This window comes from Nelumbo nucifera, chromosome 7 (genome assembly GCF_055504915.1).
Source record: "Nelumbo nucifera cultivar China Antique chromosome 7, China Antique-T2T, whole genome shotgun sequence".
Classification (NCBI taxonomy): domain Eukaryota; kingdom Viridiplantae; phylum Streptophyta; class Magnoliopsida; order Proteales; family Nelumbonaceae; genus Nelumbo; species Nelumbo nucifera.
Genome location: NC_142655.1, coordinates 53568290 through 53640378, shown reverse-complemented (window position 1 = coordinate 53640378; position 72089 = coordinate 53568290). Strand labels below are relative to the sequence as shown.

Here is a 72089-nt window from a genome sequence, read left to right as displayed (position 1 = left end):
TTAATGGATGAACTCAAAAAATTAATAATGACTAGAAAATTAAAAGTGAATATAAAACACATACATAAGAGAACTAATATTCATGATAAAAGTGAATATAAATCATAGAAAAGTAAAATTCCTACTTTTAATACCAATTAATAACAATTGTAATGGTAATATAAATATTATTAAGACAAATACTTAAAACAATATTGTATGAATTAATATACATGTGAAGTACTAGATAAGGAGAGGAGCATGTGGCATGGTTGGGACCACGAGATAATAGTGTGGCCGATATTTTGGGGTGTGGTGTAGTCCACACCACGAGATAGTGGGTTTTAAACCACACCACACCATAACCGAATGCATTAAAGTGGTGTGGTTTAAGGTTCAAAATATTGTCATGTATTGACCTGTATCAGCCGATACGTATCGTATCAGAGCCTTCCCGATACGTCCCTACAGGGGGTAGATTGGCCCCTTTGAACCAGATTCAAAAAAAAAAAAAAAAAAAAAACAGTACAGATACAGGTTGATATGCCCTATCGGTGTATCGGCCTATATCGATATTTTGAACCTTGGTGTGGTTTGAAACCCACTATCTCATGGGTTCACTACACTTGTGGTGTGGTTGAGAAATTGGGTGGTGTGTTCTCAACACCACATTGTGCCATAGTAGAATAGGTGTTCTATATTGTGGTAAAAATTGGTAGCCTGAACGACACCACCCTACATAGGCATTTTGCACGGTGTTGTGTGGTTCAAGATCACACCTGTATTTTGATTCCGTGTATCATATACACATATCGAGGTGATCTATGTTGTCGATCAAGATTAATATTTTTTTTTGTGTTTTTAAGCAAAATGCAAATCAATAATATGAATTAATTTGACATGGGATAAAAAAATTAATAGTAACATAATTAAAAAATTAAAAACATTAATAATAATAATAATATAATAATTAAAATTGATAATAAAATTAACAAAATAATAATTAAAGAAATTAATAATACTAATAAAAAATAAAAAAAACTAATATTGATAAAAAATTAAAAGTAATATAAAAATATAAAACACATGCATAAGAGAACTAATAGAATAAAATTGATTAACTATGATTTTAAAATATTTAAAACAAGCCTGCGAACCACCGTAACCAACATTGGGGCTATAGTACCCCGTGTCATGGTTGAGACCATGTGATATTTTGGGTGTGGTGAGGAACACACCATGATATGGTGGGGATCGAACCATGCCACACCACAATTGAATTGCTAAATGATGTGTTGTGTGGTTTGGAACCCAATATATCATGGTTTCACCATGCTCTTAAACACCACCTTAGGGGGTGTTCTGTAGTGAGGTCAAGAAATTGGGTGATGTGTTCTGAACCTGAACCACACCACACCTACATAGGCATTTCGCAAGGTGTTGTGTGGTTCAGGCCACACCTTATATTTTGAATCCTTGTCATATACACAATGTGAGGTGATCTATGTCATCAATCAAGATTAATATTTTTAAGAAAAATGCAAATCAATAATATGAATTAATTTAACATGTAATAAAAAGTTAATAGTAATATAATTAAAAAAATAAAAAAATTAATATTGATTAAAAAATATTGAAAACATTAATAATAATAAAATCAATAAAGTAATAATTAAAAATTAATAATACTAATAATAAATTTAAAAAACTAATATTGATAAGAAATTAAAAGTACTATAAAAATATAAAACACATACATAAGATAACTAATAATAAAATAAAATTGATTAACTATGGTTAAAATATTAAAAGCGAGCCTATTAAGCACTATAACCAACATTGGAGCTATAGCACCCCTGTGATGTAGTTGAGACCATGAGAAAAACCTATGACCAATATTTTGGGTGTGGCAAGGAGAACACCATGATATGATGGGTTTCAAACCACGCCACACCACAACTGAATGGCTGAATGAGGTGTGGTGTGGTTTGAAACCCAATATATTGTGGTTTCACCTTAATCAACCTTCCGTTAAGAACCATTTGTATTGTCATTTGTAAATGGTCATATGGTCGCCTAAATAAAGTAGACAATTTTTAAGGGAATAGGCCATGGGCTATCATTGTTTATTTCAAAAATACCCCTAGCACTTCATATCAAGCTTTTTGGAAGAATTCCCTTCCCCACTACAGAACTTATTTGAAAAAGAGTCAAGGTACCCCTAGCACTTCATATCCATGTTTACGGGCTATAGCTACTTGGATCAATTGAAATTGTAACCTTGTGAAAATTCTTCTTCACCATTTTCATGTGGCAAAAGAGTTAGCCTACATTTTACCATAGGCACGAACAATATGTCTATTTTTATTTTTTTATTAAATTTGTTCAAAATGACATTAGGGTTAAAATCATCATTTTTTACTTTGGAAACGTATATCAGTTGCAAATTATAGGGGATGTTTTAGTAAATGGTAAGTTTTGATAAATATGTGAAACTGTAGGAAATGTTTTAATATATGACCCTTCCTTAAAAACCATTGTGAAATTAGAAGGGAGATATAAACATTTTTTTAATATTAAATGAAAAAGAAGCACTAAACAAGGCTGGGGATTGTGCGGCCCTACGAGTCCTCTTTGAAAATCCTATCAAAGAGCAAGAAATATGGTCTTAATAATGGCCATAAAATCTGGGCTCTTTGACTCTAGTAACGGTTATATAGACATAATTATACGAGTCTGGATCTGCTGACCACAACACATTGTTGGCCACGTTCATCCAACTACACATTGAGAATATCGGTGACCACAACACAACCGATGTTCCATATGTGCGGCTGGGTGAATGCAGCCAGATGTGTTGTGGTCATCTGATCCAGAATTTGATTATATGGATTAACATGTGTCATACAGAGAGAGCTTGTGGGCTGCACATGCTGTCAAACATACATAGCCAAAGCTTTGTCCTATCCAATGTTTTATTCCACAGCCTCTGCTGTCCATAGGATTTGTTTTACTTTATAATAGTGTTGAAATCATTATATACATAGAGCGGATACTTGCCTTAGTTTTAGTGTAGGAAATAAAAGTTGCACAACACGTTCGCTTGTAATAAGAAATAACAACTTGTTTTAAACATAGTAGAAACTAATACAATAGTTAGGTTTCAAAGTATCGATACGATGCACTCCATATCCGGCATATATATATATATTGGGGTGGTGATACAAATTTTTAAGAGAAGTTATTAGATTCTAGTTTTTTATATGATTCTAGTGTAAGGGCATTATTCAAGTAAATTGTGAAGATATAAATTGATTCTATATATAATCAAGTTTAACTTTTTATGACTTTACACCAAAATCAAGGTAAGTATCTACTTTATAATAGTACAAAATAGGTCATGCAGGCTGATACAACATGAAAAGCCTGTCTATCCAATCCCATGAATACTTTGGACCATTCTGGACTGGTCCAATTCAATATATGGACCGTCCAGACTGTCCAGATTTATTTTAATTTAGACTGGGTCTAAACCAAACCTGGCCCATTGACACCCACACTCTTATCTTATGTCAATGGGGCGGGCATTGGTCCAATCTGATCCAATCCAATATAAATGCATTATAAATGGACTAGATCCAATACAATCTAATCCAATAAATACTTTTGACGACCATTAAGTTTGGGCTGGTTCAATTTAATATGTTTTATTGGTCTATCTAATATGTTTAAAATGATTTTGATTTGGATGGGGACCAACCCTGATCCATTGACACCCCTAAACTCAACTATTAATGGATTGGCAATCTGCTAAAATTTTAAGATGTATTGGAATCAGTATGTAAACTTAGAATGTTAAATGGTTAAGGATACACTTATTTTTGTGTAAATAATTTCTTGATGGAGCCCATACAAAATTAATTGGAATCAGGACTCTCTAGACATGATCCAGACTCATCACCCATTTAGTGGACCTACAACACCAATCTCACCAAAGAGTCAAGGACATTCTGAGAGGGGCAACATTTTTTGCCCTGTCTAGGGCATTAAAAGAACCACAACTTGCCCATGCCTCACTCCTGAATGTGGTCCCATCAGTTATTGGAAGCATTCTAAAACCGGCTGAGCCGGCCTCGGCAGTAAATGTCAGACTTTGGACCTAACTGGTTGGTCGAACCAACGGTCGTTCACTCGGTGAACATTTTGGATCCCAGTTGTTTGGTGCTCACTCGGGAATTGGGATGGATGAAGCATAGCAGCTTTTGAGCTCTGACTTTCTGAAGTGGGCCCCACATGAACTGACTATAAGCTTAGGCTATGTGTGGTGAAAATTTCAGAGAGCTCAAATCGGCTGTCAGTGACTATTTGAAGTGCTAACTGCTTCAGCCTTTTTGAACAGCTGATATGGAACGCTTCAAAGCAGCTGATCTACCTCTACCTAAATTGTATCTTCATCTATAAAACCATGACTAAATGAACTTTCTATTAATTTTTCATCTGGCTTTTGCTACTGCTTTTTGGGTTTGTCTTCAATTCACTGTGTAATAAGGTTTCTGAACTTTTATCGACCTGGATGGTCGGACCATTTGATTCAATTAAGAATCGTTTAGACAATTGGTTCTGTTTCACCATTAATTCTATTTTTTGCCAAAAATCATTCACTTGGTCAGTAGTTCAATAGCGATCAAACTGCTCATCCATTGGACCCAGACATCAGTTTTGATTGTTTTTTTATTATTATTATTATTTTTAAAATTTTTTAAGTTGGAACGAACTGTTCTTTCAAACTAGATGATTGAACCGCTGACCCAAAAATCGGTGGTCAAAATGGTTCAATTCTCGTTCCGGGTCGGTTTTTAAAACCTTGCTGGGTAATGGCCTAATCTTTTTTGAAATTATTCATTGAACCACTTTTCTAAACAGGTTATAGTGAGTTGAGTTTTCAAGAGTTCCACTTCCAAGTAAACTGGTTTATGGATCGAGATGAAATGGACTAAAAGATCAACTTTGATAGACGATCAGGACCATGTGTTAACCAGATTTTTGAAAGCTACAAGCCTTCCAGCGCTATGAAAGCTAAGTACAGACCCATTAGGATCACTGTATGAACCAGGTTTATTTTGTTGGATTTTGATCAGGTCTCTCTCTCTATCTCTCTCTAGCTCTCTCTTTATATATATTAAGTAAATTTATTTAAAAAAAAAAAACTTTTAATTAAAAAGTTTCAGGGATTTGGATGGCTGACGGGGATGGAAAATGGAAGGCAACTTCTATCCCCGACAGAGATCGGAGTTGAAGATGGGACTTGTTTACATCCTGGTCCCCGCCCTAAAATTGCCCCATTGCCATTCCTAACCGTGGATGATGGTCCTCCACCCAAAGTATTAAACAGATGTTTTCAACTGATTCGAACCATCGAATTGCTTTCTTCCACCTTTTTCCACATTACTTATCTGATGGGGTCATAAGGTTGTCTTTGAATTGACAGAAAATAAGATAAAAATAGACAGTTGAGAGAAAGTTGTCAATAAAATTTGTAAAATATTTTAAAAAATTTGTCTATTTTCTATCGAATCAAATATAGCCTTAATGATTCCATCAAAGCCCCAAGGCATCAATATGACTATCAACTATAACTATAATGGGCAAGCTTGTTTTGCCCTAATTTTGTGGTCAAAATGTCTCGGTTCTTTATAGGGCAAGGATTCAAATTTGGGCAAACTTGCAAGGGAGAGTGCAGCTTCTCTTTTTCTTTTTCTGTTCAGAGTCTTCCGACAATTAATGATATTAACTTAGGCAACACTTGAATATGGCATTACTATTTTGTTCTTACAAATTTAAGGGTCCGTTTGGTTTGCAGGAATAGGGGTCTGGAATCGGAATCAGAATGGGCTATTCCGATTTCAACTGTTTAGTTGGGCGGAATCTGAATCCCATTCCCATTCCTACTGGAATGACATTCTCCCATTCCCTGCCCCTCTCTTGGGAATGAAATCCTATTCATGCTGATTTTAATTTCCATTCCCAGTCCTGTCTGAACCAAACTGACTTTGGGAATGGACCATTCCGATTCCAGAGGATTTCGATTCTGATTTCAATTCCGATTCCAACTACGAACCAAACTGATCCTAAGTGTTCAGTTTAATATATAAATTGGAGTCTTTGTCTTCTCTTTGATGTCTCATTTTTTGGGTTCATAGATCCGGCCTAGTCTGCTGTAAACACAAGCTGATTGTGAGACGATCAGACCAATTTTGAAAACTGAATTGGTCATTGAACCAGATAATTAGGCTACTCTCGGTTCAATCAGATTAGATTAACTTTTACTACTTTTCCTATTACCTACAGGGTGGACCGTTGCACTTGGGGCCTATTCTTTTTTATGGATTTTGAGAGGAGGAAACTTGGTCAATGGGATTTTGGTTCCCGTTGACTAAGGTACCCATGTTCTTTTTTTAGATTTATGTGGGGTTTATGAAAAATTTAATTTCCTTGGGTATCTCCTATGCACCTAGAAAGTTATCAACACTTAGGACAAAATTGTCTCTTCTAATAATGACTTTTTATGGCTAACATGGTCATTTTCTTATTTACCTAGGAAATAAAAGAACACGGGTAAAAGCACTTACCTGAATAAGTATTTCCCATTAAATACTTACTCGTAGGGGTGCAAATGGATTGGATCGAATGTGAGAAGTTCCAATCTGATATATAATATATATATATATATATATATATATATATATATATATATATAAAAAATGCATATATGTTATTTATTTCTTTATAAATATATTTTTATAAATTTATTATATTATTTATTTTTTATAAAAACATGTATATATAAGATGAAAATAATTAAAAATATTTGTATTTTTTTATTTTTGCTTTATTTAAATTAGTATATTTTATTTTTTTAATAATTAATTAAAATTTAAAGAAAACAAGTCATATCGAATCAGATCCGAAGGTCCAACTTACCAATAGGATTCGAATTCAAATCGAATCCTATCGATATGATCGGATTGGATCCAACATAAAAAATATCAGATTAAATTTAAATTACCCTGATTTGAATTCGATTCAATCCATTTGCATTTTTATTTTTACCCAAATAAATGCACCTGGATTGCTTCATTGTGACCTTGATGGTTAGGGTTAAAATGTTGAAAACAGCCTATCTGTAATATGCAACCGGATAAGCTACATGTATTTGACCCTCCCCAAACCCAACGTTGGTGGGACCGTGGGAGCATGTGCACTGGGCTGCCTTTTCTTTTTTTTTTGTCCTATTGGCTGAGGAGGAGTGCAGTTGAACTGAGATCAGTCAACTGGCCCAGTCTGATTCTCAGGACATTGGTTGAGATGACTGGATAAGTTCTCAGTCCCACTTGTATGCTATCTTACGTGGGCGGAAAAACTTTGGCGGGGCCAACAACGGAACAATGGGAGTGCAACGTTATCATGAGTGTGGGTAAATTAGTAATTGTCCTTTATTTTATTAGGGTTCAGATCTGTTTCCAACAAGGGAATGTCTCATAATCACAACGTTTCACAACACATCTCCGCCATATATTAAGAATATCTCCTGATGATAATACCAGAATCAATGATATCATCATCGAGAAATAATTCCAATACACGGTGCTATATGTTGTGGGGCGTCTTCTTGTGGAGCGCAGATCTGAACTCATTTTATTACGCTCTTAACATCCCATATTCTTGGATCCCAACAGTGTCAAAGTTATTCCGTTGTGGGCAGGTCTGTTACGGGTCAACAATTCCTTAATAGTGTTTGGCTTGGTTTGTGGGCCTTGTGGCTGTTGACCCAGCTCAGTCCAATCCAATCCAACATGCTTGATCTATAAGAGAGCATATAGATGAAATTGGATATAGTTATATTCAATTTTGATTCATTTATATTTGATTTAAGTGATTGGAGTCCATTGCAGCAAAACAAAGTGATTTGGGTCCACAGATCCGACCTAATCTGCCCTAAATACAAGCTGACTCTGAAACGATGGGACCAATTTTTGAAAACTCTATTGGCCATTGAACCGGATAACTAGGCTACTCCCCGTTCAGTCAGATTAGATTAATTTTATTGTTTTCTTAGACATTGGCACGATGGTTGGGTTGCTCTATTGTGATTTTGGCGAGGTTTCAAATCTTGGAAACAGTCTCCGTGTATATGTAGCGGTAAGGCCACATATATACGTCCCTCTCCAAATTCTGCATTGGTGGGAACCAAGGTTCAAAATTTCACAATATATCAACTCGTATCATATCTTTAAGGGGTCGGCATCAGAAACGCTACAAAATCATTTGTATTATGTATTTTCATTGTGTCGACCTCGTATCATGGCCATATTGGGGTGCATCGTACCTATATTAGGTTATATCAGGATTGTATCATAGCAGTATTGGGGTGTATTGGCTAATATAGTACAATTTCTTCTAGGCAAAAAGCGAATTAAATTTTTTTTGAGAAAAAAAGGCTTGTAATTCTCTCCAAAAGCTTTCTTTCTCTTTCAAGCTCACCAAATCTTCCCTACACACTCTTAGATTGTAAACTCTTAAAAAACCAAAAGCAACCTTTAAAACTCAAGATTTTTGAGTTTTTCTTTGTTAACTTTTTACAAAATTTTCAAAAATAAGAACTTTTTTTTTCAATTTATTCAATAATATATTATAAAACTGCAAAATTCCTATATTTTATGTGATTTAAATAGATCTATTTAATTTTTTTGAAGAAAATTTAGAAAAAATAAAAATAACAAAAAAATTATATTTTTGGGGTAATCTACCCATGAAGAATAATTATGTCATACATCTATGGGTGATCTACCAAATCCATAGATCTATTGAAATTTCTAAAATATTCATTTTTTTATTTTTGTAATTTTGAATAAAAATATTTATTTTTTCAGTTTTAGTATGAAAAAGTATTTATTTTTTATAAAACTAAAAATATTTATTTCTTAAAATTTTTTTGTAATTTTAAAATAAAATTTTCTAATTTTTAATTCATAGATCTATTGAAATTTATTGTAAAATATTTATTTTTTATTTTTTTGTAATATTTAGTTATTTTTCTAATTTTGGTGTGATCTAACCATAATATTTATCATGTTAGAAATCTATGTATGATTTACCACACCCATAAAATTAATTTTCTGTTACATTTTATTTTTTCATTTTTGTAATAAAAAATAAAATAATTGTTTGAATAAGAAATAAATAATTGTTTAAAAAATTATAGAAAATATTTCGTTGAATAATATTTAAGCTTATATTTTGTAATTATAACCTTATTAAACAATACCCTTTTGTTTCTGAATGTTGATTATGACATTTTCATAAAAATCACTAAAGGATGTGATTTTGTATGTATACATAGCTCATTTAGGCCCTATATTTAATGTTATTGATGTATATTTATAATTTATTGAAATATCTATAATGTTTTCATGCGTATCTAAGATATATCCTGATATGCCTCTTAAATTTGTTTTTCTAATATTTCCATACTTTAAAGCTTGATGAGAACCATGTGTACTGAACTGCCTTCTTTTTGTCCTATTTCCCGTAAAAGAGCCCGATTCCAATTGAATTGAGATCAGCCGGTTGGCCCAGTCCGATTTTCAAGATATTGGTTGGAATGATTGGTTAAGTGAAAAGTTGTTAGTCCCACTTGCATGCTACCCCTGTTATGGGTTGGTCTGTTGCGGCTCAACAATGCCATACTAGTATTTGGCTTGGGTTTTGGCTGTTGATCCGATTCAATCCAATCCAACTTGATAAGTGGGGCTGAAAACAGATTGAATCGGATATAGGTAGATCTAATTTTTATTGATTTATATTTTGATTTGATGTTTTTTAGGCACATAAAAATTGTTTCATTGATCAGTGTATGGGTCATGGTTGAGCTGGCCCTGCGAGATATGTGACTTCTTAGCTATCACCCTATCACGTCATCCTAACTCGGCCACATTGGCATATCTCGACCACGTGAGCTTAGCTCGGCTAAGCTATGCTATTACTGTGGCCCCCATTTTATCTTTCCAGTCACGTCAAATGGATGAGCACAACTACAGATAACGAGGAATTAGGAAAGACGATTCCGTTGGTGAAGGAAACTCTATCCCGAATACCCCAGCGGTTAACCTCATCCTGACAACCCCGGAAGCCCAATCCAACTAGGATATGGATCTTTGGCTATAAAAATGTACTCCATGCTCGAGGTAAGGGATCCAACTTTTGAGACCCGTACTGCTACTTAGCTCGGACTAGCATCCGCATAGCTCGACCCGACCACCCACCACCTCTTACTGACTTGAGCGTCGGAGTACTTACCTGGGGATATTTTCTCGGGCCTCTGACTTCTTTCTTGATCACAGGTCTTGAAGCGCATTCTTGTTCTTGTAACTCGGTCTCACCTTATCAACAATGACTATCTGGTTGTTCTCCTCAATTCGTACACTACCTCGGATTGAACAACATCAATTAGAAAATAATTGTACATGATTATAAGTAATAGAATAATATGCTAAAATGACTTTACCCTTACAAGCAAAGTAAGCAAAAAGAATAAGCGAGAAGGATTGAAAACTAAGCAGCAGCCTCTGAATGTGAGCCCAGTGCATCTATTCTACCCATGAACTTGGTCTAGTGTGAATTGTGAAGAGATTCACAAGTTTTTGACAATCAGAATATATTGTTATATCAACTATATTGGCTGTTGAAGCTGCTTCTAAACCATTGACTAAGCACGAAGCTCCGCATCATAATGAAAGCTTGTCCTGTAGTGCCTGTGTTTGGCTCAAATGAGCCATCTATGTGAAGAGAAGCACAACCCCCTACACCTATCATGTTAATGTGTTGTGCTTGCATACCCCTTGCCAATAGGTTGTTGTCACTAGGAAGGTAGTATTTGGCTTTGTTCATCTGAGCTCCATCAAATATTTTATTCTTGCATTCTTGCCATATTGGGTATACCATCACACAGAATTTTCTTGCTTGGTCATTTGAAGTTGCAAAGACCTAAACTGAAGGGTGGCTTGTCATTTGAATCTTATCCATTAGATATCTATTGATCTAAATCGGGATTGCAGTTGGATTTTAAATAGCATTAATAAATTAATTTTATAAAGTGAAATAGACATACTATTGACATAGTACATCACAAGGACCGGATACGAAATCGTTCTAGCCACTGGTTTTTGGGTGGAATGATCCGATTGTCCGATTCAAACAGATAGCATGTTCTGATTAAAAAATAAATAAAATAAAAAGTAAATAACATAAAAATGATCAAAAACTGTTGTCTAGGTTGACAGATCGACAGTTCGATTGCCTAGGTCAGCGGATCACTGATCAACTCAATGGTTTTGGCTCAAAAGTGGTTTTAGGGTGAAATAGGACTGATTACCTGATCGGTTCTTGGGTCAACTGATCTGACCATTCGACCTGGTTCGATTTTCAAAACCATGGTACATCATGCACAAAATAAGTTGAAAATAACTTGTTTGAAATTTGAATATAGAAGTCTTCATAAAGAACACAACATTCAAAGCAAGTTTACTAATTAATAGAGTATAAATCTTTAGAATCCCATTATGGTATTCAAAAGGTATGGTATCTAAAAAAATAAGGAGGTGTTTGGGATCGATGAAAGATTCCTCAAATCAAATTTCTCATAAATCATTGATTTTTGAAATAACTGATTTCTCATACATCAGAGAAATTGTTTGTTCAGCACTGTCGCTGTTATGTCAGCCGATTTTTCAAAAATTGGTTGAATTTGTTTGGTAGTGCGATTTTACTTTTATGGGAACTATCTCCCTGTCCATGTCAGATGCCACATCATCCAAAAAAAAAAAGCAGAATCGACCTGAAAGAGGAATCATTGAAAATAGTGATTCCTCAATTCAGTCCAATTATAATAATCCATTTCTGACCAATTTGACGTTTCTTCATAAATCCGCCAACCAAACAGCAAAATAATCAGTGACTTTTGACTTGCTGATGTGGTGCCGATTTCTCAAAAATCCGCATCGGTCCCAAACACCACCTAACAAGCTATCAATCGGTATTCACCCACATGGTAACAAATCAACCGGTCTTCATCCCAATTCACATGGGTTTTTGGGCTTCCAATAGGTTGAAATTTAAGATTTCATACACTATTGCACTTTTTATTGAATTACATTAATCAACGAAATTGAAATTGCCTTTAAATATATAGAGGCATATATATAGTTAAATCAAATCAAATTGGATAGAGATGGATCCAAATGGATCCATTTCATTCAATTCATCGATTTCAAATCACTTCTGATCAGATCACATTTGAATTCGAATTCAGTTGAATGGACGCTGCCCTATTGATCTAAACCAACAAGAGACCCAATTTTAAATCTAAACCCCCTCTCCCTCTCACAATCCAAAATTTTAAATCTAAAAATAGAACTTGGACGGCCAGAGAAAAACAAGCTTAGTAATTATAAATAAATTGTTCATTAATCTATATTATTATAAAGCAGATACTTGCCTCAATTTTGATTGATGTAAATCATAAAAAATTAAATTAAATTTTATAATATTTGTTCATCTTTACCTTTTCTTGCATATGTGCATAACAAACATGCTAATAAAAAATCTTATCCTATGAAAATCTAATTCAAAAGACAAAAAAAAAAAAGAATAGAGATTGAAATAGTACTGTCGTTTGATGATCATTGATCTTTATGTATTTTGCTTTAGTTTTCTTTTTTTTATTATTTTATCAATTTTTAACAGCAAATTTCATTAAGAAATGCTTAAAATACATCTCCAAATATTACAATCAATAAGAACAGTCAAAGAAAGTGACAAAGAACAAGCAACAGACCATAATGCTTTAATTTTAGGGCTTGTTTAGATTATTTTTATAATGTTGAAAAGAAGAATAGACAAAGCAACCACGTCCTTGTTTGGGTGGATTTTGTCTTGTCCTTTGGCGTGGGCGGGGCCAACGACGCTTTTTTGTGTTATCCTTTGGTTTTATTCCATTCCTCTAAGTTACCTGACTGATGAGTGATGACCAAAGTCACGAAGGCCCCCCCGGTTTATTCAATAATTTTAAGCGGGGAGGCAATTTCTTGGTCCAACCCTCTAACCCGGTGTAGACTGGCTTAACCTTTTTTGATAATGAGATTGGGTTTATAAAAAATTTTGGTTGAACCCGGTCCAGTTTGTGGCTAGCTGGTCTTAATTTTGGTTGAACTGGACAATGAACCAGTCAGGGGTCCGTTTCCCGGATTGAACAGTCCGACCATTTGAATTAAATGGATGGCCTGTTCTGGCAAAAAATAAAAAACAGCCTAAACCATCCAAAACCATTGGACGGTTCAAACGGTTTGATTGCTTAAATCAGTGACCAAATCAACGGTTTTCGACAAAATAACAGTTCTGGGGTAAAACAGGACCGATTCTTGGTTTTTCCTGTCTGACCATCTGGTCCGATCCGATTTTGAAAACCATGATTAGAGTTTTTCCTTCTTGACTGTCAATAATCAAGAACATGGTCTTTTTTGTTTAATTGCTCGGTAGAATGCACATTGCTATAGTCTTCCCGGATTGGTATGGGCACGCAGCTATTAGTCCAATTTGCACTAATGACTTCGGGTCTGGTCCTGGATCGGGTAGACCCGGTTCCAACCTAATAGGTAAATGTGCAGAGCTAGTTCCAAATCAGACCCTTTAACCTTAATCGACTCATAAGTCATAATAATCCCAACTCAATCCCAACCCAATCATTATTGAGACACATAATGCAAACCTAAACCCTACATAATTGAATAAATTTGGTTCAGGTCTATGGGGTCTGCCTAATCTATTGAAAGACCTACATCGGCTTTCTGCATTATTTGAGACATTAATTCTGTCGATCATGCACTTTCAGTTATGTCTTAGTGGGCTTGTGGAGAAGAAGAAGAAGCTGAAAACCCAATAGAAATTGGAACAAAAAAGAATTAGAAAAAAAAAAAAATCCAGAGAAGGTGAAGTCTGATTGAAAGGGTAGTACTGGTTCAGTCACATGGATGGAAAGCCGATAATGTCCATAAGACACTAAAGCTTCTTTTTGTCTCGTAAAGTGTGAAATATACCCTTCTGCATGCGAGCAAATAATGCTTCACATTTGGTCTCCCAACATGCCTTCTATCTTGTACAACCAAACTGTTGTTCCAGTGAGGCCGCAGAGAAGGATCATGCCAATTATGTATTTCACTATATATATATATATATATACATATAGTGAAATACATGACCAGATAGTTGATTTCAAGCCTCAAGGTCCTCAACCATGAATCATGAATCATGGAGATCGGATTAGCTGAATGCAATAGCTGTATAGTGGGCCATAGAACCAATGATAACCGTCCCACATCACTCATAAAATATATAATGGTCCATGGCCATTTAAGGGTGTTCGACAATATGGTTGGTTTTGTTTTTGAAAACAAAAACAACTGTTATATCAGAAAAACAATATAATTTTGTTCGTGTTGTAATAGTTTTTTGTTTTCAAAAATAAAACCAACCAACAACCATGAATGTTGTTTCGAAATTTTGCCAAATTTGGGCCATCTCGGTTGAACATGTGATAAAATTTGAATGGGCCAGGGCCTAGCCCAATGCTATGTAAATTCTTCAAGTCAGATGCACAACTTGCCTCCCTATGTAAAAGCACCACATTTTCACAAATAATGTTAGCTATTAGAAGATATAGTTTATAGAAGAGTTGCTGCTGAAACCTAGGTAGATTTGAATCAACCATTGAACCCCAAAACTTTGTTTGTGAGAGGCCTGGTTGTTAGGTTAAACATTTGAATAAAAGTTTAAAATTTGAAAAGTCCATGATATCCGAAAAACTTGTGACCAATCAACTGGTATCATAAACATGACAACCAATCAGGTGATATTTATAAAAATTCACGGGTAGGTTTTGAGTGGTTAAAGTTCTTTGGGTACTATGTGTTTCCGGCATCATAGATTTTCCCTAAGGCTATGTTTGGTTTAAAGGAAAAAGTAGAGAAAGGAAGGAAAAGGTAGGGAAACCTATACAAACCTTTCCCTACTTTTTCCTTTAAAACCAAACACAGCCTAAATTATTAAAGGTGATTCTCCCATTCAAACTCTAAAGACACCTCTGAATATTGAAAAAGACCTCTTAAGTTCTCCGATGTGATCTCGCTTCCAAAGGTGAAATATTTGGTTCCTACCCAATCGGAGGACATTTATCTGAGCAAATACTTTTTACATGTTAATTTTATGATTTAGGGTTAACGTTTAGATATGAAAAAATAATATTTTTTATTTGTAAATCGGAGGATAAGTATCTGCGAATTTCAAATAATGTTTTAAATTAATTCTGAAAAATAAATAGTATTTTTTCCAAATGCTTTGCCAAATATCCTTTCTTAGGGTGGCAGAGGACAATAATGCTAGATTTCTTAGTGGGGAATAAGTCCTTCCCACTAAGAAAACATATTTTGGGCCGACTTGGGCCCAATGCAATTAATCACTGAGCGTGGTAGGGTGAAGTCACTTGAGGCAGATTTGGGCCATCCTAAAAGTAGGCCCACTACTTGGGCCGAATTCTCCCTTAAGAAGGGAATGCAATTCGGCAATGTTTGACTAGGAAACTACAAGTGAGAGTTGGACTCGAGACCGGATTGGCTGGAGACAAAATCATGCACACCAGGTTGGGCTATTTAACATCAATGTTCAATACAGATGGAGCCCATGATGAATACTAGTGTGTTCACTCTGTGATAAATACCCCAACCCGGTGTGCATGATTTTGTCTCCAGCTCATCTGGTTCTGCTAGACTCTCTAGAATCTCTAATTTGGTCCAATTTAAACTCCTATGGGTCCAACACCTTACGGACTGGATTGGTTGGAGACAACATTTTACACACTAGGTTGGGAACCATGTTAGATATTAGACGATGAACCTGCAAAAATGAAATATGCCAATCCAAGAAGAATGGACCTTGTCCCTGTTAATAGTATGTATATTAATAAAGTACAACCAGAATTGGGTGATCGTGTACATACATACAGAGACTCCAAAAGCAGCCCTTGGTCTTGAGTTATTATGGGGGCAAATTTGTATTTTGATAAAAGAAATCTTAAATTGAGACAATAAACCAAGTGAACAACATTTATGAATAGAAAATTTAAGACTCCATCTATACTATTATTAAAAGTGTGATTGAGAGTGAATTTTTTTGTTTGACTAAAATATCCTAATTTTTCAATTTGGTCTCTCTCATTGTAAGGACAAAAATGTAAACTGAACAACACATTTTTCCTCATTCAAATCTTTCTCATTAAGTCTTATATTAAAGGTATCAACTTCCATTAACATTCATTGAATCCTATTCTTGGCTAGAATACCCATGTTTATGAATTTGGTCTCTCTAATTGTGAGGGCATATAATGTAATTTGAACTATTATTATGGTACTAATTGACTGTATTAAAAAATAAGCGTGCCAAAGAATAATTGTTTTTATTGATGATAGAAATAAAATATAAATTTAAAATCAACCAAAAACGGAATTGTTTTCCTATTTGGTAGCAACTCAACAATTTAACCCTTTAGGTTAAATGTGTAAACCCTTGATGCCATGATTAAATAATAACAAAAATTAAAAAGAGATGAAAACAAACAAAAGTATAAAATATACAAAAAAAATTATAAAAGACATTTATCATATTAAGCAAAAATAAGTGTGATAAAAAAGAATAAAATTGTAAAAAATTTTGTGAATATATTATTTACTATGACCATCACCATCAAAATTGTCACGTGCAAAGCACATAAAGAAAGCTAACTTGACAAGAACCATCCCATAAAATCCTGTATCTCTACATGTAATTTAATAAATGCAAATCTTGCGAAACAAAAAAGGGAAATTAAGATGTTAATAGGTTAATAAATGCAAATCAACAATATGAACTTATTCAACATTCTTTATTCTTTATTGTTGTTATGAAAAAAGGGGGAAATTAAGATGTTAATAGGTGTTCTAAGAGCCAAAGTTATTGAATTACGCTAAGAATCCTAACAAGGAACTAAGTTCACACTAAGGGACCTTAGTTATTGTGAAATGATGTGCATCTAGGAAAATAATATATATGCTTAACAAAATTGTACTAGAGCTATTGAGTCCTGGGAGAGGCAAAGTTGATATACTAAAACTATTTATGCATATGAGGAAGTAGGAGTAACACAAGTTATTTCTAAACTGAAATAACTTATTTGTCTCATGTGATCTTACAATGGCTGTCGAGAACGGTTGGCCCATTTTGACAAACAAATTTAAAAAATAAAAATATAATTAAAAATAAAAAATGGTTAAAAACCGTTGAACAGATCAACGGTTCGACCGCTCGGGTCAACAGGTTGTTGACTTTTTTAATATGGTTTTTGACTAAAATTGGGTTTAGGGTCAAATGGAACCGATTGCCTAGATGGCTCCCGGGCCGAACAGTCTAACCATTCGGGTCAACGACGGTTCGAAATCCTTGGTCGAAACTATTCTTGAACTTATTCTAGTCTTAGTCTTAAACAAGGGTATCCTAACTCCTAAGGTAATTCCAACTTATTCTTTCTACTTTTTCTTCTTCTTCTCATTTCCATTTGATTTTTTTCCCTTTACTTGATTGTGGAGTTTTTTACTTGTGGAGATTTGTAATTAATCCAGCAAAAAGGGGAGGCTATTCAATGATGTTTCAGTTAAAGGGTTATACTTGGGTCATAGAGAGAACATTTGCTATAGGGTAGTGTTGATGCTCGGATTAGCCGAGGATAACATGGTAATTTCCCTCCCGAGCTCCGCGGTAGTGGACCAAAGGCTTTGAAGGTCCAAAGGGGGGGGGGGGAGCCGAGGCCGAAGGCTATGTCCGAGGCGGTAGGTCTCTTCGGGTACCGTAGAAGCTGAGGGTTGATGCTGAAGTAGATGCCCGAGGGGTTCGAAGGAAGCCTCGATTTGAGTCCAGCGAGGAAGGAAGTGTCAGAGGCCCTGGGTGGGTACCTGAGGCGAAGACTCCGATGATCAAGTTAGTACACAAGTAAAGTAAGCCGAAGGTTTGGAACCGAAGGGTCCATATGAGGTCTTAGGTAGAGCTTAAGTCCTTAGAGAGAATTAATGCTCAGAGATTGCTCCAGTTTCAAATCCTTTACCTCGTAGTAGGTGAGTCGCATTTATAGCCGGAGCTGCCTAGGGGTAGTTGAGTTCGAATGGTCCAGATGCAAGCTGTCCGAGGGCCTGGCGAGATCTTCCACCAGCGCAACATGGCACCCTGTGTATGGGTTCATTCAGTCTACGCCTACCAGCCTGAGTGTCCTCGCAGTACGCTCGGATTGGCGACCTCGTCCACAAAGTGCACTCCATTACAAAGTCAACTAAGGCCTGTTCTTTAATCACGGGCCTTGGCTAGTACCGTATGTCAAACTCAGATAACTCGACTGCCCACTTAAGAAGGCGTCCTGAGGTCTCGGGCTTGGCAAGGACGACCTTAAGGGGTTGGTTTGGTAAAACCAAAGTGGTGTGAGCTTGAAAATACGACCTGAACTTTCTGGTTGAGATGACGAGGGCAAAGGCTAGTTTTTCCACTTCGGGGAACCTGGTCTCAACGTCACAGAGGACCTTACTGACATAGTATATAGGCCTCTGGACTCCGTCATCTTTCACCAGGACTGAGTTGATGGCCTCGTCCCACACTGACAAATACAAGTAAAGGGTTTCCCCTGATGCTGGTCGGACGAGGAGGGGAGGTGAGGCGAGGTATAGATTTAGTTCGTTGAAGGCGTGCTAGCATTCCTCTGTCCACTGAAAATCCTTTAGCTTCTTGACTGCGTGGAAAAAGGGAGGGCAGCGGTCGACTGACTTTGACATGAAACGGTTGAGAGCAGCTATCCTACCTGTGAGCCTCTAAGTCTCCTTCACTGACCGGTGGGGTGCCATGTCTAGTATGGCCTATATCTTGTCTAGGTTGGCTTCAATGCCACTTTGAGTGACGACGAAGCCTAAGAATTTGCCCGAGGTGATGCTGAAGGCACACTTGCTTGGGTTAAGCTTCATGTTGAACTTGCGCAGAGTGTCGAAGGTCTCGGCCAAGTTTGAGGTGTGTGCTTCGGCCTTTAGGCTCTTCACTACCATGTCATCCACATATGCTTCGACATTCCTCCCCATTTGATTCTTGAACACCTTATTGACAAGGTGTTGGTGGGTGGCCCCTGCATTCTTGAGGTCGAACGACATCACCTCGTAGCAGTATGTGTCGTGCTTAGTGATGAACGAGGTATTCTCCTTGTCATCGGGGTGCATTTTGATATGGTTATATTCAGAGAAGGCATCCATAAAGCTGAGTAGCTCATACCCTACAGTGGCGTCGATGAGGTGGTCTATCCTCGGCAAAGGAAATCTATCCTTCGAGCAGGCTCGGTTGAGGTCTATGAAGTCAATACAGATCCGTCATTTCCTGTTAGCTTTCTTTATCAAAACCACATTTGACAACTAGTTAGGGTAGTGTACCTCTCGGATGAAGCCAGTGTCGAGTAGCTTGTTAACTTCCTCTCCTATGGCCTTCCATCGCTCCGGTGCAAAGTTTATCTTCTTTTGTTGGACTGGCCTAGAGCTCAGGTCCACGCTCAGCTTGTGAGTAATGACCGAGGGGTCAATTCTGGGCATGTCAATGGAGGACCAAGCAAAGACATCGCCATTAGTTTTGAGGAAACTTACCAGTTCGGATAGGCGTTCAGGGGGGAGGTTTGACCCGACGCTGACTGTCTTCTCCAGGGCTGACTCGTCCAGGGGAATCGAGACGAGGTCCTCGGCCGGCTGGCCTCGGTTCACTGGCTGCTCCTAGGGGTCGAGGCTCGCTAGTGACTGGGCCTTCTTATTCTTGCCTTTTAGCGCCGCCATGTAGCACTGGCGGGCAATCTGCTGGTTCCCACAACTGACTCCAACATCGTGCTCGGTGGAAAACTTGAGGGCCAGGTGATAGGAGGACATGGCTGACCCCAGTGTGTGAAGGGTTGGCCTCCCCATTATTGCGTTGTAGGGGGAGGTGACCTTCACCACCAGGAACTCATGCATCCAAGTCGCCTGGTGTGCTTCAGTCCCTATTGTGATGGATAGGATGATCTTTCCTTCCGGCTTGATGACATTGCCAGAGAAGCCGACAAGGGGAACATTGACTGGCTGGAGCCGCTCGGGCACGAGCTTCATCCTTTAGTAGGTGTCATAGAAGAAGATGTCAGTTGAGGAGCTGCTATCCACTAGAATTTTCTTCACCATGTAGTTGGAGATGATTGCTGGGACCATGAGGGCATCGTCATAGGGGACTGTGATGCCCTCCAAGTCCTCGTCGATGAAGACGAGGGCTTTGTGACAACTCGGTTTTTGCGGAGCGTCCGGTTATTTCTGCTTCTTTGGGGCTGGCCCCTGGATGTTCAACTGCCTGGCATAGGCGTTACGAGCCGAGGTCGAGGCTCCACCCGAGGCCATGCCCCCGGTGATGACGTCGACGACGCCTGCCACTTGCTGGTGTTGTTGCTGCTATTGCTACTGCTGGGAGGACGAGGCACCAGCCTCTCCCCCTATGAATTGTTTGAAGTGTCCGCGGCAGATGGAGTTGAGTGGTGTATATTCATTGTAAGACAGGGCCGAGGCTGGTGGCTTCTTGGTATCCTTGCCGCCATGGTTGGCGGGATGGTGGTGGCCTTCGCCTTTCCTCTTCTTCTCTAGGGGCCCACCATGGTGCTCAATTGCCCTCTCTTGGTTGTCCCTGGCTGAAGCCTCTTCGGCTGTGATGTACTTTTGAGCCTTCTTGAGGAATTCGAGCTTCGTCTTCGACGGGTCTTGGCAACCAAGAACTTGAGGGTCAAACCAATGAGGCGCCCATTGATGGCGGAGTGCATGGAGACCATAGGGTCGAGGTCTCAGACTTCAAGCTCCTCCTTCTTGAAGCGGTCGATGTAAGAGCACAGACTCTCGCCCGGTTTCTACTTAATCGACATCAAAGAGACTACGCTTTTCTGGCATCGCCTGCTGCTGATGAAGCAGGCAAGGAATAAACTAGTAAATTGCTCCCATGAGCTGATCGACCAAGGTGGGAGGCTGGAGAACCAACGACGACTGCCCCCCTGAAGGTGGCCTAGAAGGTCCGTCATGTCAAGGCGTCGGAATACCCATAGAGTATCATGAGCGCTCTGAAACCTTCTAGGTGGTCATTGGGGTCGGTGCTCCCGTCGTATGTCTCTAGCGTGGGAGCCTTGAAATAATGGGGAATAGGCTCCGAGACGATGTCTGGGGTGAAGGCATCCATCCTCCCCGTCTGACTGCTTTGGTAGGCCGAGGCGTCAGCTTGGTTTTCACAAACTTGTCGAAGCTCATCTTTAATGGATCCGAGCTTGGCTCGCAGCTCCGCGATGTGAGGGTTGGCGGGAGCCTGTGCCCCCCCTGTATTTGTGACTTCGATGGGGGCCGGCTTAGACTCTAGTGTGCTCCCAGGCCAGGCCGCGCGCATCCTTCCTAGCATGGAAGTCGTTCAAGACGTTGTGGAGGTCAAAAAATGGAGGGGGAGAGGTATGACGCCGGCCCTTGGCCCTGGAGTGGGCACTACGACAGCCGAAGCGTCCGCCATCATCCAGGGTGTTGTTCCTTTTGCGACGGTGGTGCTGTTCGGAGGGCTGGTGGCTGTCTTCTAAAGCCGCGGGTTCTTCCTCCCTTCGGCTAGGAGGCCTTTCATTCCTCCAAGGTGGGCTGAGGGGTTGGCTAGTACCCGGCTCAGAAGGCTCGACCTGCCGAATATTGGCTCGGCCGAGGGCCGGTGACTTGGGCTGCTCACGCTGGCCTTGATGTTCAGATACCCCAGTAGGGCGGTCACCTCGGGAGGGACCTCTTGCTTGGGGATACACTTGCTCTACATGTTGCGTCAGATATTCCAGACGATCGAGCATCGCCTGGAATTGTTCATTGGTAACTTGGTTCTGAGGGTTCCTGCTCTTCGCACCATGATGTCTGAAGTTGGAGAGGTTTCTTTTGTTCTTGAAGTTTTAAGGGATCGTCTTAGCAAAGTTTCCCATAGACGACGCCAATTTTTGATACTTGGATTAGCCAAGGATAACAAGGTAATTTCGCTCTCGAGCTCCGAGGTAGTGGGTCGAAGACTTCAAAGGTCCGAAGGGGGGGAGCTGATGCGAAGGGCTATGTTTGAGGCGGTAGGTCTCTTTGGGTACTGAGGATTGATGCTGAAGTAGATGTCCGAGGGGTCTGGAGGAGGCCTCAGTTTGAGTCCTGCAAGGAAGGAAGTGTCAGAGGCCCTGGGTGGGTACTCGAGGCGAAGACTCCGATGATCAAGTTAGTACACAGGTAAAGTAAGCCGAAGGTCTGGAAACGAAGGGTCTAGATGAGGTCTCAGGTATAGCTCAAGTCCTCAAAGAGAGTTAATGCTCAGAGATTGCTCCAGTTTCGGATCCTTTACCTTGTTGTAGGTGAGTCGCATTTACAGCCAAAGTTGCCTGGGGTAGTTGAGTTCGGATGGTCCAGATGCAAGTCGTACGAGGGCCTGGCGAGGTCTTCCACTAGTGGCACGCGGCACCCTGCATATGTCTGTTCAATCTGCACCCGCCACATGCACCTACATTAGGTAGTTTTTTTTTTTTTTTTTTTGCTTTTCATTTATCATAACGGATAGATACATGCTTTTGAGAGGCTAAGTTATATGAGATAGTGAGTTGACATTCACATGCAAAATAAGCAAAAAGATGGGCTAGCTTGTCATATTGTCCATTTACATGTTAAAATAATAACTTCTAAGTAACGGAAGTCGGTTGGAGATGTTTTTCCAATGGAGCTTTTCGATCCATATTGCTTGCTTACTATTAGAAGCAAAAAGTTGAACTAGCCTAGACACTCTAAGTAGATTACTAAAGTAGTAGAGGTGGCAATGAGCCGAGCTATTCGAGCTCAGCTTGGTTTTAATCGAGCTTCAAGTCGAGTTCAAGTCCAATTTACAAGTTCGCTTATTAGTCGAGCTGAGCTTGAGCCTAAGTAAGCTCAGCTCATGAGCCAAGCTCGAATAGCTACATTAATAATAATAATAATAATAATATAAAATTGTAGAAAATAATATATATAATAAAAATATTATATATATAATATTTTTAGTTTTATATATAATAATAACTAATTATTATAATTCTTAATTTTTTAAATATCAAATAAAAAATATTTTTTTATATATAATTTTTTATTTTTATAATACATTTTCTCAAATCGAGCTTGAGCCAAGCCAAACTCAAGCTTATGAGATTTTGACTCGATTCAAGCTCGAGCTCAACGTTCTAACTCGAACCGAGCTCAAACTTGAGCTCAAGCTTAAGCCTCGTACTGCCTTGGCGAGCCAAGCCAAATAGCTAGAATCCACCCCTCTATAGTAGTAGTAGAAAATTGGGAACAAGTGTAGCTACTAGGGTTCTCAGTTAAGCGTCATAGTTGTTGATGGCCTAACATGGTCAACCTTCAGCTTGTGTAGACGCATTCATGGCCTAACATGGTGATTTTGTTCTGTACATCTTTGACATGTATTCGTGAGATTTATTAATGATTTCTGATGGTTAGTGAGTCTAATATGAATTTCAAACACCTTTTCGTTCCTTTCTCTCCAAATTAAATATGTTGTTACATAGAACTTAAGTAGCAAGGAATTTTTTGTTTGCTTAGTTGTGATTGGAGTATTCTTAGCCAGTCCTCGATAGGGATGTTCACGGTTTGGTTAATCGAATCATGGGCATTTTTGTAATCGAATTGGTACTACCAATTTTTGGAAAACTGGTAATTGAAACTGAACTGAAGCCAATCAATTAACAAGTTGACCGGTTTGGTTAATTGTCGATTCAATTTGTCTGTTTTTTGGTTTTTTAATTTTTATAATATATATTATAAAAATATATAATAAAAAATTATGAATATATATAAAATATTATATTTTAAATAATAAATAATATATCATATATTATAAATATATATAATGCATATTTATTAATTTATAATATATAAAAATATATATAATATACATAAATATATATAAAATATATAGAAATATATGTATACCTGTCGGTTCAATTAACCATTGGTTTTTTAAAAACATCAAACCAATCGGTTCGATTAACTGATTTTTTGATTCGGTTTTGATCGATTTTTTCGTTCAATTTGGTTTTTTTTTTTTTTTTCTGACCTCTAGTCCTCGATGATTAAATTGAACGGCTTTTGCTCTGTCACTAGAGAAGTAATTCCAATCGGCGCTTCACACCATATGGCCCTTGCATATGGGCATGTGAAAAAGTAGGTGGTGTATGGATTCTGTTTCTTATCCACAAAAGCTACAAAGAAGTTCCTCCAGTTGAAGCCATTTGGCACATTTATCCTTTGTTAGGATGCCTTCACATAAGGCTTTCCATATAAATACTTGGCATCTGTATGGGACTTTTAGATTCTATAGAAGCTTCCATCGAAAGTGTTGGCCTGAGGACAATGATGTAGCAGCTTGAAATTGTTTATATGATGACTTAATTGAAAACAAGCTCGAGTTTGGTTTCTTCCAATATGATTTGATCTTTTTCAAGATCTGATTGTGGCCTTATTTGCCTTAGGTGGCTTATTGTGATGTTTTCATTAAAGAGTTGTTGTTGCTTTTGGATGTCCTATACCTTGGGTTTGTGAGTGAGAGAAGGATTGCCTAAGTTAAATGGTGAAATTCCACTGGCTGGGGTAGTTAATTTGTTGACCTAATAGCTCTTCAAAATCCTTACGAATTTTGTTGAAAGCTTTGACTTGAGAGGTGTCTCCTTGTCAAAAGAGAATGCAATCATCAATAAACATCAGATGAGTGATGGGGCGCCTCCTCTACATAGTCTAAATCTCTATGATTTTAGATGGCATTGCTTGATTGAGCGTCTATGTGAGGATCTCCATTCTAAAGATAAAAGAGGTACGGCGAGAGGGGGTCTCCTTGTTTCAATCCTCTTTTCAAGTGAAAATGTCAATGCGTTTCTCCTGCCAGTTTGATGGAGAAAATGGGTGTGGTGATGCATTGGTGAATGATCTTACACCATTTCTTGGGGAAGTTCATTCTATACAAGACTTTAACTAAAAACTACCATTCCATTCCATCAAAAGCTTTTGACATGTCTAATTTTAGAGCTATATATCCCTTCTGGTGTTTCTATGTTCTCATCATGTGAGTGATTTCTTTGACAGGAAGTATGTTGTCTGTGATCTGCCTATCCTTCAGAAAACTTGTTTGAAAGGGAGAGATGATCTGCTGTAGATTGGTTGCATTCCCATGACCAACCACTTTGCTATGATCTTATAACTTTGCATAGGCATATTGGCCTATAGCCAGCTGCATTTATGGAAGGCTAACGAACCAGAAATATTGCAATTCCATAATTGAGTTATGAACTGCTGGCATTTTGGATGTTGTGACCAGATGGGGAGGAAGTGAAATTCGGGCCTTCTTGTTGAATCTTTCCAATTGGTTGTGAGCTTTATTGATGCATGATCTGAAGATATAATGGGTAGATGATAAACCATGGCTTACATATATATATATATATAAATAGATCCAACTAGTTTCGGGTTACTAAGGCTCTGTCTAATCATTCTAAAAGTTTTGAGATTCCTTGATGACCATTTGTACATGTAAAAGTGGGCCCGGCCCCATAAAGTCCAAATCCGATAGCATGAAAGAATCTACAAAAGTTTGATTTCATGTGTCAGGAAGGATAGCCTTGGGTTGGATTGTTTGTAATTTCTTTAGTCCTATTGGAGATAGATGTCATTCTTCATATATCCAAATACACACCAAGGACCTGTGGAACTTGTTTGTAGATTAGTGTTGATGTGTTCACCATGCATCGAAAATGTTTCCCAAGTTCAGACTTGCCAAAGCCCAAAGGTTTGTTGCTTGAACCATTCATGTCAGGCATCCATGCTGGCAACCACATGGAGGGCAGTGATTGCTCAAAGCTACTGGTATTTGTCAGCTGGAGTAAATCTTCTTTACTTGAGGTTTGGGTTTGGGATTTAAGTGTAGTAGAAGGGATTAGAGGGGGATCATTGAAATTGGTTATAGGCTCAGAATGGCCAAAGGGAGATCATGTTAATTGGTGTGATATGCTATAGGGTAGTTTGTTAAGCCACTTACCCATGAGGCCACTTGCCAAATGACTCCACGACCTACTCTTGTGGTTGAACTCTTATTTGGGGACACTAATTCTTGAACCCCAAAACACCACTAAGACTCTTCTATCCAACCCAACCTAACAACATCATTTAAAAATCAATGTTTGAATTCAAATCAAATCAGGCAATATTTGAATCCAAATTCAATATCCGAATACGATTTGATATTGGGCAGATATTGAAAATCAATGTTTGAATTTGAATTCGATTAAACATTCAAATATTTGATTCAATTCAAATTCAATAGATTAATTATTTTAGGTAATTAATAAATATTTTATTTATATAAGGTATATAAATATATAAATTATTTATGTAATTTAAATATTTTATATATTATATATAAAAATTAAATAATTAGTCGAATTTGGATATTTATCGAATCAAATCTGGTCATATCTAAATTCGATTCGATTATGTCTAATTGACACCCCTACATGTCTGGCTCATATCATCCATTCTTGAGTGAAAAGTGCATTTGTTTTTACTATAACGTAAGTCTAGACAGACTCTACCCACTCAGATATTCCTCAAGCAAGTTACAAGGAATTAAAGATCTGAAAGTTAAACCTGCCATATGATAACAATTATTCTTTTGATTTTTTCTTTCTTTTCTGTTTTTCTTTTGACTTAAATTCCAAATCTAGGATTTGGAATGAAAGCCTATGACTTGTGTAATAAATCTGAGATCTAGTAATAATGATTTATTTAAACCATAAAAATTATGCAAATTTTACATTAACCTGAAATGGTTATTAGAATAAGAAAGAAACCTGAAAATATTAAGTTATTCCTTATTAAATTATAACTTTTTTTCTCCAAGAAAGATATTATTACCATTGTTCATTACAACAAGCAATTAAGTTCTAAAGCTATCTATCAAAATCAGCTTCTTTCAAAACAAATTGTATGGGATTCTTAGTGCTCAGATCATACAATCAAGATAATGAATGGAATCGAACTTTAGCATTGAGTTAAACTATAACTTACCTCTTGATGGCCTAATAGATAAAAGCAATAGGAAAATCATTCAAGAAACCTAAGGACATTTCCAGGAGATCAAGAAGCAGTTCCTCATTTTTTTTATTATTACATTTTATTTTGTTTCTCATAAATCGGGAAGAACACACCTTAAATAGGCATTGTTTCACTCAAAAAAAAAAGGAATCACAGAAACCATGCAATCATACCATCATGCTAAATCATACCACGATTCACTCAACCAGATGTCATTAAGTTGTTAGACAGTGTATGCCCTCAGATCCAACATGATTAATTTACACAAACATTTATTAGTAAATGAATAAAGTACATTATTATTTTATGTTTAAATTGGTGTGTTTCTCAGAATTACTCATTAAATTAGACACTTATGAGACTCGTGTGTGTTTAGAAGAAACATTGAACTCGGACCGATTTCCAATTATGCCATGAACCTTGGAAATGGATGGGCAAAACCAGAAAGTTGCACTTAACCCTAGACTTGATTATGATACTACACTAGGTTTTGGACTAAACTGTCTTTGATGTCCCAACCAATGAGATCAATCAAGGTTCAAGTATCTGGGTATGTTGAGGCAATTAGGGAAATTACCTGAGTAGGTGATCATAGTAATAGGATCAGCCTCTTTGTCGGACAAAATGAATTTCATGGTTTACACTATCTCTGAAGGAAACCTAAACTATCGGTAGTGGATATTAATTGTATTTGAAATTTGATTTGCAAAATATATTTATATGTTAAATTACTATTTTATTAAAAAGGTTTGTAAAAGGTTTTAATCTTGAGATCCATCCGAACAAAGAGTGTGACACTGCATTTCACAGTTAAGGAAGATGTACTTCCTTGTGGATAGTGTTTTGATGATTATGGACCGAGAGGTTAAATGTAAGAGACCATTACAGGGTTGATTACCTGATGGGCTACATAAGTCCATTATCCTTGAGTCTCCATAGGGTGACTGAATCCAAAGATCATTTGTGTAAAAGATCCCCTTTCCTAACAGGAAAGAACTTTTTCCTTGATAACCTCAACTTTCTCTCTATAAAAGGGGGAGAGCAATTCTTCCCTAGGGGAAAACAACATAATACAACTTTAACCTAGGGTTTCTCACAAGGAGGCAACTCCTTTCTCTTCTCTCTTCCTCTTCCTTCCCCATGACCTCTCTCTTTCCCACCACCATCTCCAGACCTTCATAGACTAACCAACTTCCGCCTTACCATGGTGCTTACAACATGCAAGACAAAATATGAATGTAGCTAGATGTATTCCCTTTTCAGATGTAAAGGATGGAATTAGAAAAATTCCACCTCTTTTTTGCCCTTTCAAAAAATAAAAAGAAAATTCTTCACTCATTTTTTCTTAAATCTGAAACTAACAAAAATTAATTTGGAATTAAAAAGAAGAACAAAAGGAAGAAAAGGGAGATAGAATTCACTTTAATCCCATAATTCAACCTAGGAAGCCGAGATAGGGAATTCAACATCATTCTTTTACAACTCATTTGGTTCATGGGAATAGGGGTCTAGAATTGAAATCGAATGGGCCATTCCGATTACAACTGTTTGGTTGGGTGGAATCGAAATCCCACTCCCATTCTTGGTGGAATGGTAGTCACCCATTTGAGGGGTTAGCTATTCTCTCCCCTCCCTTGGGAATGAAATCACATTCCATCTTTTCCCAATTCTCATTCCAAATCCTATTAGAACTAAATAGACAATGGGAATAGACCACTGAAGTGAATCAATTAAAAAATATTTTTAGGAACCACTACCAAGATAGGTTAAGGAGTGAAGGTATGAAAGACATTGATAATTTTTCAAGTATTTTAAACTCTACAGTTCAGAGGAATAGAACAATGACCTAATAAAGAAAGTTTAGGATCAAGAAACTATAGAGGCTCCAAAATCGATGAGGGACTCAAAAGCTCTAGACCCTAATGGGTTAAATGCCAATTTTTTTACAAAATATTGGGACATAATAAAGGATCAAACCTTAAGAGCAATTAGAGCCTTCTTTCACTCTAGGAAAATGACTCAGGATTTAAGAAAAACCTTTCTAGCTCTCATTTTGAAAGTTGACAACCCTGAAGCTCCAAATAAGTTCAGACCAATAAGTCTATGTAATGTAATTTATAGAATTATAGAAAAAAATCTAGTAAACAAACTAAAACTGGCTTTAAGAAAGATAATCTCACCCTACCAAGAAGACAAATCACTAATAATGTTCTCATAGCTCATGAAATCTTCCATTCCATGAGAAGAAAGAAAGGTAAAACTAGCCACATTGCCTTCAAAATAGACATGGAAATGGCTTATGACATGCTTGAATGGGATTATTTAAGAAAAACTTTGGTTAAATTCAGATTCTGCCCTACATGGGTGTAATTACCATGGACTCCAGTCAGTTGGTCCGGTCTTTGGTGGTCCGAAGAGATGGTGGGGAAAAGAGGGGAAGAGAGGAGAAGAGGGAGAGATAGATGAAAAGGGTCTCGGCTAGTATGCCCTCAGGACTCTTGTGTTTGTGTCTTACTTGTTTCCCCTTTTATAGATGGGATCCTGAGACTATTTGGGGAAAATCCTGAAAGAGACCTTTCCTATTAGGAAATGGGATCTTCGCTATATATGTCAGCTATTAAGGGTGAACAATTGGGGTTTTGCCATGTGTCCAACAAGATCCTTCAAGGACAAAATTTCCTTTCTCCTAAGTATTCTTGTGTGGCACGTATAGGCTACGTCCCCTTATGGGTTTCCCTATGGCCACGTGTCAAGGACAAGTCCTAGGTCTGACTAGTGTACTCGAGTGTCTACTCAATCGCCTCTAAGGTGCCTCAACACAACTCGTTGTGACCATAAGGGAGGTCAATCACCTACAAGAGGATGTCACTGGTTTCGGGGCTTGTATACCGTTTGTTATAGTAGGAGTTGCCATTTCATGCTCATTGCAAGGTGTTGATAGTGCATTGGACTCGTGTTAGACTTTCGATATCATTTTGTGTCCATTGAAAGTCTTAGGTGACACTGATTGCTTATCACAGGTCCCAAGAGGTATATTATGTTCACTATAGGTCTTGGATGGCACTTCGTGCTCATCGCGGGTCCCAAACGACATTTCATACTCATTGTAGGTCCTGAACAACACTTCATGCTCACCCTTGAGTCTCTCATTGCCTTAGCAAGGTGTCATTATGCCATTGTGGAGGTATTTTGGCTGGCCTAGTACCTGATGTGTTTATTTATCATCTTTCCTTGGGTGGACCATGGTATGCTTTCCCATTTGAGGTTTCCTTATGCAGATCTTATTTAGGGTCTCTATTATAGTCTTGGTGATGATGAATTACATGTACTTACATTATCCCCCTACTTACATTATCCCCCTACTTATATGTGATTAGATGAGGACGAGGGTGTCAATTGATTTGTTAGATTGTGGCTTCATGGGTGTCTGAAAAGAAAAGAAACATGGTGATTTTATACTCCGTTGGAATGAAGGGCACCTCTTAGTTGGTGTTGTCGTATTGACTTGTAGTTGTTTCTTGGGTCGTTCGAGTGATATACAAAGTGTTGAAGGTATAACTCAGTATTTCCTCTGACTTACCCCCCTGTTTCTTGATGGAAGGCCTTTTTGTCAAAAAACATGTATGCTATGACTTGTTATTTCAAGTTTACAACCCCTCTGTTTCTTGATAGAAGGCATTCTATCAAGAAACATTCAAGACCGAAAAAGGATTATGTTGAAATTGCAACACCCTATTTCTTGATAGAAGTCATTCTATCATGAAACATTCAAGAGGTGTATATAGGCCCTCAAGCACATCGATAAATGCATAAAGTTGTTAGAACACCCAAATGATTGCGTAGCATTGTCAATAAGCATTTGTTGCGAGATTAATGTGATTGATATGTTGTTGGTGGATTTCCAAAATTAGAGAAGGTTCAAAAATAGTTTTAAAATATTATGACTCTATATTTTGGTGAGTGAAGTATTAGGTAGGGGGAAAATATGGTATGAAGGTGGTGTAATAGGAAGCCCCCCATTTAGTGTGTAGAATGCTAGGTGGAACATAATATTCTTGAGGTGTAATTTGAGAATTTGTTGCGATTGTTCTTTTACAACTGGTTGATAATGATAATATCATGAGAAGGATGGTGTCAGAGCTTACTGGTGACAAATTCCTTTACTGCTATTTGATTATTGTAAACTTTGTGGTCCATTATATTTGTGCCTATTTGTGATATAAACAAAGATAGAGTAAATTACTAGTGCCTAAGATTGATTACCTAGGGTTTCATAAAAAATGTGCAATGCATGGGGATGCCATGGCTTTTTGTAAGATAGCTGCTTGGTGTTGTCAAGGTTCTATGGAAAAACTACATGAAATTGCCAAGGAACTGATGGTGAGCGCCTGGGGTTGCTAGGAATTGCAATGATGAGCACTTAGGGTTGCTAGGGAATTGAGATGTGCACCTGGCGTTGCCAAGGAATTGTGACATGCGCTTGGGGCTGCTAGGGCCTTCCTAGGGTTTTCAAAGAATTGAGATGTGTACCTGGGGTTGTGAGGGCCTTCCTAGGGTTGCCAAGGGATTGAGATGTGCACTTGGGATTGCTAGGGAATTGCGATGAGCACCTGGGATTGCTAAGGCCTCTCGGGGTTACCAGGGAATTGTAATGTGTGTTTTGTTTGGGGTTGTTAGGGCCTTCTTGAGGTTGCCAGGGAATTGAGATGTGTGCGTAGGGTTTCTAGGGAATTGAGATGTGTGTTTGGAGTTGCAAGGGAATTGCGATGAGTGCTTAGGGTTGCTAGGGAACTTTGATGTGCACCTAGGGTTTTCGGGGGATTGAGATGTGTGCCTGGGCTTTCCAGGGCCTTCCTGGGGTTGTCAGAGAATTGCGATGAACACCTGGAGTTGCCAAGGCCTCCCAAAGTTGCCAAGGAATTGTGATGAGCTCCTGGGGTTACCAGGGAATTGTGACGAGCTCCTGGGGCTCGCAGGGCTTATTATAACCGGGGTGTCAGCCTAGAGGCAGTGCTCGTGTCTAGTTTTCCCCGACCTGTGGTGAATGGGTTGTGTTGCTGATCAAGACTTCTATGTAATGCTGCAAGAAACATGTTAGCAAGTTCCAAGATATGTGATGAATGGGTAAACATTTATTTATAACTTGTGTTAAAATTCATGACTAATTTTGAAATCATATATTGGTCAAAGAAGATTTTAAGTATGGCGTACCTTCATACACTACAAATCATTACTTAAAGCATCCTTCAATAAGATAAAAATTTTTCTTAGTATTGGTTCTTCTTTGTTATAAATCGGATTAAGATTATAAAGTTGGTTTTATCTTTTAAGAAAAGAAATTTCCAACCTCCTTTTGAAGCTCACATAGTCTTTCAAATCTTGTTGCGTGTATTGGTGAGAGCACACATTTTATTATTGTTATTATTATTATTACTATTATTACTATTATTATTATTATTATTATTATTATTATTTTTATTATTATTATTATTATAAAAGGATGTTGTTATCTTAGCAAGTAGCATGTATCCAGTAATTTATTAAGGATTTTATGTATTCTACACATTGGGCTTATTTCTCAACTAGGTTGTCAAGCTAGGATAGTATTAAATAACCTAGAGTTGAGTAACAAAATACATAGTGTAGATACTCTAATGAGAAAAAAGAATTATCTGTCATCAAGAATTGATAATCATATGCTAATAACGTAGACCAAAATACATATGCGCTAATCCCATACACTTCTTTGCGCTAGGGTAAGATTTTTTCCTTTGTGGTTCTAATGATCTATTGATTTGTTATGACCTACAATCTTATGAGTTACTGGGGCTAAAAAAAATGCAAACCAAGTCAGGCCTCATATTATTGGTCTGTAGCTTCTAGAGCTCTTACTTTAATTAATTAATCATTTTGAATAGATCATCACATATAACGAAATTAAACAAGTCACTATGAGTTAGAAATTAGACCAGACAACATAGAAACATCATCAGAGGGTTTATATGAGGATAGAAGTCATAACAAAGACATGAGAAAATATCAAGTAAACCCTATTCACTCTCTAATGTTCATGAGAAAATATCAAAATTCCTAGTATCAAATATTAGACCTAAAAAGTTTTAAGGATTATGAAATTTTATACTACTAGCCCCTATTGTCGCATTATCATCTAGAAGATATAAGACAAATTTCATCCTGGAAACTCGCCCATTTAAACTATTAGATAGAATCATTAATTTTAGCATTAGAATAAAATTTATCATCATCTATTGTCATTGCTAAGTGGTAATTTATTCATTGACAAGAACAACATAAGGTGAAAAACAATCCTTTATGTCCATTTTCTTTATCATATCAAAGGGTTGTAACACGTGTAGCAAAGGACGTGTCTGTAAATTGGTTTTATATGGCAATACCTTGATGTCTCCACCAAGCCATTAGATGGTGGAATCCCTAACAATATCCAGCTTTGTTCAAGGTGGAAGTAATTAACGGTTCAAGACAATTTTGAAAATAAACGCGATTTCGGTATATAGGCCTAAAGATTTTGTCTCTTCCCTCACTAAATCTTTGATAGATAAGGGATCCAACTCCAACTAAAAGGGTCATATCTTATGGGAGTTATCCCAATTAGCAATTTTGGTGTATGGAGGGAGAGAAACAAGATCACTCCTTTAAAAAAAGAAATAAAATAAATAAATAAATAAGGAATTAATTCATCTTTATAGTCAAGAATAAATGCATGAATTAGAGTCTTTTGAGTTTAAGTTTCGAACTTGAATGGGTATGGAAAAATTTAGTGTCATTTTTGAATTTAAGATTCTGGATAAACTAAAGTTCTTTGAGCTTAAATTTCAAATTTGAATTAATCGAAGAAACATTCTACAACATGGTTCTACAAACATGTATTATAGTCTTGACTGGAGCAAGTCTAATCAGCCCAATAGAAATAAATGTATGAAGATAATACTCAAAGATACTAATATAAAAAAGGTTCATAGATAGCCATGTGTATATGAAGACAAAGGGTTGTGTGAGAACAATAAGGGTAGTTAATGTAGACTACATTCTCAAGGGTGATTCAAATAATACTCATTCACACGGATTATACTACTATTGAAACTTGTATAAACATGAGGAAAAACGATGGGGAAGAGGCCTACCTGTCCAGAGTGAAAGACGACTCTTTCTCGTGCTACATTTAACTCAGAGTTACCTCTAGCTATCCATTCCTCCACGCGATAGATATTAAGGAAATAGGGCTGTAGTTGCAGCATGATCTCGTTCTTCGCAAATCCACTTGTCCACATGACATACATTATCAGATCATAAGTATCAAAACGCAATTGAAATAAAAATCACTGAGTCGGAGATAAGGATCTAATGGTGCTTGTTTGCACAAAAATAGATTAAAGCAGTTTCAGATAAACCATCAGATTGCATTTGATTTAGTTCCTCCCAGGAAATAAAACGTAGTCGAATGATAGATTAAATACCAAATTGTGGCAATATTCTTCAAGAAGAACATGTAAGGGTTAAATAAGATAAAAAGAAAAGAAAAAAAAAAGAAAACTGAGTCTACCACAAATCTCAAGGGTTAAGGATGGGAAAAAAAAAGAAAAAAAATAAAATGATAAAAGCTTTTGTGCTGAGGTTTACCCAGAGTTAAACACCAAGGAAAAACAGGAATAAAAAAAATCTCGACAAAAACAGAGTATCTTGTTCTGTGTTGATCTAGCACATGGAGATGCATTGCAGGAGAAAAAAATAAAAGGATTTAAGCGATGTTAATCAAAGAAGAAAAGAAAATGAAAAAGAATGAAAGGTTGATAAAAAAACATATGAATAGAACCAGACCCTAGGCTGATCTAGGTGGCAAACCATCTATTCGAATTGGTCTACAATTGATGGAATGCATCACCAAGATTGGGATCATCCTAAATTTGGGGTAAGAGCAAAGTCTTTAATTGGTGATGTTGATAGGTTCGTGACAATGCTTTTGTTTGTCCTTCGGCAAAACCTAGCTTGATCCGTCATCATCTCCACTAAAGTTGGTTTGAGGCTCCTGCATGTTGAATAAAAGAGTTGGGATCAACGACATCGGAATTCAATAATGAGGGAGAATAAAATAGAGTAGATCGATTGAGGGTCATCTACCATAGAGATCGGAGACAAAAACCATATATTCTACTGTAATTACTAGGTATTCCAATCAATTGGTTTAGTCTCTAAAGGTTTAGAGAGACGATGGGGGAAAAGTGGGAAAGAGAGGAGAAGAGGGAGATATAGACGAAAAGGGTCTTGGTTAGTAAGGCCTCAGAACTCGTGTTTGTGTCTTGCTTGTTTCCCCTTTTATAGATGAGATCTTAAGGCTATTAGGAGAAGATCCCAAAAGAGACCTTTCCTATTGGGAAAGGGGATCTTTATCTACATGTTAGCTATTAAGGGAGCACCATTGGGGTTTTTTCACATGTCCAGTAAGATCCTTCAAGGACAAAGTTCCGTTTGCCACATGTCAAGGGCAAGTCGTAGGTTTGACTAGTGTACTCGGGTGTTTGCTCAATCACCTCCAAGGCACCTCATCACAACTTGTTGTAACGATAAGGGATGTTAATCACCCCACAAGCGAGTGTCATTGGTTTCGGGGCCTGTCCACCATTTGTTATAGCAGGAGTTGCAATTTCATGCTCATTGCAAGGTTATGATAGTGCATTGGGCTCATCTCAGACTTGCAATATCATTTTATGTCCATCACAAGTCTTAGGCAACGCTGATTACTTATTGCAGGTCCCAAGAGGTGTTTTATGTTCACTATAGGTCTTGGATGGTGCTTTGTACTCATCGTGGGTCCTAGACAGCATTTCATGCCCATCATAAGTCCTAGACGGTGGTTTGTACTCATCGTGGGTCCTAGACAGCATTTCATGCCCATCACAAGTCCCGGACGGTGGTTTGTACTCATCGTTGCCTTAGCAGGGTGTCATCATGCCATTATAGAGGTATTTTGGCTGCTCTGGTACTTGATGTGTTTGTTTATCGTCTTTACCTGGGTGGACCGTAGTATTCTTTCCCGTTTAAGGTTTTCTTATGTGAATCTTATCTAGGGTCTTCATTACAGTCTCAGTGATGATGAATTACATGTACTTACAATGGGTAAACTGGATCTTGGAATGTATAACCTTGGTAAGCTATTAGGTTCTATTAAATAGATCTCCCACATCCAACTTCAAGCCTAAGGGTTTTAGACAAGGTGATCCGCTATCCCTCTACCTATTTGTTCTCTATAGTGAGGCCCTAACCCAACAAATAGCAAGACAAGCTTTGGTTTATAAGGCTCTACTAGGGATCAAATCATCTAGAAATGGACCAATAATTCCAATCCTCCAGTTTGCAGATGACTACTTATCTTTGCAAAGGCAAATCCTAAGGCTTGCTAAATAGTGAAGAATATTTTGCAAAAAATTTCTACAGCATTAAGTCAAAGTCTGAATTTCCAAAAATCCACTATCATGTTCTCAAAAAATGTGCCAAATGTATTGTAGAGAATCATGGCTAGGATGGCTATAATTCCTAGATCCAATGATGAGGAAAAATATCTTGGAGCCCTTGATAAAAAAGAGTTACAATGGGAACATTCAAATAATTAGTGAAAAAAACGAAAAAGAGGTTGGAAGGGTGGAAAAGCAAAACCCTCTTATTGGGAGGTCGCGTAACACTACTAAAGGTAGTAGGTAGTAGTGAGAAACATGGCCCATTACCAGATGAGTAACTTTGGTCTACTAAAATAAATAACCAAGGAACTAGATAAACTTCAAAGAAATTTTCTTTGTAGTTCAAAGCAAGGAAACAAATCATTTACTCTTGCAAATCGGGATCTAGTGTGCTTAGATAATGTAAATAGAGGACTTAGTATTCAAAAATTGAGCCAAACAAACCAAGTAAACCTGATGAAATTAGGATGGGAAATTTTGAAGGAGAGCAATAATCTTTGGGTCCAAGTGGTTAAGGAAAAATATTTGAAGGAAATTTTTTATGTCAAAACACTCCCAAATCGAGCTCGTGGGCTTAGAAAAAACAATAAACATAGAAAAGGAGAAACTAAGAAAGGGTTTAAAGTGGAAGATAAGAGATGGATTGAAATGTAGCTTTTGGAAGGATGTTTGGGCTGATGAGAGACCACTGGTCAAGTTGGTGAACCTAGTAACTGAAGAAGAGAAATTTGGAAACTTTATTGTTAATAGGGAGTGGGATCAAGTTAAATTAGTGGAGAAAATCCCTCAAGAGATCATACTCACTAGGAATAATAAAGGTCTCAAGGAATATGAAGTGCCTAGAAAAAATAAAAGTTTTCCATTTGGCTTTAATTTTAAGTAAGATTATGACAAAGGCCAACCTTTTGATTAAAGGATTGATTAATGACAAGTAGTGCCCCTTCTATGGTCAAGATGAAGACAGGGATCACATCCTAGCAAAGTGCCAATTGGCCTTACAAGTTTGGATGATAGTAGATAAGAAATTATTTAATCAATTGGCTGACCCAAATTGGAATATGCTAAATTGGTGGCTTAAATCCCTAGACGATAAGGCCCACCTAAGATGTTAGAGTTTCTTTTTAAAAGTAGTCATCACCTTCTAGATCCTTTAATGCGGTGGAAAAATCGGTCGTGTAAAAGTTAGTTGATGGAAAAATCCTTTGTGTAAAAGTCCATCGGTTTAAAATTTTTTGGACCGTTGGACATTTTTGAAGTGGAGTTTATTGATATATCATTTACATCATTTCCGATGTAAATGATATTGGTTTATTGATATATCATTTAACCGATAGTGGCGTTTTACATCTGTTTGCATTTACACCCCAATCAAATGCAATCTTTGGAAAAATAGAAATGAGAAAATCTTTAGGGGTTTCTCTTCAAGTTCTCAAATAGTGTTTTATAAAGCTCAATCCTACATGGAGGAATACCTATAAGCTAAAATGGATGGTAAGCGCGTTTATGGATGTATAGTTAGAAACCATTAGGCTGTGTTTGGTTTGAAGGAAAAAGTAGGGAAAAGAAGGAAAAGGTAGGGAAACCTTTACAAATCTTGTTTAGGTTTTCCTACATTTCCCTTCTTTTCCTTACCTTTTCCTTCAAACCAAACATAGTATTAGGGATTGATGCTAAAAGCAAAGCTGGGCAATATAGGCAAGACTACAATTACATATGTAGAAATGTGGGCAGCCCTCCAAGCCCACAAACTAGCCCTATCTATCCTTTCCCAAAATCCATTCTCATCCATCTTGTTTGAAGGGGACTCATTACTTATCATTAAGTGTCTTCAAGGAAAAGCTGAGGCTCCATGGACGTGTTCTTTGATGCTGAATGAGTGCAAAGTGCTTGTAAGCTGCACGCATGCAAGGATTACATATGTTCACACCCATTGCAAAGAAAACAAAGTAGCAGATTGGTTGGCGAATAGAAAAGTGGAGCTTAAAGAAGAGTTCATCTCTAAATGCCCCTGGGATCTTAGCTTTATTATCCTTTTGGATGTTGCTGGTGGGGCCCTCCCCTAGTGGTGTTAATCGTTTTCCTTGTATTATCATAAAAATGACTTAAGTGGAAGTAATAAGAAATGATTTAGACTCTATTTGATTTCACTTCTAAAAAGTACTTCCTTTAAGACCTAAAACCACGTATTAAGTGGTTATTAAGTGCTTATATGTGTTTGGTAAAAAAAGTGAGGAAGTACTTTTTTTAAAAGAAACACTTATTAAAAGAGTGACCTCAAGGTTGTTTTTTACAGCACTTCTTAGAGAAGTGCTTCTTCCAATCTAATGGGACGAACCAGTCCCTATTAATTTTTTAATACCCAAAATACCCTCACATGAGGGTTTTCTTCCCTCTCCTCCCATTCGAACACAACAAACTAGGGAGCAGCGCCTTCAATTGCAGGTCCATTGGTGACGATCGACGATGAGGAAAAACGACCGCCAAACCTGTCATTTTTCCATTTTTCTGTGTTTTGTGAAGTTTTTCTTCGATTTGAAGATATTTTCTTGGGTTTTTTAAGTCTGAAACTCCCATCTTCTCCATGTTCGCAGATTTGCTTTTGGGCGAGTTTAACAACGATAATCCCACCATCCAACCGCTTTTGACAAGAAGGTTAGTTCACCCAAACTCCTCCCCTCAATGTTTGGTGTTCTTGTTGGTTTTTTTGGATGATTATTTGTCTGATTCGATTTTTTTTTGGTTTCATATGAGAAATCCGAAATTTTTTTTACTTGTTTTTTTATGCATTATTTATGAATTGGTTCCTATGCATAAGTGGGATATTTTGGGCATTTTTTTTGTTAAAAATCATGCAAAAAATTTGCTGAATTTGGATGAAAACCCCATCTAAAAGTTAGTAAATTTTAAATCCCATGATTGGGTTGAAGTTCAACGATCAGCTTGAATGTTATAAGGCTCCTTAGGCTTCAATTTAGTCTAATAAAGTCCATGTGTACGGGATCCAACTAGTTCTCCCCTTTAATTTATGTGATTTTAATAAAAAAAATTTATTATTTTTGGAGTACACATCTCCGCCCCACAATGCCCCACAACCCATTCCCGCCGTGTACTGGAACATCTCCCGATGATAATACCAAAACTGATGATATCATCATCGGAAGATGTTCCCAATACACGGCGTCGGCGGGGATGGGCTGTGGGGTGGCCCCTTATGGGGCGGAGATGTGAACCCTTATTTTTGGGAGTGCTTATTTTTGGCTTAGACTACACCAATTTGTGTTTAGGAAATAAGTCCGAAATGAGAATAAACACTTATTTGATAAGCTCAATTTTAGACTTATTTTTAAGTGCTTATTCTAATCTGTATTGGTCAGCCATGTCATTTTAAAAATGCCTATACTACCCCTGTTTAAAACAAGTACTTTTTCACCAATCACTCACAAGTTAAATCCATAACAATTTTTTTTGCAATGAACTCACAAATGAATCTATGTTGATTTCATTTTTCAAGAGAAATTCTAATACCTAACTTGCCACGTGGAACTTTAGTGGATCGTTTAAACCCTTCCCTAAACGACCCGACTAGCAAACCCGAATATCTGGTTCTGGGCCTTCTGGTATGACGGATTTCCTAGTTCTAAGTTCTAACTTCCAAGTTCTAATCAAGACAAGAAAGTATCAAGAAAGTACTTCTGTTGCCTCCGCTAGTCCGCTGCAGTTGGGGTGAAACCGTCGTGCCCTTCTTCTCTTTGCATAAGACTATACGAGCATAAAGATGTGGAGATTATCACGCAGAAGGACTTCTATTTTACTTGATCCAAATGGGCTCAAGAAAAGAAGACCAGTTTCTCTCAAATCCATGGAGTTTTGTTCCTTACCATCATCCAAAGAGAACGAAGATTCTGCTCGACAAATCTCTAATATTCTCAAATATGACAATTGGCAGACTCTCATGTATTCATCGGTCGTGCCCAATAAGCTAAACCCAGAAGTAATCTGGAACGTTCTTCGCCAAAATCAGGTAGGTGACGCCGGGCGCCTCCTCAATTTCTTCTACTGGTCTGAAAACCAAATGGGTTGCCCCCAGCTTTTGAATTCCTTTTCCATTATGGCTGTCAATCTCTGTAATTATAATTTGTTTGGACCAGCAAATGGTTTGTTAGAACGAATGATAAGAACTCACCGTTCCTCTCAGGCGATTTTGGGCTCAATTGTTAGTAGCTATACAGACCGCAAAGGGTCTAATCCTATTGTGTTTGACATTCTAATTGACACTTATAAGAAGATGGGCATGTTAGGGGAAGCTTCTGATGTGTTTTTAGCTGTTAAAAGTGATGGCTTTTTGCCTAGTTTAAGGTGTTGTAATGCTCTCTTGAAAGATCTGTTGAAGGCTAATATGATCCAAGTGTTTTGGAGGGTCTATAATGGAATGTTGGAGGCCAAAATGTCTCCTGATGCTTACACTTTTACTAATTTGGTAGGAGCTTTCTGCAAGGTTGGGAAAGTAAAAGAAGCAAAAGCGGTCCTTGTTGAAATGTCGGAGAAAGGATGCAATCCCAGTGTGGTTACCTACAACGTCATTATTGGAGGTTTATGCAGAACGGGGGCTCTCGATGAAGCTCTTGAGTTGAAGAAGTCAATGGCTGAGAAGGGGTTGGCCCCTGATGCCTATACTTATACCATGCTCATTAATGGGTTATGCAAAGAAAACAGGTTTGAAGAAGCAAAGTTGATTTTGAAAGACATGTCTGAAATGGGTCGGAATCTTGATCATGTCCCCTATATGGCTCTGATTGACGGGTTTATGAGAAAAGGTGATGTAGAAGAGGCTTTCAAAGTCAGAGATGAGATGACACTCCATGGCATTCAATTAGATCTTTCAATGTATAACATGCTTATTCAAGGGGTTTGTAAAGTTGGTAATATGGGGAAGGCACATGAACTTGTGAATGAGATGATTGGGAATGGGTTAAAACCTGATTCAATAACTTATACTTCCTTGATTGACGGGTATTGCCGGGAGCTGAATATGGGAAGGGCCTTTGAGTTACTTGATGATATGAAGAGGAAGAATTTAAAACCCAGGCTGGTGACTTACAGTGTAATAGTTAATGGGCTATGTCGATCTGGGGATTTTACACGAGCTAATGGTGTTCTTGAGGAAATGGCTGCTGAGGGTTTGAAGCCAAATGCTGTAGTCTATACAACACTTATTACAGGTTACATCCGTGAAGGTAGGCTTGAAGAGGCAAGAAGTGTCTTGAATGGAATGAATGAAAAAGCAGTTCCACCAGATGCATTTTGCTATAATACACTAATAGTTGGCCTCTGCAAAGCTGGGAAGATGGTGGATGCAAAGGAATACCTAGATGAAATGATGGAGAGAGGATTAAGGCCAAGTGCTTTTACTTATGGGGCCTTTGTTCATGGGCATAGTAAGGCAGGGGAATTGCAAGATGCAAACAAGTATTTCAGTGAGATGTTAAGTCATGGTCTAATTCCAAATGACATTATTTACACGGCCCTGATTGATGGACACTGCAAAGCAGGGAGCATTGAGGAAGCCTTTTCAACATTTCAGGGCATGCTTGAACAAGGGGTTCTTCCAGACCTGAAAACTTACAGTGTGATCATCAGCGGTCTCTCGAGGAATGGAAAAATTCAGGAGGCTATGAGGGTCTTCTTAGAACTTCAAGAGAAGGGCTTGGTTCCTGATACCTTCATTTACAGCGCTCTCATCTCTGGGTTCTCTAAACAAGGTGAAATAGAAAAAGCTTTCCAACTTCATGATGAAATGTGTGGCAAAGGTATTGAGCCAAACATTATCATTTACAATTCCCTGATTGATGGTCTTTGCAAATCAAATGACATTGAGAGAGCTAGAAATTTGTTCAACAGCATCTCAACAAAAGGTTTGGCACCCAACAATGTGACTTACACTTCTATGATTGATGGGTACTGCAAATCTAGTAATGTAACTGAAGCATTTAGGTTATTCAATGAAATGCCCTCACTGGGGATCCCACCAGATGTTTTCGTCTACAATGCCCTCATTGATGGCTGTTGCAAGGAAGACAACATGGAGAAGGCTCTAGAACTATTTTATGAAATGGTGCGGATGGACTTTGCAACTACTCGCTCTTTCAACATTTTAATTGATGGGTTTTGCAAGATTGGGAAGCTGCAAGAAGCCAGCACGTTGCTAAAAGAGATGATAGATAAAGGGATCATGCCTGATCATGTGACATGCACAACTGTGATTGATTGGCTGTGCAAGGCAGGGAAGATGGAGGATGCACACCGGCTCTTCTTGGGGATGCAGGAAAAGAATCTGATGCCAAATGCTGTAACTTACACATCACTTATACATGGTTACAATAAAATGGGGAACATGACAGAGGCATTCAATTTATTCCAGGAGATGATAACAAAGGGAATCAAGCTAGATGAAATCACCTACAGTGTAATGATAAAACATTGTTATGATGCAAGAAATTCAGTGGAGGCTCTGAAGCTTGAGGATGAGAGCTTAGTAAAGGGCATACCAATGAGCAGCACTGTGTACAATGTACTTATTGACAACCTTTGCAAGAAGAAAAACTTTTCTGAAGCTTTGAAATTGCTCAATGAAATGGGAGAGCGGGGACTTAAGCCTAAGCTTTCTACATGTAGCTCTTTAGTCTGTGGTTTTCATGGAATGGGCAATTTAGATAAAGCAATGGAGGTTTTGAAGAGTATGGTGAGGTTCCATTGGGTTCCAAGCTCTACTATTTTAAGTGATTTAATTGATGGAAACCAAAATGAGACAAGTTCTGAGAGTGGTAGCAATCTTTTAAATGAAGTAGCATAGCAACTTCCTTTTTACAGAGATGGCAAGCTGCTCAGAAAGACAAATTGTGTTGCTATTTATATACACTCAACTATTCATATTTGTAGCCTCCAATGGCAAGTTTTTTTCTGGAGTGATCAAGGTGTGAAGAATGATAGAGTGAATCTTGAGTTCTTACACCTCTGGTTCTTGGTTTTTTTCTGCCACTTCCTGTATCTGCAATGGTGGATTCCTCCAACCATGTGGTGGTAATTTTATGGTTTAGAAAGGAAACAGGGCTGATGTTATTAGATGTCTGTCACTTATGTTGGAAAAGCTCTTTTGACCCAAATAAAAGGAATTTCTTTCAAAGACTTGGTAAGTTGGTTAAAAAGATTACCCTTTTATTCTTTTTAAATGACCACTAACTTCCTTCCTAGAATGCAATTTTTGAAGATTTAATTGTTCATATTGTGTTGCTATTTATATGCATTCAACTGTTCATATTTGTAGCCTAAAAGCCAAACTTATATCTGGAGTGATCAAAGTGTGAAGAATGATAGAGTGAATCTTGAGTTGTACACCTCTGGTTCTTCTTGGCTTTGCTGCCACTTCCTGCATCTGCAATGGTGGATTCCTCCAAGGCTCCAACCTGTAGTGGTGGTTTTAAGGGTTTGAAAGGCAACAGGGATGATGATATGATATGTTTGTCCTTATATTGGAAGATCTCTTTTGACCTGAATAAAAGGAATTGCTTCAAAGACTTGGTAAGTTGGTTAAAAAGATTTACCCTTTTTTCTTTTTTAATGACTACTAACCTCCTTTTTTTTTTATCAATAACAAATTCATTAATTCATCATTAAAATAATTACAAAGAGGAAGACAAACACTCTTATCTTCCAAATTCAACTTGAGCCCTCAAGAACAAAAGAAAAAGGAAAGGAAGAAACAATAAAATTACAATTTAGCCCAAAACATTGAATCCCTTTCTACCCCTTGTTTAGCTAATCCATCAGCTAAAGAATTAGCTGATCTTTTAACTAGATGTGATTCAAAACTAATAAAATCAGTAGAATATTTCAGAATAAAGTAAAAGAAATTAGAGAAGAAGAAGGAGACAACAAGGAGGAAGATTGGAGAAGAAAGGAGAAAGAAAGGAGGAGTTCAAATATCTCCTCTTTCCCCTACTCCTATCTTTTATAAAACATACTTAAGTTACATAAATTACAAGGAGGCCCTTAAGTAGGCGTCCACATCAGCACTAAACTTAAAAAAACAAAAAAAGAACTAAAGGCCCATAAAGAAAAGGCCCAATAAGAAAACATAACATGAAAGAACTAATAAGAAAGACACTAATGGGCTAGGGCCCATTCGGCCCAGTCTCTCTACACTCCCTCTCAAGCTGAGCGTAGATATCTTATATAATGAACCAACTTTCCTTTAGGAACACCTTTTGTCAAAACATCAGCCAACTGTTCTTCAAAAGCAACAAATGGTAGACAAACTTCTCCTGAGGCAACTCTCTCTCGTATAAAATGCCTATCAACCTCAATGTGTTTAGTTCTGTCATGTTGAACAGGATTGTGTGCAATGTTAATAGCAACTTGGTTCTCACAATATAACATCATTGGCTTCTCACAGTCTATACCCAATTCATCTAAAAGTGATTTCAACCACAAAAGTTCAAGATCTTGCCACTATAGATTGCTTCTATAGATTGCCCTGTATTCTGCTTCAGTTGAAGATCTTGCCACTATAGATTGCTTCTTACTCCTCCACGATATAATGTTCCCTGCTACCTGTTAAAAAACGTGGGGTTACTGGTTCAGATTTGAAAATAGAATTGTATATATTCCTAGGATTGTGAAAGGATTGATTTAGAAAGTTTTTTCTTTCTATTTTTGTACTTTCTATTTTCTCTTCTTTCTATTTTTTCTTCTTTCTATTTTCTTTTCTTTCTATTTTTCTTTCTTTCTATTTTTCTTTCTTTCTATTTATTGAAGCAGCTTACTGTATAAATATGCCCATTGGCAATAGAATGAAACATGAAACATATCAGTATTCTACCATTCCAAAACATGGTATCCGAATACAAATTCTTGGGAAAGAAGAAGTGCCTCCATTGAATGAAGTCATAGCCCTTGTCAGAGCTGAGGAAAGCCGCCGTGGAATCGTGCTTGAGCCTAAAGATCCTGAAGGCTCAGCCATGGTGGCAAGGGGAGGAAGTTACAGTGGTTCAAAGGGTGAGAACAATCACAACTTGGCTCGTGACACAACCACCCGTGACTCTAGCGATAACCTCTGGTGCACCTATTGCAAGAAGCCCAGACACACGAAAGATCGGTGCTGGAAACTTCATGGGAAACCTCCCACATCCAACAAGGAATGGGGAAATCAAGGAGTTTCAAAATGAGTTCAACAGGCCCATAATGTCTCCACAACCCCACAGCAAGAACACTCAAGTCAGGGACCATTTAATGATGAAGAAATTGAAAGGCTAAGGTGCTTCCTAAAATCCTTGAAACCAGTAAGTGGTTCTACCTCTCTTGCTCTCTCAGGTGAGTCTTTATCTCTAGGATTACATGCCTCGACTAGTGTTTTTCCATGGATTCTTGATTCTGGAGCTATTGACCACATGACACCCTCTTCACTACATTTTCTCACCTATACACCCTGTCCTAGTAATAGAAAAATTTCTATTACTGATGGTTCTTTCACCATAGTGGTAGGGATTGGGAATATTCAAATTACTCCATCCCTATTACTTAAAAATGTGCTTCATGTTCCTAAGTTATCCACTAGCCTTATCTCTATACATAAACTCACCCAGGATGTGAACTGCAATGTTGTGTTCTTCCCTTCTTACTATGTATTTCAGGACTAGGTTTTGGGGAAGAAGATTGGACTTGCTAAGGAAAGAGATGGACTCTACTACCTTGAAGCAACTAGCAAATCATCTCACACTGTTATACATGTCACACACGAGTCATTCTTATCTACCTCCAATAAAGATTTAATTTGGCGTCATCATTTCCGTTTTGGTCATCCTTCATTTCCTATTTTAAAAACAATGCTTCCTTGTTTAAAGGAATTGATGTTGAAACCTTTCATTGTGATGTTTGTGAACTTGCTAAGCACAAAAGGGTTTCTTTTCCAATCAGCAATAAAAGATCTTCAACTCCTTTTTATTTGATTCATTTGGATATATGGGGCCCTTCTCAAATTCCCAACATTACTGGTTCTAGATGGTTCATCACCTTTATTGATGATTGCACTAGGGTCACATGGATTTTTCTTCTTAAGTCTAAATCTGATGTGGGTACGATTCTTCCCAACTTTCATAACATGGTCCAAACTCAGTTTGGTGTGAGAATTAAAAGATTTCGCTCTGATAATGCTACAGATTATTTTAATCAGAATTTGTCCCCATTTTTTCAGAAAGAAGGCATTGTGCATGAATCCTCCTATGTTAACACTCCCCAACAGAATGGGGTAGCTGAGAGAAAAAATGGCCATCTTTTGCAAACTACCCGAGCCTTTCTCTTTCAAAATCAGGTGCCAAAACAATATTGGGGGGAAGTTGTCCTTACTGCTGCCTACACCATAAATAGACTACCATCTAAAGTTCTTGACAACCGAAGCCCAATACAAGTCCTTTCTCAATTTTACCCTGATATTCGAGCCTCAAATAATCTCACACCAAGAATTTTTGGCTGCACTACCTTTGTTCATGTCCACAATAAGGGAAAATTAGACCCATGAGCAATTAGGTGTCTTCTTGGGATATTCCCCAACTCAGAAAGGTTATAAATGTTATTATCCAGCCACTAGAAAATTCTACACCTCCATCGATGTCACATTTGAGGAAGGAAAATCTTTTTTCATTCAACCTTATCTTCAGGGGGAGCCCTCATTAATGGAAGATAAGGCCTTGGATCTACTCTCCCTAGATGTTTTACCCTCCTCACAGACATTCAATCATCAAGAATCACATCCCTCTGAGTCACATTCCTCTGAGCCCCACATTCTTGAGTCTCAACCAGAGTCAAACAACCCAACCATTGAACCAAATTCGGACACTGTTAACCCCACGAATGATGTGCATGATAATGTGAGATATATGCAAGTTTACTCTAGGAGGAAAAATCTAGATCCTCAACCTGTGCAAGTCCAAGATTCAACTCCTAATCCTAGAACTGAGGGATGCTTAGATCCTGAACCTACATCTTCACAGTCTGAGTATGAGTATGACCTACCTGTTAGAATGTTAGAGTGATGTTCGGCTGATAAGAGTTCTTATTAGCCCATTCTTATGTTTAACTTATCTTGTAACTGGGCTTATGTTAATGGGCCTAATCCTGTTTAATGATTTAAGTCATCTGGGTGTCCCATCACTAATCAGGGGCATCCCAGTAATTTCTTGTACCTTGTACTATATTCATCTATAAATAAAGAACTGGTCGACTGGCTAGGACAGTTCGACATTTTCAGCATCTCTTCTTCTTCTCCTCTTCTCTGCTACTTCAACTACAGTGGTTCAGCTTTCATGGTATCAGAGCATTGAGCACTTTCCTGGTTACTGTTGACGCCATCTCATCTTTCTTGCTGTAGTTCACCTTTTTTTTTTATCTGGGTTGCTGCTGTGAAACCCTAGGGTTGCAGGAGAACAACACAAGGTTCGACCTAGGGTTTCCCTTGGTTGTAGGGCGCAAGGGAGGTAAGACCCTGAAGCTGGAGTCCTACTAGTTTCTAGTAGTTAGCAGCTATTCGGCTGCTAAGAAGAGGTCTGTATAGGACAGACCTAGTTGAGGACTGATTTCAGCAGTCCTAGTGTTGTCTGTAAGGAGGGAAACTCCCTTTACAGTAGCAGTACTCGAAGTGCAAAGTGGAGTCTACACAACACAGGTCGGTTACTAGCCCAGAACACTTTTAGCTGCTGTAACAGAACCTGCATCAGAACTGGTTCAGAAAAAACCTTTACAAGACTGTGGCGACTTCAGTTACTGATCATTTCCAGGTCGGTTACCAGCCCTACTCCAGCTCTGTGAACTGGTTCAGTTACAGAATTTTTTTCTTGCTGCTGTACCCGAACTGGTTTAGTCCAAGTGAAGCCTATCCTGCGTGCTATCAGCACTGTGAACTCTGTGACTACTTCGGCCAGCCCTAACCAGAACCACCAACAGTACTGTAAACAACTCCTTGACCGAAGTCAGGATGTCATCACTATCCAGTGAAGTTTCTTCTAAAGATAACAGACCTCTTATAAGGTCTTCAAACCTGGAGAACCCTAATCTGCATAGCTTGCAGATTACAAGTGTGCTATTGGATGAATATAACTTTAGAGAGTGGTCTGTCTCAGCAAGACTGTTTATTACCTCTCGTGACCTCACTGGCTATTTGGATGGAGACAAGAAACAACCAGAAATTGGCAGTCCTGAATACACCGTGTGGCGTAAGGAAAATGCCACAGTCATGTCTTGGTTGCTGGCCTCTATGACTCCTAGGGTGGCCAGAACTGTTCATCACTTCCCCACAGCTGCTAAAATTTGGGAGAAAGTATCTAAGACATATGGCCAGAAAAAGAACAATGCTAGAATCTACAGGCTGAACCAAGACATTGCAGCCCTAAGGCAAGGGGACATGTCCGTGGCAACCTACTTTGCAACACTGGAAGGCCTCTGGGAAGAGCTTGACCACCATTTGATTTTGGATTGGGAAAATGCTAATGATAAGGGGAGGCATGATAAGCAGATTGAGGAGGGCAGAGCCTTCAAGTTTCTGGCGGGTCTTGACCCTGTATATGAAGGTATAAGGTCACAGATTCTAGGGAGAGATGAATTACCTGAGCTTCACCATGTCTACTACCTGGTGAGGAATGAAGAAGTAAGGAGAAAGGAGATGCAAGTTGACTCCCAGACACAATCAACAGAACAACCTGGAGAGCATTCAGCCTTAGTCTCCACTAAGGGGAATAGATTTTCAGACAAGAAGTCCCTCAAGTGTACACATTGTGGTGGTGAGAAACACACAAAGGAGAAATGTTGGGTCCTGTACCCTCATCTGAAGCCAGCTGCTCTGAGAAAGGACAAAAGGCAACAGAAGGGCCACACAGCAAGTGGGAATCTTGCCACCAACAACAGTAGTGACAACTCACAGAGTATTCAGACAGTGTCATCTTCCACCGCAAGGCAGGCTGCCGACTCCTCTGGACCAAGTACTTTGGGCTTCACAGCTAGTGAGGTAGAGATTCTCAGTCGGGCATTAGCCCGTCTGAAGAACAATTCTTTAGCTTCCACCTCTCTTGCCAAATCAGGTACAGCCTCTGCATTTAGTGCATCTAGTTCCATTAATTCTACCTCTTGGGTGATTGATTCCGGAGCCACTGACCATATGACACATATGTCCTCCTTATTCTCCACATATCATTTGTTGTCTGGCCAGGATAAGATGAGAGTAGCTGATGGGTCCCTCTCCACCATCTCTGGAAAGGGGGTGGTTGACCTAAGCAAGGATCTCTCTCTTAAATCAGTCCTACATGTTCCTAGTCTTACCTCAAATCTGTTGTCTGTTTCAAAGCTTACAAAAAACTTGAACTGCAGTATAACTTTCTTTCCTTCTCATTGTGTCTTCCAGGACAGATTGACGAGGAGAACGATTGGGAGTGGTCATGAGTATGGGGGCCTCTACTACTTTGATGAAGATGTCAGCTCAGCCATGCAAGCTTCTACTACTAGTCCGGAGAGTGTGGAGTCAATAGCTAGGCTGCACTTGTGGCATGCTAGGCTAGGTCATTTGTCCTTTTCTTCCTTAGCAATGTTGTTTCCCGAATTATGTAAGGGCATTTCGAGTCAAAGTTTAATTTGTGATGTGTGTCAAATGTCAAAACAATGTAGATCAATGTATCCAATTTCTAGTAATGAAATTCAAGCCCCTTTTGACTTGGTTCATTCTGATGTTTGGGGTCCTTCACCCATTGTTTCCATTGATGGCTTCCGTTACTTCATCAGTTTTATTGACCATTATTCTCGGTGCACTTGGATTTATCTATTGAAAGGACGTGAAGAAGTTCCCCGGATAACTATGATGTTTTGCAAGATGGTTGAAACACAATTTGATAAAAAGATCAAGCAATTCCGTTCAGACAATGCAGCTGAATACTTTGAAAGATCCCTGAACTCATTCATGGAAGATGCAGGCATGTTACATCAATCATCGTGTGCTTACACCCCTCAGCAAAATGGGGTCACTGAGCGCAAGAACAGACATCTATTGGAGACAGCTCGAGCCCTTCTTTTCCAGCACAATGTGCCCAAGCAATATTGGTCTCAAGCTGTTCTCACTGCATCATACCTGATAAATCGGATGCCATCTAAGGTACTGGGTATGAAGACCCCTTTCTCTGTTTTGTGTCCCACTCTTCCAGAATTTCCTCTTCCCCCGCGGGTTTTTGGTTGTACATGCTTCATACATGTGAAAGATCCAAAGAAGACCAAGCTGGATCCTAAGGCTACAAAGGGAATATTTTTGGGGTACTCTCCTACGCAGAAGGGGTATAAGTGTTATGATCCTGTCTCCAAGAAAAAATATGTCACCAGGGATGTAGTCTTTTTTGAGTTTCAACCCTATTTCGAGTCTTCTCAGAATCCTCTTCAGGGGGAGAGTAGTGGGTTGGAAGAGGATTCTCATTCTCCCTTTTTTTTTGTTCCCATTTCAGCACCTTCCACTACTACTAGCTATAACATTCCGGGTCAACCTAGTGAGACTTCCACTGTGCCAGTTGCTTCTCCAGATTCGGCTGATACTTCTGAAGGTTCCAGTAAACAAGAGAAAGAGATATTTACATACAGTAGAAGGAAGAAGGCCCCTCAACCTCATGATTGCAACCAGTTGAACTCAGATCAATCTGTCTCTGCAATCCAAGGTAATTCTGATTCACTCAATTCAGATTTGGATCTTCCTATTGCTCTCCGTAAACCTGTTCGTTCTTGTACCACTCGGCATCCCATAGCCGATTATGTTTTTTACTCACACTTATCCCCTGCCTATCGTTCCTTTGTGTCTGCTCTTTCCTCTGTATGTGTCCCTTCCAGGTATTCAGAGGCGGCATCTGATCCAAGGTGGAAAGAAGCCATGAATGAGGAGATGAAAGCCCTAATGAAAGCAAGGACATGGGAATTGGTGGACCTGCCAGAAGGGAAAGGCACTGTTGGGTGCAAGTGGGTATTCACAGTAAAGCACAGGGAAGATGGGTCAGTTGAGAGGTACAAGGCCAGACTCGTGGCAAAGGGGTTTACACAAAAGGAAGGAATTGACTACAAGGAAACCTTTGCCCCAGTAGCAAAGCTCAACACAATCAGGGTTCTACTGTCACTAGCAGCAAAATTCTCTTGGGAACTTCATCAGCTGGATGTGAAGAATGCCTTCCTAAATGGTGATCTTCATGAAGAGGTATTCATGGAACCCCCACCTGGATATGATGTTGGAAAGAAGGTATGTAAACTAAGGAAAGCATTATATGGTTTGAAGCAATCTCCCCGGGCATGGTTTGAGAGACTTTGTTTGGCCATGAAGAAAGTAGGGTACACTCAGAGCAGTGCAGATCATACATTGTTTACAAGGAGACAGGATGACAAACTTACAGCACTCATTGTGTATGTGGATGATATGGTGATTACTGGAAATGATGTGAGAGAGATGAAGAGGCTGAAGGAGTTCTTAGCTTCAAAGTTTGAGATCAAAGACCTGGGAAATCTGAGATACTTTCTTGGAATTGAAGTTGCTAGATCAAGAGAAGGAATCTACATATGTCAAACAAAGTATGTGCTAGATCTCCTAGAGGAAACAGGCATGATGGGGTGTAGGCCAGCAGACACTCCAATAGAACCAAGCCATGGATTACAAGAATCAATGGGTGAAGAATACTGTGATAAGGAAAGGTACCAAAAGTTGGTAGGAAAACTGATATACTTATCCCTTACTCGGCCAGACATTGCCTATGCAGTGCATGTTGTCAGTCAATTCATGCACTCACCAAAGACCCCTCATATGAGAGCAGTGGAAAGAATCCTCAGATACTTGAAGACTTGCCCAGGGAAAGGAATTTTATTCAGAAAAAACAGCAGACTTGAAATTGAAGCCTACACTGATGCTGATTGGGCTGGGTCTGTTGGAGACAGAAAATCAACCTCAGGATACTGTACATTCTTGGGAGGAAACCTAGTCACATGGCGTAGTAAGAAGCAGAATGTTGTGGCTAGATCAAGTGCAGAAGCAGAATACCGGGCTATGGCACACGGGGTTGCTGAACTGTTATGGCTCAGGACTCTCCTTAATGAGCTTGGTATCAAGACAGAGGGTCCTCTCAAGCTGTATTGTGATAATAAAGCTGCTATCAACATTGCCAATAATCCTGTGCAGCATGACAGGACAAAACATATTGAAATTGATCGACACTTTGTCAGAGAGAGAATTATTTCAGGAGAACTCTGTGTGCCTTATACTCCATCAGAGATGCAGATTGCAGATGTATTAACTAAAGGGCTGGCATCAACGAAGTTCAGGGACATACTTGGCAAGCTAAACATGATTGATATCTATGCTTAGCTTGAGGGGGAGTGTTAGAATGTTAGAGTGATGTTCGGCTGATAAGAGTTCTTATTAGCCCATTCTTATGTTTAACTTATCTTGTAACTGGGCTTATGTTAATGGGCCTAATCCTGTTTAATGATTTAAGTCATCTGGGTGTCCCATCACTAATCAGGGGCATCCCAGTAATTTCTTGTACCTTGTACTATATTCATCTATAAATAAAGAACTGGTCGACTGGCTAGGACAGTTCGACATTTTCAGCATCTCTTCTTCTTCTCCTCTTCTCTGCTACTTCAACTACAGTGGTTCAGCTTTCACTACCTATTGCACTGAGAAAAGGAACCAGAGAATGTACCAAACGCCCATTGTACCCTTTAGCCAAATATGTATCATTCCAAAGATTCTCTAAATCCCATAAAAGTTTTCTAGCCAGGCTTGACACCATTCCAATTCCTAATACTCTAGCCGAGGCACTTTCTAATAAGGAGTGGAGAAAAGCCATGAGAGTGGAAATGGAGGCATTAGAAAAAAACAACACATGGGAAGTTGTGGATGTACCAAGAAACAAGAAGACGGTAGGTTGTAAATGGGTGTTCACAATTAAGTACAAATCTGATGGGTCATTAGAAAGGTACAAAGCACGCCTGGTAGCCAAGGGATATACACAGACTTATGGGGTAGATTATCAGGAGACTTTTGCCCCAGTAGCTAAAATGAATACAGTAAGGGTGTTACTGTCGTTGGTTGCTAACTATAATTGGGATTTGCAACAGTTTGATGTAAAAAATGCGTTTCTCCATGGCGATCTAGAAGGGGAGATATACATGGACATTCCACCGGGTTTTGGAGAAGGCATTAAAGGGAACAAAGTTTGTCGGTTGAAGAAAGCACTATACGGTCTCAAACAATCTCCGAGAACATGGTTTGGAAGGTTTACGAAGGTAATGCTGAGTACAGGTTACAAGCAAAGTCAAGGTGACCACACATTGTTTATCAAACACACAACCTCAGGGGGAGTTATTGCACTATTAGTCTATGTGGATGATATAATCGTTACTGGGAATGATAAAAAGGAGAAGGAAGCATTGAAAAACTGCTTTGCCAGAGAATTTGAGATAAAAGACTTGGGGAGACTAAAGTATTTTCTCGGAATTGAAGTTGCACATTCTAAACAAGGCATCTTTATCTCTCAACAAAAGTATGTTGTTGATCTTTTGAGAGAAACAGGAAATATGGCATGTAAACCAGCTTCCACGCCTATAGATCCCAATCATAAACTTGGAGAAGCCAACGAGAATGCAAGTGTAGACAAGATGTTCCAAAGACTAGTTGGAAAACTCATTTATCTTGCACATACACGACCGGATATTGCATATGCTGTAAGTGTAATAAGTCAGTTTATGCATAATCCTAAAGAAGTTCATCTGCAGACTGCTCATTGAATTCTGCACTATTTGAAAGCCAATCCAGGAAAAGGAATTTTATTCAGAAGAAATGGAGGACTGACTCTTGAAGCATATACAAATGCCGATTATGCAGGATCTCCAGTAGATAGACGGTCCTCTTCTGGTTACTGTACCTTCTTAGGAGGAAACTTAGTCACTTGGAGGAGTAAGAAGCAAAATGTAGTGGCTCGGTCAAGTGCAGAGGTAGAATTCAGGGCTATGGCACAAGGAGTGTGTGAATTACTTTGGTTGAAGATAATTTTAGAAGACCTGAAGATTCCACGAGAAGAGCCTATGAAACTATATTGTGACAACAAGTCAGCCATCAATATTGCTCACAATCCTGTTCAACATGACAGGACGAAGCACATCGAAATTGACCGACACTTTATAAAAGAGAAACTAGACAGCAAGTTGATTTGCACTTCCTATGTGTCTACAAAAGGACAACTGGCCGATGTACTTACTAAAGGGCTCAATAGTACAGACTTTCGGAGAATTATAGCCAAGCTGGAATTGAGGATCTCTATTCACCAGCTTGAGGGGGAGTGTTGGAAAACGTGGGGTTACTGGTTCAGATCTGAAAATAGAATTGTATATATTCCTAGGATTGTGGAAGGATTGATTTAGAAAGTTTTTTCTTTCTATTTATTTCTTTCTATTTTTTTTCTTTCTATTTTTTTTCTTTCTATTTTCTTTTCTTTCTATTTTTCTTTCTTTCTATTTTTCTTTATTTCTATTTATTGAAGCAACTTACTGTATAAATATGCCCATTGGCCATAGAATGAAACATATCAGTATTCTACCATTCCAAAACACTACCATAGCACAGTAACCTGAAGTAGACCTCCTATCATCAATACATCCGGTCCAGTTAGCATCAGTGTATGCTTCCAGCTTCATGTGTCCATGCTTAGCAAACAAGATACCTTTCCCTGGAGTCCCTTTTAGATAACACAACTCCCTCAACAACTGCTAAATGTGTATCTTTGGGAGAATGCATAAACTGGCTGATTACACTAACTGCATAGGAGATATCTGGCCGAATCATGCAAAGGTAAAGTAACTTCCCAGCTAGTCTCTGGAACACCCCCTTATCAGGCAATAGTTCACCTTCAGTCACTGACAACATATGATTTAGATCAATAGGAGTAGAAGCAGGTCGAGCCCCCAGTATACCAATCTCTGCAAGGAGATCAAGAACATACTTCCATTGAGAAATGAAGATACCATCCTTAGATTTGGCAACTTCAATTCCTAAGAAAACTCAGTGTTAAGAAAACTCTTGAGATGAACAACTTCTTGAGTATCATTTCCTGTAACCACAATATCATCAACATAAACAATCAGGAGGGTCACTAAGGAATCTGTCCTCTTAACAAACAAAGTATGATCCGACTGAGTCTGTGTGTATCCAAAAGCAACAAGAGCAGCCTGAGATCTATTAAACCAGGCTCTAGGAGACTATTTAAGGCCATAAAGAGACTTCTTCAATTTACAGACATTTCCTTGCATCTCCTTCCCATACACCCCTGGAGGTAAAGACATATAGACTTCTTCATTTAGGTCCCCATTCAAAAAGGCATTCTTTACATCAAACTGATGAAGATGCCAGTTAAAAGCAGTAGCTAAAGATAGAAAAACCCGAATTGAAGTCATCTTGGCTACTGGGACAAAAGTTTCTAAGTAGTCAATACCATACATTTGAGTATATCCTTGAGCAACCAAACGAGCTTTATATCTCTTAACAGTACCATCAGAATGATACTTAATAGTGAACATCCACTTACAGCCAACCGGTTCCTTTCCCTCAAGCAAATCCACAATTTCCCAGGTATTGTTCTTATGCAAAGCATCTAGTTTAGTCATCATAGCGTCTCTCCATTCTGGTTTGGACAAGGCATTTGGGATAGACTGGGGAAAGGAGGTTGTAGGACAGGTGTTTGGAAATACAATGAACTATGCATTTCTGTTTGCCTTTGCGAAGGGCAATAGGGAGATCAAGGTCAGGGAAAGTATCTGAAGTGGTAGAAGAGGGCTGACTTGTTATCTTAGTAGTGATGGGAGGAGCAAGAGGCACATCTGAAGGAGTGGAAACAACTTGCATGTCTCTGAGTCTTTGTCTCTGGTACCACCTTTGGATAATAGGATGGGAAAGAAAAGAAGGGGGATGAGTAGGAGGAGGAGGGGGAGTAGGGATAGATGACTCAACTGGAGTAGACTTTTTGGAAGAGGAATAGGTGGTGATAATGCAAACAACTCATCTGAATGCTCCCTCTCAAGAGAAGTACCAAAGAAAGAGACTGACTCTACAATTGTGACATCTCTAGAAACAAAGCGAGTGCCACGAACTGGATGAAAACAGCAGTACCCCTTTTGTGTGGAGGCATATCCCAAAAAAACACTTGTGTGCTTTAGGCTCAAACTTATGCTTTCGATGACTGTGAACATGGACATAGCAAGTGCATCCAAACACCTGGAGAGGAAGAGAAAATAAGTCTTCATTTGGAAAAAGCAAGCTAAAGGGAGTTTTAAACCCCAGAACCCGAGAAGGCATTCAGTTTATCAAGTATGTAGCTGTAAGAATAGCATCACCCCAAAATTTAACAGGAACATGGGAAGCAAAAAGAAGGCTCCTCGCAACCTCAACCACATGTCTGTTTTTCCTTTCCGCCACTCCATTTTGTTGAGGAGTATAGGAACAAGAACTCTGATGAATAACTCCAAACGTATCAAAGTAGGAGGCGAGACTCTTCTCAAAATATTCCTTTGCATTATCAGATCGGAATATTTTGATTCGGGTGTTAAACTGGGTAAGAATAAGTTCATGAAACTTTTGTACAATATTTGGTACTTCATCTTGGGATTTCAGAAGGTAAATCCATGTGTAACGAGTGAAATCATCAATGAAAATAATGAAATATTTGTAGTCCCCCATAGTAGGTAAATGATATGGCCCCCACACATCAGAGTGCACAATATGGAAAGGAGAAACAAATATTTTATTACTCACTGAAAAAGATTGTCTACAGTGTTTAGCAAGTTCACATGACTCACAATGAAGACTCGATAGGGGTATTCCCTTAAACAATTTTGGAACCAAATGACTCAAAGCTGAAAAAGACAAATGACCAAATCTGAAATGACATATCGTGACTCTATTAACTGACTCTGATAAAACAGACTCTAAAGCAACTCCACTAGGTAATCCAGGACTTTGATCAGAGACATCCATCAAGTATATCCCATTCGCCTCATGGCCATTCCTAATCGTCCTCTGAGACTTTAGGTCCTGAAAAACACAATAAGTAGGAAAGAAGGTTATGCTATAGTTCAATGATTTGGTTAAACTACTAACAGATAAAATGTTAGTGCTAAGTATGGGAACATGAAGGACGGAGGATAAAACAAGTGAATAAGAGGCTTTAATATTCCCCTTGCCAAAAATGGGAGCAAGAGACCCATTGGCAAGAGAAATCTTCTCTCTATTCGAGAGGAGTTGGTATGAGAAAAAGAGGTTGGGTAAGCTAGTCATATGGCCTGATGCACCAGAATCTATAATCCAAGGAATTCTATGATTACCTGAGACTGTAGCATGATTTGCAGAAGCACGAATACTTGAATGGGCAAAAGTGGATTTAGAGGGGGTGCCTGAGGAGGAAGATGCAACAGTAGACTCCAAGTGATTTAGCAATTTCCCATCTCTCTCAAATTCTGCCTTCACTGCTGCCAACTGTTCCATAGTAGATTTTTCTTCACATTCAGACATTGTGGCAACATTTGCATTCTTGGGTTTTCCAGACTAACCACCCTTCTTAGAGCTGTTGTTGTTTCGGAACCTCTCAGGAAGAAGATTTGGATGAAGCTTCCAACAAGAATCCTTAGTATGTTTTGGCTTCTTGCAATATTCACATATCACTTCCTTTTTCTCATTTAGCCCATTTGGTTTTATTCCAGCATGTGCAAAATGTTCTGGAGGAGGTGGAGTCTGTAGCTGTACCTGTTGCATGCACTCTTCACTGCTCACCATAGAGTATGCCTATGCAAGTGACACATCATCCTTGGCCAAGATATTCTGCCTTGTAATATCAAATTCAGGATTGAGTCCTGTAAGGAACTCAAACACCTTGTTTCTTTCCACAAATTTCCTGAAAATTTCGGCATCTTTGGTGCTTTCCCATGCAAATGTTTCCATAACATCCAACTCCTGCCATAGTGACTTCAACATCGAATAATAGACAGCCACACTCTTCTCTCCTTGTCTTAAATTCTTCACATCACTCTTTAGTTTGTGCCCTTGCAACATTTAGTTTCTGAGAATATGTCTCTGTCACACTACCCCAAATCTCCTTGGCTGAAGTCATCCACAGATAGTGTTGACTTAAATGGGGCTGCATAGAATTTACCAACCACCCAATAATTGTGTAGTTATCCTGCATCCATTTCTCATATGTAGGGTCAGACTCATCCGACATTGCCTTACTACCCGTTAAAAACCCTAGTTTACCTCTACTACAGACATGGATCTTAATGGATTGTGCACATGCATGGTAATTTGTTCCATCAAGTTTAATTGTAGCCACTTCTGTAAAAAAGGAATCTATGGGACCAACCCCTGACACCGGGATCTGCTTCACTTCACTTCCAGATTGCTCCATCAATCAAACGAAAGTAAAAAAACAATGTTTTTAACCTTTATAGACCTAATTAAGGTCAGTCAAGCACTCAAAAGCCCCAAAACTAGGGTTTCACTGTACCTGGTCTCCGGGGAGAAAGAGATAAGAGGTAGCCGCTCAAACCAGAGCTATCCAAATGACTTCCAATTGCAGCCGCCCACTTTTGGAGATAAAAAGAAACCCTCCAAGCCTTGAGTGCCACACCCAAACAGTCTCTTCAATCCGTAATTGGAAATTCTCTAGTCGGTTAGGGTTTTGGGAAAAAAATTGCAGTCCCACTTTCTTGGCAATCTTTAACCAGATTCTGACTCTCCAAACCCTCTACCAACTAGGCAAATAAGATCTCTAAATAATCAGTAATTTATCTCTCCATACACCTTTTGGTTAGAAAAAAGATGTATGGGAAAAAAAGAAAAAAAGGAAAGGGAAGAGAGACCTGCTCTGATACCAAGATGTGATTCAAAACTAATAAAATCAGTAGAATATTTCAGAATAAAGTAAAAGAAATCAGAGAAGAAGAAGGAGATAGCAAGGAGGAAGATTGGAGAAGAGAGGAGAGAAAGGAGGAGTTCGAATATCTCTTCTTTACTCTTTATCTTTTATAAAACATACTTAAGTTACATAAATTACAAGGAGGCCCTTAAGTAGGCGTCCACATCAGCACTAAACTTAAAAAAACATAAAAAGAACTAAAGGCCCATAAAGAAAAGGCCCAATAAGAAAACATAACATGAAAGAACTAATAAGAAAGATACTAATGGGCTAGGGCCCATTCAGCCTAGTCTCTCTACATAACCCAACTCATCTTCACTTCCATCTCCAGTACCAGCCACTTAAATTTTCTCCTCTCATTGTTGTAATTCCATAGACCATTGTTATCTTTATTCAGCCACCCTATCACCACCTCCGAGTCCCCTTCAATTTATGAGTTTTCTGACATTCCTTAGCTTTCTGGATTCCTTCCATAACTGTAGAGATCTCAGCTCTAAGGGAGTCACCTACTCTAATTGGGCCTGAGAACAAGGCAGAAATGACCCCATTCTCATCCCGAAAGACACCCCCAATCCCTGACTGTCCATGATTCCCCCTACTACTCCCATCAAAGTTTAATTTTAAGAATCCAGCAGATGAGGGGGGGGAGGTCTAGGGCACACTCATTACTGATTTGGCCTGTGTACAGTTTGCAATCTCCCCCCACTTTCTCAACATGTCATCCACTGTGTAATCTACAAATAACTCTAAGGATTTTAGCCACTATACAGCCCAAATATGGATTATAGCCCTTAGTTCTTCAGCCCCTCTCTCATCTTTTGAGAAGATCCTAGAATTTCTTTCTTCCCGTAATGACCAGCATTTTGCAGCTCTCAGTCCTTTCCACATAGTCCTTCCCCTTTTCATATGCCACCTGAAAAAAGAAGGGGAGAAAAGACACTGCATGTCTAATGGAGGGTTCCAACTACACCCAAAAAGGGAAAATGCCCACTCCCAAATAGACTTTGCAAATTGGCAAGACACCAGTAAGTGGAAACCAGTCTCCCCCTCCGCCTTGCAGAGAACACACCAATGAGGTGACAAGCAAGTATTGGGTCTCTTCTTTTGGAGCAGATCACCAGTGTTGATTCTTTCTAGATAGGCTTCCCAACAAAAACTACCAACCTTGGGAGGAATTGGTCTGCACCAAACCTCATTAATAGGGACTTGCTATGTGAGCTGGTTAAACTACTCCATCGTTATTGTTGCTTGGTCTTGGGGATGCCTTAGAGGAGTAATGGTGATTTGTGATTTCTATGACTCTCTGTGTTTGGGTAATCTTTATTCTGCATGCCATAAGCTCTAGATCAGTCTTTTCCTTAGATGGTGCCAATTGTTGCTGTTGAGATCTACAACAAAGGAGAAAAGCAGGAAGATCTAGGGCTCTGACGACTTGCAAGCACGAAAAACGTTAGAGACCCTAGAGTTGTTCCCTAGGGAGATCTTTTCGACACTCAAGTCAGACGAGGAGGGAAGAACAGAAGTCGAGGTAGAGTTTTGGTAGAGAAATCGTGAAGTTGTAAATAGTCATAGTTGTCAAGGCAATGCCTAGGTGACAAGGCGCCCTTGGAGGCTCACCTCGCCTAAGAACAGAAGTTGAGGTAGAGAAATTGTGAAGTTGTAAATAGTCATAGTTGTCAAGGCAATGCCTAGGTGACAAGGTGCCCTTGGAGGCTCACCTCACCTAATCACCAAGCAGTTTTGTATTCTATGTTATAAAATACTATTATATTCTTATGTTTTTTTTGAGATTATAATTATAAAATAAACATTATTAAACTAAAATAATAATTTTGTCTGTTTATATACTAATTTCTTCTTATTATTTTCTTATTTGTTAGGGTTTAATAAACACAGACATTGCTAACTGTTGTATTGAACCATCAAAGACTTCAAAACCTGAACCAAAAGTAAGGAATAACTTCAAAATTTCGTTTAATCAACACATTTTCTTCTTCTTCTTCTTCCACCTTTTCTTTTCTTTTTTTTCCTATAAAAATAGGGGTTCAGCCCCTATATTTTTTGAATTTCTTTTCTTTCTTCATTTTCTTCTCATGAATATGTTGATTTTCTAGACTTTAACATGAAGTTTATACTTTTCTTATGAAAATTATGGATAATTATGAAGGAAATATGGTTATGGAACCTAAAGAACTACCCTAGGATATATGTTTACTTACAAAAAATACACCGCCTAGGCGACTAGCACCCCCCTATTGCCTAGCCTCACCTTGGCACCTTGAAAACTACTTGGGTTGAGTGCCTTTATATGGAGGATGAGTCCTGACCAGAGGAGACCCTTATGGTTGTACCTTCCAACTCAGGCTTCCACTTCCTATTCTTTCATGTTGGTTATTTCCCCAATTTGCCCTTTTGGTGGGGCCACATGTGCCTTATGGTTGGTGGTTGAAATGGTGTCATATTACCTTCCATGGTTGATTTCCTTGGTATAAACCAAGATTGGTTCTCTATTATATTTGTTTCATGTTGTAACCTTTACTCAATTATTCTTTCCTGAAATTTCATATTGTGGATCATGAGCTTAATACCTTGATAATTATTACAACTTTGCATATTGCCAATGAATCGACCATTGCGATTTAATTCAAGTGGACCACTTTGGTATTCCCAGTGCCAATTGCCAAAACTACTCACCTTGAGTTTATAAGTAATTCTATTGCATCTAGAGATGCAGGCCAAAGATTTAGTATGGGGCTGATTAATCAGAAAGTAAATACATGGATTATAATTATGGTGCATCATATATATCTTTTGATCCTGTATGTAAAGGAAACTGTATATCTGTTGCTCAATTTGCAGAGCTCCTCTGGGTTTGCCTGATAACAATTTCTTTTCTGTGTGTTTGTTAACTTTGTCTTCAAAATTTCATTTGGCATATGCTTGTCAAAGGTGGACTAGATTATCCATCCAGAAAAGGACCCGATGTTCCAGTCGTCATCTATGAGGTTTCATCTATTGATCAGCAACTCTGTAATAGGCCTTCTCATGAAAGTGCTTTAAAGCGTGTTCAATTTGCAGAACTCCTCTGGGTTTGCCTGAGAAAACTATCCTTGTTGCATGTTTATTAGCTTTGTCTTCAAAAGTTAAAGGTGGACTAGATTCTCAATCCAGAAATGGGCTCAGTGTTCTAGTTGTCACTTTTGAGGTTTCTCATCTGTTGATCATCATTTCTGTAATAGGCTTGCTCATGAAAGTGCTCCAAAGCATGGTGTCTGGTTTGAGGAAAATTGTTGTATTTGGAATACCATTTTCTGCTCCTGCAGACTTCCCAGCATCTTTGGCTACAGGTTGTGGCATCTGATGCACAGAATCTGCACCTACTTAACCACCCACTTAACAGGGTAGGTTTTTGTCTGGCTGAGTTTTGCCAGTGTACATGCATGTATTTGGCTGGAACTTGAATATCCATTGACTGGTTGTTGATTATTCAGATCACATTTGATCTTGAAGATTTTTTTTTTTTATCAATAGAAATCGATTTTTTTTATCACATTTTATCCGTACATTTCCTTTTACTTTTCCTACAATTGTGCCCAAAAATATGTGTTCCCTTTCCACCCCTTGCTTTCCTAAAGCATCTTCCAAGCTGTTAGCCTCCCTTGGAATCCATAGGACCTTCACCTCCATATTCCTAGTCAATCACCTGAACCTTTTTCTTCATTCTGATAGCACCAAAAACCAGCCTCCTCCTTTTTCAGCCACTCAACTACCAGCTTTGAGTCTCCTTTAATAATCAGCTTTTCCACATTCATCTCTTTTGACCTTTGCACACCTTCCATTGCAGCCATATATTCATCTCTTGAGGAGTCTCGCACACCAATTGGACACAAAAGCAAAACAACAATATTGCCTTGTTCATTTCTGAAGGTTTCCCCCACTACTGAGTTCCCCGGTTTACCCCTATAACTTCCATTCTAAGTTGAGTTTAAGATCCCTCGATCAGGTGGCATCCAACTTCTATAGACTGTTATTATTTAGAGGAAGTGCTTTCCACTTCACTTTCTGATGATGTTATCTGTTGAGAAGGATGAGAAAGGCTCCATCATCTTAACCCACTGAGCCACCCTAGCAGGATGATAAAAGCTCCATTGATTTCGAAATGTTTGATCTTGAACATTTGGAAAATCAAGAATCCTGATATACAAAAAGAGGTAGATTTGGAAGACAGATTAGGGTCCATTACTTGGTGTAATGGTCTCAGGCTGGCAAGCATGAGAACATGGGTTCGAGTCTTGAGAATGGTCACTTTGTGCAAGAAAATGCCAAAGGCTATGACTGTGTCCAGTCTACCCTTCTCATGACTCCATATAAGATGAAACCAACATTGGTTAAATGCCATTTCTAGAATTGGAAAACAGATTGTTCTCTTTTCTTTTCTTTTTTTGTTCAAGTTATACTTGGGAAAACATCACATTTTAGATATTTGAGAAGACTCATTAAAAACAAGATATGTTTGCATATGAACATGGCTTTGGTGTTAAGTAGGAGGGAGTGGTATAATTTAATGTAGATGCTTTTGCTTGTAATTAGGTTATCTTGCTACTTATTCACTCGGACCCTGGCCAGACTGTATTTTTCCTTGGACCGATAAATTCTATTGCTCTTCACCGCAGCAGAATTTAGGAGGTTGGAGGACAAAAAAATCCAAGGAATGTTTTCTGCTCTTTCTCTGGCCCAGTTTATTTGATACAGTTGCTAATTTGTTTTATCTCAAGTCAGAGGATCAAGTTTAAACTAAACAGGAGATTCTGCAGACATCTGAATCATCTATGTAAACTTAAATTTGGAAAACTGTCCTCCAACTTTTGTGCCCTGAAAATGGTCAAATCCAAGGTGAAGCAAAATCCAGAGATGGTTTTGTTGAAAGCTTGGTAACTCACATTAGTTCTGAAGTGTGACTAATTTGTCTAATTTCTTCAGGCTTGGAAGTCATGGTACTTGTGTAGTGAAAATGGAATAAGGATGTTCTAACTCCTGCATTGCCTGGCATGGTTCAACTTATTGATACATGCGATTCAAAGTAGTGGTGGCAATACTCATTGATTGAAATAGTTTCAGCTTTCAAGCTTTGAAACATGCCACCTCTGGGAAGGTTATTAACTGTTGGATATGGCCATTTGTCATAAATCTTTGTATTATATTTGGGACCCTGAAAACTGATGTGTATCACATGATATGGTGCAATACGTATCAAAACTTCAAACCTTATTACCTGGTACCAAGTCCACCTTTCCCAATATCCTGCATAATTGGAACTAGGTAAGTGTTTTTTTGGCATCTGCATTACATCTGACTGAAGCTGGTGGTTCAATGTTGCAACTGTGACATCATTTTTGCTGAAGGACAAATTTTATCTGCAAGTAATATTTGTTTAAGTCTCCAATTATCAATAGCTTTGGTAGCTTCAGCCTTCAAATGCAGGAAGGAATAAAAAGTCTTGTCTGAATATTTTGTTCATAGTAGAGCTCTATGTATGCTCTTTACATTTATTTGGAGAAATTGAGATTATTTTGGGTCTGATATTGAATTTATAATGTTTTAACATTTTTGGATCTTTCTTTTTAACCTTTCAGGATGCTTTCAACCGAAGGACAATTTTGGTGCTCCTTGTAGGACAAGGAGACTGTTGATTGTTGATTTGCATTTTCAGGGACAATTTTGGACTCAATTTATCATCTTGGTGGTTTTACCAAAAAAAAAAAGAAATCATCTTGGTGGTGCCTACTATAATTTACCCTTGAACTAAAGTTGCTGCATTCTTGTGTAACAAAACAATACTGGATGAGACAAGTTCCATCTGATCATGTCATAACCCTCCCTCAGCCCACAAGGATTAGAGTTTCCTGGGCCTTTTATTTTCCAGTCAAGTGATCAACCTTGCATGCATTGCCATGGAACAAGTATCAATTTTCCAATAAGCAGCTCCAAAATTATAAGATCTAAAAACATCCTACAGGCATACAATGATACAACAAACAAAACCCGTTCTTATTTCCTGGGTCCAGGAACCCACTATGTGGCGCAAGGTGCAAATTTGAATCATTTCAAATTGCTCAATAATGGGCTGAATTCACAAGAATATGTCCAGATTGGATGAGCCTAACAATGGGAGTGCTGCTAGACCAATCCAACTCAAGGTGTAAAAAGAAGCCTCTATCAGATGGAATCAATGGCAATGACAGAAGGTTGGGTAATCTCCTACAAGGCTGATCAATAGGGTACTCCAACTCATGGCAGGATAGTAACAGTGACTCAGATAAAAACTGAGGCACAAATAATATACAAACACGAGCATATCTGTGTATCATAAGCTATCAATAGACATAAGAAAAAGAAGATTCAAGGAGATCTACCAAAATCGGATTAAGCACAGTAAGAAACCCTGAAGCAATACGGTTTTTATGGAAAATAACAAATATAGGGAGACCACCATATCAACAAGAAGTCTTTTTTCTATAGATATTTCATTTTCTAATATCCTATCTTTTCATTGGGGTCATCCTATTAATAGGATATGACTTAATAATGAAGAAAATTTGTTTCGAGGGTATTCTTGTCTTTTCATTCACTGGTAAGGTAAGGTGCTTTTGGCATCGAGTAACACATTTTGTAATAGAGGTATGTCTATTTATGAAGAACTTTGTATTTATTTATTTATTTATTTATTTTGGTGTTGGTTATGCCGCTTTAGCCCCCAAAGGGCCAGGTGCTATAATGTTAATACGAATACATCGTATATAAGGCAATAACAATGGCATATGAATTAGGCAAAATGGAATATGTATTGCATTAATATGAAAAGCCTCTGTATTTAAACCTTTACATCTTGTTTCCCCTAAGACATCTATTTAAGCTTATGGGGGTTTTACATAAGAATACATCAAGATAGCTGGTCATACTATATAATTAAAATATTGCCATTGGCATTACCCAATACAAAACGAGTACAATGTCCCATACAATACATACATGTTGACACATAAAAGACGTGCTGAAGGTCAGTTCAATGAAATCGATTGTGATTAGGGATGCAAGCGGATCATATCAGATTCTAATTAGGGTATATCTGAATCCGATCTAATTTTCAATTGGGTCTGATTACTCAATCTGATTCGAAAATATCCATTTGCACCCTTAATTGTGACTCCCCCACTCAATTTGATTTACGTCTGTGAAGATTTGCTTTGACATGATTCTTGGTTTTGTGGGTGATGAAGTTTGCAATTGACTCATTAGAATGTCTTCCCAAGGCCATTGCTCATACTTAGTTGTGTTTATGATGGTTTTGGCTATGTTGGGGAGACTTTTGGCCAAAGGTTAGGTTATATCCTTGGCTAGTGGTTTGGAGATGAGACATATGGGGTTCAAGTCAGTTGATTTTGTTAGCTACGGTGATTCTTGGAATAAAAGTTGAGTTTGGATTATGCGATTGTTGGTTTTTGATGGGTGATTCCCAAGATTTTCTCCATACAAGGCCACTATGAGGGTTGGGTTAAGACCAAACACAAATGAGTTCCTTAATTTGATTGGGTTGCACCTTTTCCTTTTGGTTTGTATGGTGCTAGGCATGGTTATTGTTGGAGACATGGTTCAAAATATCAATACACCTTGATATGTTGGAAGGGGTGTACTAGTACTTTGTACCTAGCATAAGTGTTTTCTTAGGTTGTGTTTGGTTTGAAAGAAAAGGTAAGGAAAGGAAGGGGAAGGTAGGGAAACCTATACAACCTTTTCTTTCAACCAAACAAAACCATAGTTCATTTTTGGACAATTGGTCAGGGGTAGGTCTTAGGCTTGTCTACTCCCTAAATAGGTCAAAAGGCTAAAGGGCATATATTTAGTGTTTTAGGCTCCCATTGATAAACTATGAAAATCCTAACACAAGGCGTATCATATCAAAATTTTAAACCTTAGTTGGAGAAGGCCTTTGGTCTTCATTTAGTCTCTTTAGCTTGAATGTGGCTAAGCTAGAATTATTGCTTGAACTGCTTGGGTGGTGACTATTCCTTTGTGGTATTTCAATCAATCCTTAATGTGATTGTTAAGGTTGCATGCATGGAGGTCTTCTTTGTTGGGTGTATGACATTAGCTCCAAATAGGTCTTCATCTTGGTTGTGATCATCATTGCGATCATGCAATGTGAGTGCTTGTCAATGATCCATAATTTGTCAATTTGTGACATGAGAGATAATTCTGATTGTGCCAAGAAATCCAACCCCAAAGATAATTTGAAAAATCATCTATGGGCACAATGGATAGATTGATCTTCCCTTTTCACAACTCCACTTGGAATTATACTCCATGGGCCATGCCTCCTTTTGCCTTTGCAATAGAGACAACTTTGGCAGTAATGTGAAGTTGCCTTGCCGTAATGACTAAAATGAAGTTGCGTGTGGCCCCTGTATTGATTAGGGCTTAAATTATCTTCATTAAGGGTGATGTCAACATATTTCATTTCTTTTGGGCCTTTGTGAGGTTGTTTGGAGGTGTCTCTTTCTTCACCATAGTATTGACAAATTGTAGGGTATTTACCCTTGGTGCCTAGACTTGTTTCTCTTATTAGCTTTGTTCATCATCACTAAGTTTGACAATGAGGGCATTCAATTTGGATTTGGTAGGGAAATACTAGTATAATGCATCTCATTGCAAATGAATCAAGGTGAAGGAGGGGAAATGGGTCTCCTCGTATACTTGTAGTTTTGGAAGTGTGCACTCTTTATGGCTTCTTTACTTCGTAGTAGCCATCTGATTAATAGGTGTTGCTCTTTGCTTGAGGGGAGTTTGGGAGCCTATCTCCCCTATTCAACCTTGTACATGGGTTGTTGGTTGGCTAGAGTCCTTACTCATTGAGTTGTCTTAGTTTAGTAAGTTGTCTGACTATGGCCATGGTTATTGCAAGGTCTTTCACCCTGTGTTATTTCAGTTGGAGCTTAGCCCATGTTGGAGATTATACATGAAGTTGAATAGGTCTTTTCCATACATGTCAGTGATCTCAAGCATTAAGGTTGAGAACTCTTTGATGTTGTCGTGGAGGAATATCTCATGTCTAAGGCTCTTCATCTTCCTCTAAGAATGGTACTTCACATACTCAAGATTAAAATATTGCTTTATCTTATTATTGAAATTATCCTAGGTGTTGACAGTGTACATGTCATGTTCAATTTTCTGTCAACACCTATGCCACTATAACATTGCAATATTAGTCAAATGCATGGTGGTTGTACATACTTGAGTTTTCTTATCATCAATGCCACTTGTAAAGAAATATTATTCTAGTTGCCACAAGAAATTGTTGAGCTTCCGAGCACCTTGAGTGATCAAATAAGGTATTGGTTGATGAATCTGGATGTGCGGAGGAGGGGATTGAGTGGCTTAGGTACTAGTAGGATTGGCAAAAGTGGACATGGCAGTCTGCATATTGGTGGAAGTGGACATGGCAGCCTTCAAGTTTGTCCATTCTTTTCTAATCACAAACTTTTTTTAGGACACCATTCAAATGGCATTCTAGTTCCTCTACTTTTTTAACAATCTCTTTTTTGAGGTGAAGCTCTTTTGCACAGTCTTGATTGTTTTAGATGTTTGGATCTTCAAGGCTTTCTCTTTGGTGGTGTCATGATTGAGTACACTATCAACCTCATTGGCTTAGAAAAGTCCAAGCTATTGCCTAGTGGCCTAACCTAAGAGGCGGATGAACTAGGTTTCGTAAAAATTTTACCTAAGGTTTCCCTCAAATGAGTGCAAAAATAAATGATATAGCAAAGGAATATAAATTGTATAGTGAATACAAGTAATAGAAATGGGTAAAAGCAATAGAGACACGACATTTATAAAGGTTTGACTATTTATAGCCTACATCCTTTCCTTAGGCACACAACCTAAGTGTTTTCAATCTACTATATAGTTGGATTTCCAGGTGTAAACAAAACCTCTTACAATCACTAAATAGACTTATGGGTGATATCCAACCTTTTACAATCACTAGATAGCTTTACAGGTGCAATCCCAACCTTATAGTGTTCTATCTTAGAACACTCAACAACACTTAGCTGAAAACCTTCTAAGTGTTCAACCTCAATAAGAATATCAATCAAGAGATTAAATAACAATCAATATAATGCCTCAATAAGGATGAAATGCACATACAAAACACACTACTTAGATGCAATGTGCAGAAGAATGCTTGGGATGGGGTTTCAAACCTTACTAAAAGAGGAAAAAGTCATTGTAACTCAAACAATCAAGAAAAAAAACTTGTCGGGAGATTTCTCAGGCATAGTAGTTGATTGCTTAGTTTTATTAATCGACCACTAAAGTTTCCTAACTCTGCTGTCTCAAATAGTCGATTATTAGCAATAAATAGTTGACTACTTAGGCTTTTCCAAAGTTTGTTCAAAATAATTAACATCTTAGGCTTGATAGCTGACTACTTGCTACAACAATCCTAGAAAGCTTAAGCAGTTGACTCCTAAGGCTAGGGAGTCGATTCCTTGGGTTCCCAAAGGTTGAAAATCAATATTTTAATTCATAAAAATGTTTTTTCACTTAGTTTAAGGTTTTAGAAATTTCCTAAGGTCCTTCCTAAACTAACCATTAGTTTCTAAGGTAAGGATTGAGCTAGGATAGCCCTAATAGAACATGCATACTAATTATACCAAGTTCCTATAAAGAAGACTCATAAAACTCTTGAAGTTGATTTTATTCATATTTCTTGAGAGGAATCTTCAACATACTTCGTGTTAAACTTCAACTCAAATTAAGAGAGCTATTGAATTATCAATACATTTGGATTCAAACACCTTAGTACTCTCAATGAGTTTATTATCATCAAAATACATAGGGTCAACAATTTCCCCCTTTTTGATGATTACAAACTATTATTGAAAAAATAATATAGTATAGTTTTAGATATATGTTGATATTGCAACTGCAATACCCCCTTGAAGCTAACATTTTTGGCACAGTTATAGGCAATGAAGCTAACATTTTTGGCACACATAGGAATTTTTCAAAAACACCAATTTGAATACATCATTTACAAAGTATGTGTTTCATTATGAAATCATATATCAATATAAGCACAATTAATCTATTTAATTTGTTTCAAATATTTCTCTCCCCCTTTTTGACATATGAGAAGTTAAATGCTCCAACATTTTTCATTCAAAAATTTCTCCTCCCTTTTGGCATATGGGAGTAGAATGAGTAAACCTTTTTCATTTGAATTTCTTTCCCCCTTTTCTGAGTAGAATAATTAGTAACAATTTTCATTTAAATTCCACCATTTGTCATTTTTTATCCAACCATTTTTCATTAGAATAAGCAAGCATTGTTCATTCAACCATTTCTCATTTTTCATCCAAATATCTCTTCCCCTTTTATCATTAGCAAAAAATAGGAAGAGAAATAAAATAAACTATCTAATGATACAAGTGACCATAAACAATTCTCTAATATTGGCTTTAATGCCAATCAAATATTCTATGTTCTTCTGCATCCTTTCTTGAAAGCCATGGAGGTCTTGTCTTTTCTTTTCTACGGATGCACTTACAATATTTGCACACTCCACTATACAATCAATAAGAGCAGAAGCCTAGAGCTTAATCTACTCATGACTAAGACAACAAGTTGAGACTCCATAAAGAATAGTGTCAATTGAATCATTAGCCATTTGTTGCTGGTCATAAATCATGTTGACATGTGTCTCAAGGGTATCTACCTGACCATCTAAACTAATGACTTTCTTCCTTATGTTAGCTAGGATACTAATGATAGCATCTAAGTAGTGCTCAATACTATGTTAACCATGGGAAGCACCTAAGCCATGTGATTATGATGGGAGATCAAGCAGGCCGAAGTCGCCTATATAGAGATCAGATGGATTCTCATCAAGTGGTACGTTACCATCATGATGTGTGCCCTGCTCATCCTAATCATGTTGATCACCATGCTCAACCTCTGTTTCTTGCTGAAGTTCTGACCTTTCTATTTCATCCCATATACTTGTCGCATTCATGTAGAGGTTCATTTTCTTTAATGTCCTAATGTTGATGAACTTGCTTTCTTCAGTAAAAATTTTTGGCTCTTTTCTCAAACTCACTCCAAGTTGATTAAAAAATTCAATCAAAACCATCCCATAGGTTAATGGGCTTGTGTTAATCAAGGCTACCTTGGTTGTGTGTCTCATAATGATATATGGTTGATTAATTAGCCATCTGGTCTTGATA

At 38.2% G+C, this 72089-nt stretch overlaps 2 protein-coding genes across 2 annotated transcripts; one reads left to right on the top strand and one right to left on the bottom strand.

Annotated features, from left to right (window-relative positions):
- Positions 1-40442: 40442 nt before the first annotated feature.
- Positions 40443-65811, top strand: LOC104610997 (Pentatricopeptide repeat (PPR) superfamily protein). Its single transcript, XM_010277894.3, has 3 exons — positions 40443-43982; positions 44118-44371; positions 65439-65811. Exon 1 carries the CDS (start codon positions 40572-40574, stop codon positions 43644-43646), a length of 3075 nt encoding a protein of 1024 aa, XP_010276196.1. The 5' UTR covers positions 40443-40571; the 3' UTR covers positions 43647-43982; positions 44118-44371; positions 65439-65811.
- On the bottom strand, positions 58677-59295 carry LOC148790503 (uncharacterized). The gene is made up of 2 exons (XM_088892324.1): positions 58933-59295; positions 58677-58844 (listed from the first exon to the last, which is right to left on the bottom strand). The coding sequence occupies exons 1-2, from the start codon at positions 59293-59295 to the stop codon at positions 58677-58679; spliced, it is 531 nt and encodes a 176-aa protein (XP_088748450.1).
- Positions 65812-72089: the final 6278 nt, after the last annotated feature.

Excerpts from the sequence above, each read along its gene's own strand:
- LOC104610997 (XM_010277894.3), top strand. The coding sequence starts at position 40,572 with ATGTGGAGATTATCACGCAGAAGGACTTCTATTTTACTTGATCCAAAT.
- LOC148790503 (XM_088892324.1), bottom strand. The coding sequence starts at position 59,295 with ATGGAGCAATCTGGAAGTGAAGTGAAGCAGATCCCGGTGTCAGGGGTT. Across the intron at positions 58,845-58,932 it reads AGAAACTAAATGTTGCAAGG|GAGTTGGATGTTATGGAAAC; the intron begins GCACAAACTAAA and ends TCACTATGGCAG.